Source organism: Chlorocebus sabaeus, chromosome 28 (assembly GCF_047675955.1).
Source record: "Chlorocebus sabaeus isolate Y175 chromosome 28, mChlSab1.0.hap1, whole genome shotgun sequence".
Taxonomy (NCBI): domain Eukaryota; kingdom Metazoa; phylum Chordata; class Mammalia; order Primates; family Cercopithecidae; genus Chlorocebus; species Chlorocebus sabaeus.
In genome coordinates, this window is record NC_132931.1 from 987112 (window position 1) to 1059200 (window position 72089).

The 72089-nt window shown below is 44.6% G+C and overlaps 1 protein-coding gene across 19 annotated transcripts; it reads right to left on the reverse strand.

The window, feature by feature from the left end:
* Positions 1 to 4820: 4820 nt before the first annotated feature.
* On the reverse strand, positions 4821 to 47298 carry LOC103246573 (DNA-directed RNA polymerase III subunit RPC9-like). 19 transcript variants are annotated; one of them, XR_012091676.1, is made up of 5 exons: positions 46981 to 47298; positions 30943 to 31041; positions 25204 to 25325; positions 24469 to 24545; positions 8936 to 9300 (listed from the first exon to the last, which is right to left on the reverse strand). XR_012091676.1 is itself a non-coding variant. In XM_073012646.1 (5 exons), the coding sequence occupies exons 1-5, from the start codon at positions 46511 to 46513 to the stop codon at positions 9416 to 9418; spliced, it is 324 nt and encodes a 107-aa protein (XP_072868747.1). In that variant the 5' UTR covers positions 46514 to 46801; the 3' UTR covers positions 9307 to 9415. The 19 variants fall into 19 exon arrangements, 2 of the variants coding, with proteins under 2 accessions (XP_072868747.1, XP_072868748.1); XR_012091675.1 differs by lacking the exon at positions 8936 to 9300 and adding an exon at positions 9307 to 9428; XM_073012646.1 differs by lacking the exons at positions 8936 to 9300; positions 24469 to 24545; positions 25204 to 25325; positions 46981 to 47298 and adding exons at positions 9307 to 9428; positions 27171 to 27257; positions 27832 to 27926; positions 46484 to 46801.
* Positions 47299 to 72089: the final 24791 nt, after the last annotated feature.

A 72089-nucleotide genomic window follows, 5' to 3' on the forward strand; every position in this document is an offset into this window, starting at 1 on the left:
GCTGAGGCAGAAGAATGGCGTGAACCCAGGAGGCAGAGCTTGCAGTGAGTCAAGATCATGCCACCGCACTCCAGCCTGGGCAATAGAGGGAAAGTCTGTCGCAAAAAAAGAAAGAAAGAAAGAAAGAAAAGCCTTTGATTAGATTAACTTTTGAAGATAGAGGTGCTACAGTCAAATTTCTGTTTATGCCATTAATTTAATGCCATGCTGTATACATATTTTAAATCATATGTATCATATGTGTTTTTTTCATTTGCATTTTTTTGACTTGCATTTAGATGCTTCACATGCTTTTTAATGTTGGTGTCTTTATGGGAGGCACATTTGAACTAACCCAACAGTTTCCAGAGCATGGCATCTGTACTCACTTCTAAGCTGTTTGAGGTACAGCATTTTTAATTTAATTTTTTCATAGGTAATCCATTCACATGGTTCAAAAGTTTTTAAAACAGACCAGGCTCAAGGGCTCACACCTATAATCCCAGCATTTTGGGAGGCAAAGACGGGCGGATCAGGAGGTCAGTAGTTCGACACCATCCTGGCCAACATGGTGAAACCCTGTCTTTACTAAAAATACAAAAACCAGTCAGGGGTGGTGGTGCACACCTGAAATCCCAGCTACTTGGGAGGCTGAGGCAGGAGAATTGCTTGAACCCGGGAAGCAGAGGTTGCAGTGAGCTGACATTGTGCCATTGCACTCTAGCCTGGGCAACAGAGGGAGACTCTATCTGGAAAAAAATATGTATATAAAACATTACACAAAGAAAATCTGTCTCTTTAATTGACTTCTTCAAACCTGCTCCCATCTGTTATTTTGTTCCTGTTTCTGTTATCCTTACCCATGAGTCATTGGGTAGGAGGGTAGTTTAACATGCTCTGCCTTCTCTGTCCTTGAAAATAAATGCACATATTCTCCATACTGTTGGCCACAGGAAATTAAAAGCAATACGTGTGAAGATAGAGTCCAGAATTCAGGTGCCTTTTTTTTCTTTTCTTTTTCTTTTTTCTTTTTTTTGAGACAGAGTCTTACTCTGTCACCCAGGCTGGAGTGCAGTGGCGCAATCTCGGCTCACTGCAACCTCTGCCTCCTGGGTTCAAGTAATTCTTGTGCCTCAGCCTGCCTTGTAGCTGGGGTTACAAGTATACAATACCATGCCCAACTAATGGTTTCTTTTTCTTTCTTTTTTTTTTTTTTTGGTATTTTTTAGTAAAGACGCCATTTCACCACGTTGGCCAGGCTAGTCTCAAACTCCTGACATCTTATCTACCTGCCTCGGCCTCCCAAAGTGCTAGGATTACAGGCATGAGCCACCGCGCCTGGCTTTAGGTGCCTTTTTGTACTGAGAGCCTGGGTTTAGCACCCATGTCCACCATTTTTCTTGATTGGGTTTGGCCCACATACAGCCAATGAGCTAACTGTGGTTTCCCTTATCCACCAGGGTGAGCCCTTCCTGGAATGTATAGCAAGAGTTTTTCTCCCCTCAGCAACTTGTTGGTGTAGTCACCTCTCATTGTGGATTTTTAATCAATCTGATCTAAACATGGAAAAGCAAATTTTACTTTCCACAGATGGGGAGGCTGTAGTGAAAACCAGAGAAGGTTCTCACCAAATGTGTGCAGCTCGGTTTAGGAAAAGGCTGTGGTCCTCATATCCCTTTATTCATTTGGTGTCTCGGGGCTGTTGATGTTACAAGTCTGCTTCATTGCTTAATGTGATTGTGAGACTGCATGTTTGCTTTGTGTGCATATTTTCAACTAGGTTAGTTTATGAAATTAGTAATATTTCACCTGAAAGATTGAGAAATCAAAAACATTGCAGCTATAAAACTGGCATTTGGCCGGGCATGGTGGCCCACGCCTGTAATCCCAGCACTTTGGGAGGCTGAGGCGGGAGGATCACCTGAGGTTAGGAGCTGGAGACCAACCTGACCAACGTGGTGAAAGCCCGTCTCTACTAAAAATACAAAAATTAGCCAGGCATAGTGGCACGTGCCTGTAATCCTGGCTACTTCGGAGGCTGAGGCAGGAGAATTGCTTAAACTCAAGAGGTGAAGGTTGCATGAGTCGAGATTGTGCCACTCTACTCCACCCTGGGCGATACAGTGAGCCTCTGTCTCAAAAAAAGAAAAAAAAAAGCCAAAAAACTGGCATTTTGCTAGAGTCAACCTGTATAATTTTAACGAAACAGACCAGTATTTCTGTTCTCAATTTTCAGAGTTTGGCAGGAAGATCAGTATTCAAACACCGCAGCAAGTCACACAATGTTAGTCCTTGTCACTCAGAAAGCCTCTCTCCAGCGCCAAGGCCTGATTGAGCCCGCGTCTCTTCTCTTACAGGCATGACAGCAAGCGCCATGGCGGCTTTGATCCTCATGACATCCTCCATCATGTCGGTCGTGGGGTCCCTGTACCTGGCCTACATTCTGTACTTTGTGCTGAAGGAGTTCTGCATCATCTGCGTCGTCACGTACGTGCTGAACTTCCTTCTTCTCATTATCAACTACAAACGACTAGTTTACTTGAACATGGCCTGGAAGCGGCAGCTGCAGCCCAAGCAGGACTGACGCCCAACGGACTCTGCCCTGACAGTCTCAAGCCCCTTTTCCATTCAGTTTATTTTGCAGCAGGTTTTTATTATTATTATTATTCACAACAGACACTTTCCCTAAGAATCTCAAACTGATTTTTAAAAATCCTGTAAATTAGAAGGGGCCCTCGCTATTTTCTGTGTCAATCTTCATTTTAAATATGGATACAAAAAGGATACGCCGAGTCCATCAAAGACAAACTTTAACTTCACTTTGAAGATGTTTCTGAAATGATAAAATGTAGCCCTAGCCCCCTGCCCTCAATTGTAAAGTGAGCAACCATTGCTAGTAATTCTTTAATGTGCATAAATTCAATTTCAGGTATAACAAATGTGATCATAACATGAAAATATTCTAGAATAGATACTGTATTAAATATTGCCATGTTTACAATATGTAGTATGTTTTTAGCCAATGGATTTAAACATGTAGATTCAATTAGAATCTGTTTATGTGATATTTGTAAATAAAGATAGAAATATTAGATCCATTTCTGCAGAACTTACTGTACAGTTTAGTTGGAGTGTAGCATTGAAGAACTGTCAGTTCAGCATTGACTGAGGAGATAGTGAAAATAGCCTATACACAGCATCTTGTGGAAAGTACTGGCCGCTGTTGTTGCAGCAAATAATAGGGTGAAAAAAATAATAATAGGGTGGTTGGTTCCCTTTCATCTCCCTCTTCTGAAATGAAGAAATTGAATTGGAACGTTCAAGTCCAGATTGTGTCCAGTTATAAAACTGGGCCAATTGTTAACCTTACAGAATGAGTCATATGGCCAGACCTTCAAGTTCAAGGCCTTCAGGACACTAAGGATGCGAAAATCGTTTTTTTTTTCTTTGAGACAGAGTCTCGCTGTCACCCAGGCTGGAGCCCAGTGGTGCCATCTTGGCTCACTGCAAGCTCCACCTCCCGGGTTCACGCCACTCTCCTGCCTCAGCCTCCCAAGTAGTTGCAACTACAGGTGCCCACCACTGCGCCCGGCTAGTTTTTTGTATTTTTAGTACAGATGGGGTTTCACCAGGGTATCAATCTCCTGACCTCGTGATCTGCCTGCCTCGGCCTGCTGGGATTACAGGTGTGAGGCACCACGCCCGACCAAAAATGGGTATTTTTTCTTTGGAGAAAAGCTGGAAATATAAACATGGCATTTTTAGCTAAAGTTTCTTCCACCAGTTGAATTTTCATGCAGATATTTTTCCTTAACATTGGTGCCAGTCAACCAAACAGTATTATGATGGAAGATACCAGTCTAAGCCCCGTCGCTCCAGAGTGGGAGCCAGTGTTCTTGCTCATTGTTTCTTTCTGCACTAACCACTCGGATGTCTAATTTAGTTGTTTTGCAGTCAAATACTGGATTTGTAACCTTCAGGGCTGACATGCTGCGCAGTTTGCTTCATCGGGAGAATAGGAACAGGTAGACACATCTCAAGGCTAAATCTGGTCGTGTCGCCACTGCTCTCATAATGACACACATGCAGCAAGAAGAATTTTGGAAGGGGATTCGAGTAAACCCAAATGAAATTGTGACAGGACGTTTGTATGGTTAACATCTGATATCAGAATGTTAAAAGTGCCTTCTGTCTTAAATCTCAAACCAAATATTTTGTGTGTTGACCTTGGGCAGAAGTGTCCTGCCCTCCTGTCTTCACCGTCAGGTAGAAAACCCACAGTCTGCAGAAGGGTCCTGTGTGATCATTTCACTCCTCTGGTTGGGAAGCAGCAGTAATGTGTTTGCTTCCAATCTGATGAATCATTTTATGTTAAAAACAGTCAATGAGACCAGTACCTCTTGAGTGCTTTATTTGTCTTCTCTTTGAAGGGAGGGGACAGGCTCTGCTCTGTAAACTCAAATGTGTAGGATCAGCAACAATTCTGTAGCTTCCACTGACTCAGAATTGACGCAACGTAGGTCTTCTGGCCTGAGGCAGGTATCAAGCCTGAACTGTAATGAACTTTTCACCGGTTTCAACCAGTTTCTTAAAAGATAGCTTAACTCAAGATTTCATCAAGACTTGTGTTTTCCCATGAATGTGAATCTTTCAATGGCTGTTGGAGTATGGATGTACTGTTCTTGTATTCTGAAGTAGTTAAAGAACTCTAGAAAGCACTGATTGGCCGTCTGGTGCCTATGGAGAAAGAAGTCCTCACGTTTGAGGGCTGTACAGCGAGGCCGTCTTATAGCAGTGCGTCCAGCTCTATCAAGGCAGTCCTCTGGTTCTTTTCTCTAAGCTACAGTGGAAATGGCCTAATGGTTAAAACTGTAGTACACATAACGCCAGTTGTGCTAAACAAGTTCCTCGTGTCCCAGGATCCAATGGTTTTTCATCCTATTTTGTATCAATCAGCAGAGTATAGTTAAAGCTTGTCTTGATGTTGCATTCTTGCAAATGTCTTCAACTCTTACCTGAGAAAACATGGGAAAATGCTCAGCCAGACCCTTTCAGTTTTTCCTTTGCTTTTCTAAACCTCGGTGAAACCACTGTTTCAGTTGTATAAAATTTTTTTGCCACATTCTTATGGCCCAGTCAGATTAATACCCTTTTATCTCACTGAGAGAGGAACATGTACTGCCTATCATAACAGCATTGTAATGCCAGTATCTCAGTAACAGAACCCTGGTGGTGTTAATTGGGTGTTTTTTGCCCTGGAGAATTCAGATTCCCTTCTATACCTTCTATTCTGCCCAGAAGAGGGGGGAATCACCAGTGTTATAAAATTAGAAGATTGTTTTGCCTGTTTTAGACTGAATATTTGAACACTGCAGCATTACTAGCCACCAGTGTTAAAGGACAGATGAGGGGAAACATTTGTTTTTAGCAGTAATTCCATGCTTCATCTTTTTTAAGTAATTTGTTCCAAATGAAGCCATGTATTGACTTGATGCTCACCAATATCATTTGAAGAAATAAGACGAATTGGGGTTAGATGATAAATTCTAGGGAATCTGGGTGATTTGGGGGATTTCATTTGGTTTTGCATTACAGCTAGTTGCTCTCAGTAAAGGTAAATTTCTGGTGAAATAACTCAGGTTTAACCGGCTGTGTGCCCAGAATCACTGTTCCTTTATACATGTGTCCTCTCCTTAAATTCATTATTTTCAAATGATGTTCAAAGCATTGACTGTTTTCATTCAAAGAGACTACATTCAAAGAGGACCAAGACTACAGTGAAATTAAAACTATTTGCTGGCCGGGCATGGTGGCTCACACTTGTAATCTCAGCACTTTGGGAGGCCGAGGCAGGTGGATCACCTGAGGTCAGAAGTTCGAGACCAACCTGATCAACACAGTGGAACCCTGTCTCTACTAAAAATACAAAAGTTAGCTGGGCATGGTGGCAGGCATCTGTAATGCCAGCTACTCCGGAGGCTGAGGCAGGAGAATTGCTTGAACTCGGTAGGTGGAGGTTGCAGTGAATTCCCAATTGCGCCATTGCACTCTAGCCTGGGCAACGAGTGAAACACTGTTTCAAAACAACAACAACAACAAACTATTTGTTGACTATTGTTTTTCATTTAGTTTTTGAAAAGACTATTGGCAAAAGTACAGAGTTATCTTCAGCAATTTCTTCATAACTTAGATTGGTACCAAGAGTGACAGGAGATCTTGTCTTGAAAATCAATATTAGACAGATGCCAACAAGGAGACCCACTGTGACTTCTGGTAACCTATTTGGGGAGACGACCTAATGACCTATTATACAGTTTCTGTCTTCATGTCTTTTCCTCCAACACACAAGCATTGGTGAAACATTTCAGACACCTCAGGCAGCACTTATGGTTTCTAATTGTGAGAACTACCCTTCCATCAAAAAAGGCAAGGGTGGGAGCCCCAGCTACTTGGCTAAACATTTTTTTACTACAAATTCGCCTAGAAAAGGTGAAATGTTTTGTTATAAAACTGTATTAGGCATGACCTAAGTATTAGGTGTATGATCTGTCTAGTATGTTCCATGAGAAAGATTTCTTACCTAGTGCTTTAAGCTCCAGAGTAAACATTCATTTAAAATGGAGTTCAGTGGGCAGGTTTCCCCTTTAATCTAGACAGAAATACTCTTTATCAGAGATTTAAGGCGCCATTTTGCTAACTGGTAAATAAAACCAAATGTAAATATGTAAGAATGTTTATTTGTTGCACATCACTTTTTTGGTATAAAATAAATGTAGAAGTTACCTGTGGAAGGTGTGCTCCCATTATTCTTAAACTGCAGGGTTGCATTCCAAAAAAAGCGGAAACGGGGTCTTTTTAGACTCGGTAGGAGCCTTATATTCTTGAAGTCAATACTGTAACCTCATTTCTAAGGTATACAGGGTTGATTCTTTTTCTCTTAAATCATATGTAACTTGCAGAAGATTCAGAGTCCTCAGACCTCTAGATCTTGGAATTCCTGTGGGTTTATGATGTATGTGATTGTTAAGAATTAATGACAAAATGTGTCACTGCCTACTGTTCTGTGAACACTCAGAATGTATTAATGAGCTGTTTTTCCATAGTTTCACTTTGGCTTACCTTGAATACTCCATGTATAATCCTCTAAAAAGGTAGCATCGGCAAGAAAGAGGAATCCGTTGGAAATACAGCTGAGCTATCCTTCATGGACTAGAACACGTGTGTTCTGTGCTGGAGCTTAAGACCTGTGGAAAGGGGCACTGCCCTCACCGGGCGCAATGGCTCACACCTGTAATCCCAGCACTTTGGGAGGCAGAGGTGGGTGGATCACTTGAGGTCAGGAGTTCAAGACCAGCCTGGCCAACATGGTGAAACCCCGTCTCTACTAAAAATACAAAAAAACTAGCCAGGATTGTGGCGTGTGCCTGTAATCCCAGCTATTCAGGAGGCTGAGGCAGGAGAATTGCCTGAACCCAGGAGGAGGAGGTTGCAGTGAGCCATGATCACGCCACCGCACTGTAGCCTGGGCAACAGAAGAAGACTCCATCTCAAAAAAAAAAAAAGAAAGAAAGAAAGAATTGACTGCCCCTAATTTGTAAACCATTTAAATGTGTCTACTAAATTTAATTTTTAAAAATGTTTGTCAACTAAGTTTTATTCATTATACTTTGACATACTGGAACACTAAACTTGATTCCTTTGAAAAACTAAAGGGAAGTTGATAAAAAATAAAGAAGCCCTAGATCTTAATTGGAACTGACTACACTCTCATTTTTTAAAAATGCACTGACTATGCCTAATAAAACCAGGCGAAATTAACTTTATTCTTTCCTTCATGGAGCTTGCACAGGAAAGCTAAAAAGGAGGGTCCATGTGGAGACAGGGGGCTCAAACACAAGAGAGGGGGAGATCAAGTTCTATAGCAAAAACCATATTGAAGGCCAGGCACAGTGGCTCATGCCTGTAATCCCAGCACTTGGGGAGGGTGAGGCAAGCGGATCACCTGAGGTCAGGAGTTCCAGACCAGCCTGACCAACATGACAAAACCCTGTCTCTACTAAAAATGTTAAAAAAAAATTAGCTGGGCATGATGGCAGGTGCCTGTAGTTCCAACTACTTGGGAGGCTGAGGAAGGAGAATTGTTTGAACCCCGGAGGTGGAGGTTGCAGTGAGCCGAGGTTGCACCACTGCACTCCAGCCTGGGTGATGGAGCAAGACTGTCTCAAGAAAACAAAACAAAAAAGACTGTATCGGTTCATTGTATTCCAACTGACTGGACACCAAAAGGAATATTTTCCCAAAGCATATACTTCAAATCAGAACTCATGCACCATCCTTGCCTCACTGGAGCCCGTGAAGAGAGGGAGGAGAGATTCCTTAAGGAAAGACTGTGCTCTGGGAGGGGGTAGGTGGCGTCATTTCGGGGTGTAAAGCCATGGAATGCTGATTTGTAGGCAGAGTTGTTTAAGGAGGTCTTGTCACACTCAGTGGCATCCGTTATGATAAAGCCAATGGGCGTTTACACTCCTCTGCCCATTTCTATCAAGACCCTATGGCTGAGGTCAGACGATGTCCTGGGAGAACCAGTTACCTCTAACCTTCCCGTTCAGACACTGCCAGCTGAACTATGTGGAAACTGGCTCACAGACCCTGCTAAGTGCTGCAGCATGACAGCGTTTCTATGAATTTGTTGGTACATGTGGGACTTTAGCTCATCTGAGTCGTGGAACAGCAGCTGTGAAAGTCTTCTACTCACTCCCTGTCGAGGCTGGCCCGGTTTGCTACACAAACACGGCGGCCCTAGGACCATGGGGCTATTTCTGCAGATGCCCTCTGGAACCAGCTGCTCTGAACTTGGTGGGGGTGTTGGAGCAGCAGTTTCTCCAAAGTCCACACATAGTTAAGGCTCTGAAAACAGCGCGACGCACAGAAATGATTTCAGATGCTTTTCAGTAGCCACTTTCATGCCAACTCTTTATTTCCATACTAGAAAATCTTTTATTTCCACCTTGTGTTCCCTGCTAGCACAGATGACCATAAAACCCAGGCCAGAAACGTTCTGGTCTGCCGTGAACAGTCCAGGAGGCACTTGTTCTGCTGCTGTGGAGGTCATCCTGACTCGGGGAGGAAGGGACACGCAGGTGGTGTCAGTCTTGCTCAAGTAAATGGGCTGTTTTCCAAACATTGTGACTTGGACTGAGTGGGGATACCTGGTTTCATTGGCAATCTTCCAGTATCCCTCTGGCAAAAGGAACGCTGCACTTTTTGGTTGTCTCTGCCGAGTGAAGACCCCCTTTTTATTCCCCAGCACTCTCACGGGTGCTATTAAAAAAAACAAAACAAAATAAAACAAAAAAAAAACAAGACACAAAGACACAAAGCGATTCAGATGACTTCTGATGGGTCAAGTTAGAACCACACTGGACCACAGTGAACATCAGAGGTGGATCCTGGGATTCAAGGCAAGAGAATGTAAGGGTCAGAACTGGCAGAATTGTAAAGTTCGATAAAAATAAAGATCCACTTGATGGTGACCAAAATATCTGTCCTCGCAGGGGGCTATAGTGACTGCAGGACTCACTGATGCTGGGGTAAAGACAGCCAGGGAATGATGTAACCCAGAATAAAAAAGGAGGTTTTTGAAAAAACCTTAATGAGCAACTGCTTCATTTGTAAACATAATTTGATATTCGCTTTACATTACTTTTCCATCTCTATCTGCTGGTACAGTCTTAAGGCTGAACTACACTATAGGTAAAAATACGTCTTTGGGCCAGTTGCAGTGGTTCATACCTGTCATCCCAGCACTTTGAGAAGCCGAGGTGGGCGGACTGCTTGAGCCCAGGAGTTCAAGACCAGCCTGGGCAACACATCAAGACCCCGTCTCTAAAAAAAATACAAAAATTAGCCGAGCCTGGTGGCACACATCTGTGTTCCCAGCTACTTGGGAGGCTGAGGTGGGAGGACTGCTTGAGCCCCAGAGGTCGAAGCTGCAGTGAACTGTGTTTACACCACTGCATTGCAGCCTGGGTGACAGAGCGAGACCCTGTCATGAATGAATGAATGAATGAATGAATGAATAATGAAATTAAACTAAACCAGGCTGGTTTAGTTTCAAAAATAAATAAATAAAATAAAATAATAAATAAATAAATAAATAAATAAATAATTCAGACCTGGGGTTGGGCATGGTGGCTTATGCCTATAATCCCAGCAGGAGTTCAAGACCAGCCTGACCAACATGGTGAAACCTCATCCCTACTAAAAATACAAAATTCGATAGGTGTGGTGGCGCACGCCTGTAATCCCAGCTATTTGAGAGGCTGAGGCAGGAGAACTGCTTGAACCTGGGAGGCAGAGGCAGCACTGAGCCAAGATCATGCCACTGAACTCCAACCTGGGTGACAAGAGTGAAACACTGTCTCAAAGAAGAAAGAATTCAGAGTTGGTTACCTTTTCAAAGAGGATGAGCAAGCGAGCATATCCACGAGCCACTGCCCACTACTTGACTATAGTTTGCAGAAGTGGTATTCTGTAAGCACGATAAATTTAAGGGAGAAAACAGAACAGCACAGTCCACTGTGGGTGGCTATTCCCTGTGTGTCAACGGGAGTTCCAGGAGCTGTGACAAACGAGTGTGAGCTGGCTGGAGAGGGTATGAGGGGCTGGGTGGGGTTCAGCAATCCACATGAAAAAAAAAACCAAAAAAACAACCACAAGACAAAGCAATATATCTTTGTTGAGGAGGGCAAAAAAATGAGATGGATAAAAAAATGAGAAAAGGCCAGGCATGGTGGCTCACGCCTGTAATCCCAGGATTTTGGGAGGCCGAAGCGGGCAGATCACTTGAGGTGAGGAGTTCGAAACCAGCCTGGCCAACATGGTGAAACCCCGCCTCTACAAAAATACAAAATTAGCTGGGCACAGTGGTGGGTGCCTGTAATCCCAGCTACTTGGGAGGCTGAGGCAAAAGAATTGCTTGAGCCCAGGAGGTGGAGGTTGCAGTGAGCTGAGATCATGCCATTGCACTCCAGCCTGGGTGACAGAGTGAGACTCCATCTCAAAAAAAGCAAAACAAAAGGACAAAGTGAGTGATTAAACATGGCTCTAAGATCTCACCCATGCCCTGAGTAGGTATTATTTAGCGCATGCTGTGTCAGATATTGCAGAATACATGAGAAGCAACAATAAATAGGACTCCTTCTCTCTCCTGATCCCACAGTCCGATCAAAGATCAAGCCAAAGAAATAATGACAGTGCCTGGTGAGAAAGCTGGCAGAGCCAGGTTCGGGCTGCAACTGACTAAAACTAAAAAATTAAAACACATCAAATTATCTTGTTTGGTCATCTCTTAGAAATGGGTGAATTCCTTTTTGAGATTAAGACTTACTGTTTCCCAGATTTGACCTATTATCTTAGTAAACAAAACAGGGACTAAAAGAGGCAGGAGTTAATACACAGAAATACAAGGTACAATCCCTCTGCCCTGAAAGCACTTAACCCAGCTGGAGAAAGAAGGCAAATACATGCAAATTTGCACAACAAAAGATCTGAGTGACAGTTAGATATAGTGATCATCTGCCTCAAAGAAAGACACAGCTCATTGCTGAAAGCGGGGCTGAATCGTGTGGACGCTGAAAGACTACAGAACTTCGAGGAGATCAAACAACTGCAGTGACCACCCCCGTGCAGGTGACAACTTCTACATTTCTCTCTCAATTTGACTCTGGGGCTGCAGATCCATCTTTCCAATCAGCTCAGTAAGTATTTATTGCGTTAAAGACCTTCTGGAGTGAAAACATGAAGAAGCCACGACTCCTGCAGCCATATGTTGGGGGAAGCAGAACAAATACCCACTCTCCCTGAGCCTCAGTTTCCTCATCTGTGAAACAGGAACGACAACAGTACTTACTATCTTATGAGAGGATGAAGAGGGATAAAAATCTTCCCAGAGGCCGCCGCTACCATTTATTGCTTGTTTTCCATGTGGAAGTACATTGAATCCTCAGATTTCACTGACACTGAGATAGTAATTAACTTGTCCACAGTTGCAAAGCTAGTAAATGGCAGAAAAGCTCCTGTTCTTGGCCATCTGCTTCTAGTGTACATGTGATAATGGATGGAAAGTGTCATAATGCAATCTGTCCCACAATAATTTCTCCATAAATGGCAGTCATTGTTAGGGCAGCTCTAGTCAAGTTCTACTTCTTGTAATCCCCCAAACATTTACTCTAGACTCAAGAAGGGAGACTCCACAGAGATGATGCTTGCACTAGACCCTGATGGCTTTTCAACTCAAAAGGGGATGTGAGGGGTCGGGCGCGGTGGCTCATGCCTGTAATCCCAGCACTTTAGGAGGCCGAGGCGGGTGGATCATGCGGTCAGGAGATCGAGACCATCCTGGCTAACACAGTGAAACTCTGTCTCAACTAAAAATACAAAAAATTAGTTGGGCATGGTGGCGGGCGCTTGTAGTCCCAGCTACTTGGGAGGCTGAGGCAGGAGAATAGCATGAACCTGGGAGGTGGAGCTTGCAGTGAACCAAGATCTCGCCACTGCACTCCAGCCTGGGAGACAGCGAGACTCCGTCTCAAAAAAAAAAAAAAAAAAAAAAAAGGATGGGAGGGACAGGGACAGACAGCCAGGGCACGAACAACACAAGGACATGCCCATAGGAAAGAAACCTCCCAGAGTTTTAGGAAACAGCTAGAGACGGGTGGGACACGGGGTGAAAGAATCATCTGGGAAAAGATCAAAAAGGCTCTGACTTATCAAGATGCTGGGTGTGATTTGGTCAGTATAGGAGAGCAACCAAGGAAGAGGGGCATGCTCTGGCTGGTGCTGGCAGCGATTCTGGAAGATCCACAAAAAAGGGAGGTAAACAGTGAGAAACACACTGTAACACCCCTGGGTGAGCGAGAATGCGAGAGTGAGTTTATAAAGTTGGCCAGCAGCAACAGGCATGCCAGTAAGCGTCTAAACATGTGAAATTCTTCCTGTCACCCTCAGGTAAAGTTAACAGGACCTGCGTAGATTGTGTGCGGGGAGGAGGAGTGAAGGAACAGATAGAGTCAAGGTTAGGGTGTTTACAAAAAAATATATTATTTCAAATGAAATTTGAGTTTGTAGTACCTTTATAACTCTGAAGAGGTTTCTGTCAAAAAGTGTGTCTAGTTTGAGGTCTAATTTGGTCTAGAACTAAAGGAAAAAAACCAGCACTAGCTTTATTTGCAAGGAGTTACATGAAACCATGGAGTGGATATTATGCTCCAGAGACCAACTGTGGAGCGAGTGAACCAGGACAGAACACCATAAAGCGCCTCCATTTAAGGGGCCAGAAGCCAGACGCGGTGGCTCATATCTGTAATCCCAACACTTTGGGAGGCTAAAGTACGAGGATCACTTGAGGCTACGAGTTCAAAAACAGCCTGGGCAACAAACTGAGACTCTGTCTCTACAAAAAATAAAAACAAAACAATTAGTCAAGCATGGTGGCACACACTTGTAGTCCTCCCAGCCACTCGGGAGGCTGAGGCAGGATTGCTTGAGCCCAGGAGTCTGAGACTGCAGTGAGCTATGATCACACCACTGCACTCCAGCCTGGGCGACAGAGCGAGAAAAATAGGTTGACAGTGTCAATGTAGAAGTCACTGGATTTGCTAACCAAGAACTCATTGGTGGCCTGTGCACTTCAGTGGAATGACACCTGTGCTGTGGTGTCAGTGGAATGACAGTGGAAAGTTCAGCAGAATGACAACTGGTCTCGGGGGACTGAGGAATGACTGTGGAGCAAACAGCCTCTTGATAACACAGAAGTAAAAAAGTAACTGCTGCCTGAGGAGGGAGGGTCCAGAGGGAGACTGGAGAATGGCCACTGGCTGGGAAGACAAACACGTGGAGAGGCTGAAACTCCAGGAGAGAAAGGGAAAGACCCTCAGAAACTGCTGCCCAAACCTCCAGCAAGACCGAGACAGTTCCACCATGACCACGGTGAGGGGAAAGCAGCAGTCAGTCAGAAATGACTGGAAGGGAGATGAGGTTATTCACGGTAGTTTTCTCAGTTCCCATCTGAGAGGTCTCCACGTGAAGAGGGAGAAGAGGGATTGCAAGGACTAAAAGCTGCAGGGGATCTGTAATGAGACGACCAGAAGTAAGATCAGCAACGACATTCACAACCGCTCCCTGAAAAACCCCAACTTGAGGTCGAACCACTAAGCAAGTTCCCTGTCCTACATCCAAGATGCTGAGCACTGCTGTGGTCACAGCAGGCCCCCACACTGCACACTCCAGTCTAGGGTGGTGGGGGAGTTAAGGCTTGAGTCAGGCTACAAACATTCCCCACTGGCTTCAGAACCAAGCCTTTTTCTTTCTTTTTTGTCTTGCTCTGTCGCCCAGGCTGGAGTGCAGTGGTGTGATCTTGGCTCACTACAACCTCCGCCTCCCAGGTTCAAGGGATTCTCCTGCCTCAGCCTCCTGAGTAGCTGCGATTAGAGAAGCACACATCCACGCCCAGCTAATTTTTTTTTTTTTTTTTTCAGTAGAGACAGGGTTTCACCATGTTGGTCAGGATAGTCTTTATCTCCTGACCTCCTGATCTGCCAACATGGCCTCCCAAAGTGTTGGGATTATAGGCATGAGCCACCGCGCCCGGCCTAACCAAGCCTCTTTCATTGTGTCTACTTTCTCCCCTTGCTTCTCAACTCCCCACACCCTAGCTCTTGCCCAAGTGATCACCAAAACTGTTCTTGCTTCAAGGGCCTAGTGTCCTCCACACATAGTGGCTGCTCCTCAGTCCTACTCCATCCTGTTGGTGACATGTGACACTACTGATCACTCCCTCCTTGAAACTGCCTGCCCTCAGGGCTTCCATGACACCTTCTTTCTCAATTCTTTTCTGATCCTTCCAACTCTCCCTTCCTTCATCTCCTCGATTCTCTCTTCTCCCACAAGGCTCTGGCATGCTCATGGTGCTGACTTTCATCCTCTGATCCTCCTACTGATGTCTTCACCCAGGTCTCACAATCTCAGTACCACTACAGGTTGTAACCAAGAAGTCCGTGCTTTCTGGAGTCAGAGAGAGGAGAAGGACCAGAGAGTAGCAGACCAGAGGTGGGGATGGGCAGTGGGGTGGGAGAGGTGGGGGGAAGTTTGCATGGTTAATGGGTATGAAAAAATAGAAAGAATGAATAAGATCTAGTATTTGATAGCCCAACAGGGTGACTATGGTCAACAATAATTTAATTATACATGTTGTTTTATACATTTAAAAACAACTACAAGAGTATAAATGGATGTTTATCAGAAAAGGATAAATGCTTGAGGTGATGGCTACCCCATTTACCCTACTGTGATTATTGCACGTTGTATGCCTATTAAAATATCCCATATACCGGCCGGGTGCAGTGGCTCACACCTGTAATTCTAGCACTTTGGGAGGCCGAGGCGGGAGACTCACAAGGTCAGGAGTTCAAGACCAGCCTGACCAACACGGTGAAAACCCGTCTCTACTAAAAATACAAAAAATTAGGTGGGCGCGGTGGCCAGCACCTGTAATCCCAGCTATTCGGGAGGCTGAGGCAGGAGAATCGCTTGAACTTGGAAGGCAGAGGTTGCAGTGAGCCAAGATCGTGCTACTGCATCCAGCCTGGGTGACACAGTGAGAATCTATCTCAAAAAAAAAAGAATAAAAAAAAGACACTCCTCCCCTCCTCACCATTTCTACAGCCCACTCCAACCTCTTGGTTAGAGGACAATGCCTTTCATCTTCAGTGAGCTGCCACCTTTTCAATCTGTCTACACTCATACAAATAAAGTCTCTTTTAAAAGATAGAAACATGGTCATCTCATTATCCTGCTTGTAATCGTCCCACTGTCCTCACAGGTTGTGGTCTGAACTTGAATTTCCTTAGTTCAGCCCCCAGAACCCTCTGAAATCTGGTCATTGTCAGTCTCTACAGTTTTGTATGGCCCTGCTTTGCCCTCACATCCCAACTGACCCAAACTGCAAACACCTTACAGAAAAGCACGAGGCTACTTCCTGATCTCAGGCCTTACTTGGCACATGGTATTTGCTGACACTTCGGTGTCTCTCCACCATGTCCCTACCATAGCACTTCCGCTGTGTTCATCTTTGTGTCCCCAACAACTGAGACAAAGCTACCATGAGGTAAACGTAATCTGAAGCATATGTAAGAGAAAGAGCTAGGGAAGCCCCGACGTGCAGAAGTTCATGGGAGAGAAGGGGAAAATCTGGGGAGATATGGGGCAGGACTCCATGCTCTGAAAGCAGCCAGGGTACCAGGACTCCAGACACTAGGGAACCCGACAACTCATCCATCGACTCTGAGCTTTGCTGGTCCCGGAGGAACACATTCCAAATATAGTATCCACTCCCAAGAATAATCTGTGCCCAGAAGAGTCCCTTTTAGGGATGCAAAGTTATTTACTACCCTACCTAAGCTGGGTCTTGAAGGCAAGTCCTCTTGCTCCATTCCTGGCAGACCTAATCCCAACCCTAAGACAGAGTGTATACCTTAGGGAGGAGATGTCAGCATGAGAGCTGGGGCTACAAGCCAGGCTGCAGTTCTCTGAGAAACAGAAAAAAACTAAAATGATTAAAGAGTCAAATGCTTCAGAGGAAGTAACATGCTGTAGAAAAAAATGACACAGAGGCGGGTGCGGGGGCTCACGCCTGTAATCCCAGCACTTAGGGAGGCCAAGGCGGGTGGATTTCCTGAGGTCAGGAGTTCAGGACTAGCCTGGCCAACATGGTGAAACCTCGTCTCTACTAAAAAATACAAAAATTAGCCAGGTATGGTGGCAGGCGCCTGTAATCCCAGCTACTCAGGAGGCTGAGACAGGAAAATCGGTTGAACCTGGGAGGCAGAGGTTGCAGTGAGCCGATATCATGTCATTGCACTCCAGCCTGGGTGATAAGAGTGAAACTCCGTCTCAAAAAAAAAAAGAAAGAAAGAAAGAAAAAATGACACAGAACATCGTATCACAGTGACTTGCAGTTGAGTCCCAACACTAGTGTTTTGCTGAATAAGGTTATAAAGTCAATCAAAACATGATTCTTACCCTACCCGCAAGATCTCTGGTAGTGGACGTATTTAAGCAAGTTAATAGATCCCCAGCTTGCACTAATAGATCAGACTTATTAAGGGCCATTATCTTGAATCTCCTCTCCCTGAGAGAATGGCAGAGAAAAATTCTAAGGATATTCAAACACCAGGATTAAAGATGCTTCAGCAGTTCCTGTTGTAAGTGTAATGTCTTAAACTGCAACAGCTAGCACACGATGGTCCAGGTCTTCATGGCTTTGGTCAAGCAGCCCCCTGGGTCATGGAACACTGAGGATGTTTGAATTGCAAGAGCTGCAAGTTCCTAGAGGAGGAGCCAGGCCCAGCCGCAGTGAAGAAGCCCGCTGCTCCCTCTACTGGCTGTTGGACAACAACACTGCCTGTAGCGTTTGCTCTTGGCAGAGTCACAGAACTAAGCAATTAATGAAACGGTTGAGGTTAAAAGGTTTAGAAAGCCTTTTAAAAAGATTTTTAAAAATTCTCAATTTTAGGATCACTAGTGGAAAAAAGGGAGTTACAATTAATTGATTTTAATTAATTCATCCTTTAATATTAAAATCTGTTTTAAATTTATATAGATTATGGACAATCATGAATCAGCTTGCAAGACAATGCTTATTTGTAGGTTTTTATTGAACAGTATGTGTCCATATTTATAGTGGAAAAGATGTTGGGCTTAGGAAGCAATACATCAGCCCACACAAAGTGCTGAAAAGAGGCCTTACAAATCAACTGTTAGCACTGCTGCTACAGGAGAAGATTGAGAAAGCCCACAAAAGCCTTTCTATCCCCACAGATTACAATGAAAAATTTCCAGACAGCTGGGTGCGGTGACTCAAGCCTGTAATCCCAGTACTTTGGGAGGCTGAGGCGGAGGATCATTTGAGGTCATGAGTTTGAGATCAGCCTGGTCAACATGGCAAAACCCCATCTCTACTAAAACTACAAAAATTAGCTGGGTGTGGTGGCATGTGCCTGTAATCCCAGCTACTCAGGAGGCTCAGGTGGGAGAACTGCTTGAACTCGGGAGGCACAGGTTGCAGTGAGCCAGGACTGTGCCACTGCACTCCAGTCTAGGCAACGGAGCGAGACCCCGTCTCAAAAAAAAAAATCTCCAGACAAAATATACAAAAATACACCTGAGGACTCTGAAAAGCAAACAAAAGCAGGTGGTCTGGGAGGGAAACAAAACCTGAGAACCATCTGGAGTGGAGGATGGATGTGAGTTTCTTGGGGCTTTTTCCCTCTTTTGTCTCAGGGCCTCAATCCTGGTGCAGCTGTGGTGGCCCCACAGGCAGCTCCAACTCCAGGAGAAATCCAATCTTTCCGGCCGGAGACCTAGGAGGAGCTCACAACTCAAGGGCAGCCCCCTAGGCGGGGACCAGCAGCAGGAAGGGAGCCCTTGCTGTCCACAGTGCCCAAGAGTCCTTTTGCCTTTTCTACTTTCCCTGCTCTGCTCCAAGGACAGCTCTAGTAACAACTACACACAGGCAGGCAGGTAAACTTTTGAGAGAAACTTGGAACCTGTGGATAGAGAACCAAAAAAGGGGTCTCATGTGGGCCAGAGAATAGGAGTAAGGGAGTCCCAGAGAGGAGAGCTAGAGAAGGGGACTCCAAATCTGAATTTCAATCAACACAAATCCTAGGTTCATCTGAGATATTTACGTGCAGAACAGCACCAAAACAGCAAGCGTGGAACAGACCCAGCACAGCAAAGACCCCGGGTGAGAAAGGAGCGAGTTACACCACCAGTCCAGCCCCACATGCAAAGACCCAGAGTGGGTTTCAAAACAAAATGACACAGAAATCCTTGCCCCAGAAGGCAAGACCGACTTGAAGTCTGAAGCTAATTGGGTTAACAGCCTCCTAAAACACAAACCAGAGGCTTTTAATAGGACCCAGAGTCCAAACAATATAATACTCAAATGCCCAGGATACAAACTACAATTACCCAGACCAGGAAAATACGACTCATTCTACAAGGAAAAGATAATCAACAGGTGCCAAGCCCATGATACCCCAGATGTTAAAGTTATCAAGAATTTAGCTACTATAACAACTGGGGGTAAAAGTAGACATTCCTGAAATGAATGGAATAATACAAGTTCTCAGGAAAGAACAGAAGGTGTAAAAAATAACCAAACGGAAACTTTAGAACTGAAAAATACCTGAAATGAAAAATTCACTGGTAGGCTTGATAATGGAAGATGCCAGAACAATCTGTGCGTATACAGACAGATCAACAGAAATTATCCCATTAGACTTTGAAGCTGCAGTGAGCCTGATAGCGCCACCACACTTCAGCTTGGGCAACAGAGTGAAACTCTGTCTCTGTTAAGAGACAAGAGGCCGGGAGCGGTGGTTCACACCTGTAATCCCAACACTTTGGGTGGCTGAGGCAGGCGGATCATGAGGTCAGCAGATCGAGACCATCCTGGCTAACACAGTGAAACCCCGTCTCTACTGAAAAAAAAAAAAAAAAAATAGCTGGGCCTGGTGGTGGGCACCTAGAGTCCCAGGTACTTGGGAGGCTGAGGTAGAAGAATGGCGTGAACTCAGGAGGCAGAGCTTACAATGAGCCGAGATCATGCCGTGGCACTCCAGCCTGGGTGACAGAGCAAGACTCTGTCTCCAAAAAAAAAATAAAAAATAAAAAAGAGAGAGAGAGAGAGACAGGAAAAAAAAAGAGAGAAATCAATTATTCCACTTGAACTACAAATTGTTTTAGAAAGAAACAGAGCCTCAGAGACCTGTACAGCAGCATCAGAGGTCTACAAGTTGTGTTTCTGTAGTTCAAGAAAAGGAGGATAAAGAGATTGAGATTGGGAGAGAAAAAATATTTCAAGAATAGTTGAAAACTTCATAAATTTAGTAAGACACATAAATTTACATAATCAAGGAGCTCAGTAAAGATAAACTGTAGCAAAAAAGCTGAAATATATCATTATCAAATTATTGAGGACCAAAGACTTGAATAATCTTTTTAAAAATTTAATTTTATTAAAAAATTTTTTTTTAGGCTAATGAAGTGAAGCAGTGGGAGTAGAGATGGGATTTAAAAAATCTTAAAAGCAGCCACAGGAAAAGGACACATTAGGGTTAGGGTGATAGCAGATTTTTAAAAAGTTTTTTAAAAATTAATTATTTTTTAAAAAAGAGATGGGGTCTCACTGCTGCCCAGGCTGGTCTCAAACTCCTGGCCTCAAGTGATCCTCCTGCCTTGGCCTCCCAAAGTGCTGGGATGACAGGCTTGATCCACTGCACCTAGCCTGATCATAGATTTCTAATCAGAAACTGTGACAGCCAGAAGTCACTGAAATGACATCTTTAAAGTTCTGAAGCAAAAGTCCAATCAACCCAGTGAAATTATCCTTCAGGAATGAAAGAAAATAATAACATTCTCAGCTAAATGAAGTAAGAGAATTTGTAGCCAGCAGACCTATTCTCAGAAAAGTGCCAAAGGAAATTCTTCCGGGTGAAGTAAATGACAAAAAGGACACAGGGAACTTCAGGAATAGAGAGCAAAAAAATCCGATGACATTGGGTAGACATAAAAGACTATTTCTGTTCTCTTAAGTTCTTTAAAATATGTAATAATACAGAAAGTAAATGTTAAAATACTACTAATAGGCCAGGCGCGGTGGCTCACACCTGTAATCCCAGCACTTTGGGAGGCCGAGGCGGGCGGATCACGAGGTCAGGAGATCGAGACCATCCTGGCTAACATGGTAAAACCCCATCTCTGCTAAAAATACAAAAAATTAGCCTGGCGTGGTGGCAGGCGCCTGTAGTTCCAGCTACTCGGGAGGCTGAGGCAAGAGAACAGCATGAACCCAAGAGGCAGAGCTTGCAGTGAGCAGAGATCGTGCCACTGCACTGCAGCCTGGGTGACAGAGCCAGACTCCGTCTCAAAAAAAACAAAAACAAACAAACAAAAAACACTAATAATATGTAGATTATATGTTTCAATGTATGTAGATTACATGTTATAAATACAACAACCATAACACAAAAAGAAGGTAAAGAGACCTGTATTCACTTACTAACTGGTCAAATACTAACTCTGGACTATAAATGGTCAGGCATGCATATTATTATCCTTACATTAACTACTAAAAATGAAAAGATACAGCCAAGAGACTACAAATCTTTATAGATTTATAGATACAGAAAAAGCAAGTGACGACATTCAATATCCAATCTTAGCAATTTGAACTTCGTAAACCTGTTAAAGGACATCCATGGAAAATGTAAACTAGCATCATACTTAATGGTGAAGAACTGACTGTTTCCCTTGAGATCAGGGACAAGACAAGGATGTCTGCTCTCACCACTCCTACTCAACATCGTCCTGTAGACCTCAGCTGGGTCAATGAAATAAGAAAAAGAAACAGCATACAGATGAGAAAGAAATAAAAGTCTGCAAATACCATGACTGTCAGCATAGATAATCCTAAAGAATAAACTAAAAGTTCCTGGAACTAATAAGTGGATTTAGGAAGGCTGGAGGGCATAAGATCAATATAAAGTCATCTGTATTTCTGTATCAGCAATCCAACTGGAAATGAGCACCATTTACAATAGCACCCAAAATTATAAAATAGGTATACATCTAAAAAAAAATTGTGCAGAGCAGGGCACGGGGGCTCACACCTGTAATCCCAGCACTTTGGGAGACCGAGGTGGGCTGATCACGAGATCAGGAGATGGAGACCATCCTGGCTAATACAGTGAAACCCCATCTCTACTAAAAGATAAAAAAATTAGCCGGGCGTGGTGGCAGACGCCTGTAGTCCCAGCTACTCCGGGAGGCTGAGGCAGGAGAATGGCGTGAACCCGGGAGGTGGAGCTTGCAGTGAACCGAGATCGCACCACTGCACTCCAGTCTGGGTGATAAAGCAAGACTCCGTCTCAAAAAAAAAAAAAAATTTGTGCAGAACCGGCCGGGCGTGGTGGCTCACGCCTGTAATCCCAGCACTTCGGGAGGCCAAGGCAAGCGGATCACAAGGTCATTAGATCGAGACCACAGTGAAACACTGTCTCTACTAAAAATACAAAAAATTAGCCAGGCGCAGTGGCAGTTGCCTGTTGTCCCAGCTAATTGGGAGGCTGAGGCAGAATGGCGTGAACCCCGGAGGCGGAGGTTGCAGTGAGCAGAGATCGCGCCACTGCACTCCAGCCTGGGTGACAGAGCAAGACTCCGTATCAAAAACAAAAACAAACAAACAAAAATCTCAATGTCATTTTTCTCATAAATAGGAAAATCCGTTCTAAAATTCATATGAAATCCGAGGAGACCCCAAATAGCTAAAACAATTTTGAAAAAGAATAAAGTCTGAGTAGTCAAACTTCCCGATTTCAAAACTTCTTGTAAAGTTATAGCAATCAAAATAATGTAGTATTAGCAAAGAAACAGATATACAGACCAATAGAGTAGGGAACCCAGAAAGAAAACACTTGCATATATGGTCAAATGATTTTGACAAGGAGACCAAGACCCATTCAAGAAAGAAGAAATCATCTTTTCAGCAAATGGTACCAGAAAAACTGGATATCCACAGGTAAAGGAAGAAGGAGGATCCTTACCTTATACTACATACAAAAATGAACTGAAAATGGATCAATATTTGCAGTGACAAATATGCTAATGACCTTAACTTGAGCATTAAACGTTATATACATATTAAAACACGACTTTATACACCAGAAATATGCACAAATTATTATATCAATTAATATTTTTTTTGAGACAGATCTCGCTCTGTTGCCCAGACTGCAGTGCAGTGGCAAGATCTCAGCTCACTGCAACCTCTGCCTCCCAGGTTCAAGCGATTCTCCTGCCTCAGCCTCCCAAGTAGCTGGGATTACAGGCATGTGCCACCACGCCCGGCTAATTTTATATTTTTCGTAGAGATGGGGCTTCTCCATGTTGGCCAGGATGGTCTTAAACTCCCTACCTCAGGTAATCCGCCCACCTCCACCTCCCAAAGTGCTGGGATTACAGGCATGAGCCACTGTGCTGACCTAAAATTTTTTAATTAAAAAAATTTTTTTTTAATTTTACACAAAGGATCAAAGACTTAAATATAAGACTAAAACTATAAAGCTCTTAGAAGAAAGCATAAGGAAAAAGCTTCATGACACTGAAATGTTTTTTTTTTGAGACAGTCTCATTCAGTTGCCTAGGCTGGAGTGCAGTGTCACAATCTTGGTTCACTGCAACCTCCGCCTCCCGGGTTCAAGCAATTCTCCTGCCTCAGTCTCCCGAGTAGCTGGAACTACAGGCATGTGCTACCACACCTGGTTAATTTTTGTTTTTTTTTTTTTTGTTTTTTTTTTTTGAGATGGAGTCCTGCTCTGTCTCCCAGGCTGTAGTGCAGTGGTGCGATCTCAGCTCACTGCGAGCTCCGCCTCCCGGGTTCACACCATTCTCCTGCCTCAGCGTCCCAAGCAGTTGGGACGCCAGAGGCCCGCCACCACGCCCGGCTTTATTTTTTATTTTATTTTATTTTATTTTATTTTATTTTATTTTATTTATTTTATTTTATTTTACTTTATTTTATTTTATTTTATTTTTTTGAGACGGAGTCTCGCTCTGTCGCCCAGGCTGGAGTGCAGTGGCCGGATCTCAGCTCACTGCAAGCTCCGCCTCCCGGGTTCACGCCATTCTCCTCCCTCAGCCTCCTGAGTAGCTGGGACTACAGGTGCCCAGCACCTCGCCCGGCTAGTTTTTTTGTATTTTTTAGTAGAGATGGGGTTTTACCGTGTTAGCCAGGATGGTCTCGATCTCCTGACCTCGTGATCCACCCGTCTCGGCCTCCCAAAGTGCTGGGACCACAGGTGTGAGCCACCATGCCCGGTCTAATTTTCCTATTTTTAGTAGAAACGGGGTTCCTCCATGTTGGCCATGCTGGTCTGGACCTCAGGTGATCCGCGCCTCAGCCTCCCAAAGTGCTGGGATTATGGGCGTGAGCCACTGTGCCAGGGCATGACATTGAATTTGATAATGATTTCTTGGATCTCTGATACCAAATGCACAGGTAACAAAAGAAAAGAGACAAACTGGACTTCATTTAAAAACTTTGTACATCACAGGACTCACCAACAGAGTAAAAAGACAAGCCACAGAATGGGAGAAAATATTTGCAAATCATATATCTAGCAAAGGATTAATATCTAGAATATATATAAAATTCCTAAAACTGAACAAAAAAACCTCATTCGAATACGGGAAAAGGATGAGGTGTGGTGGCTCACACCTGTAATCCCTTTGGAAAGCTGAGGCAGGCAACCCAGGAGTTTGAGGCCACCCAGGTAACACAAAGAAACCCTGACTCTACAAAAAATACAAAAATTAAGTGGGCATGGTGGTGGCATGCCTGTAATCCCAGCTACTTGGGAGGCTCACCTGCATCTGGGAAGGTCGAGGCTGCAGTGAGCCAAGATAGCACTACTGCACTTCAACCTAGGCATCAGACTGGGACCCTGTCTCACCAAAAAAAAAAAAAAAAAAAAAAAAAAAAAAAAGAGAGAGAGAAAATGACTGGAATAGATATTCTTCAAAGAAGACATACAAATAGCTAATAAGCACATAAAACCATGCTTGGCATCACTTATCATTACAGAAATGCAAAATAAAACCAGAATGAGAGACTGCTTCACACTTCATAGATGCTAGAGGGAGGGAGGGAAGAAGGAAGGAAATAAATTGGCAGGGATGTGGAGAAGTTGCAACTGTGGTGCACTGCTGATGGGAATGTAAAATGCTGTAGCCAATAGAAAAAAATAGCATGGTGGTTCCTCAAAAAAGTTAAAAACAAAACTACCATATGATGTATCAATTTCACTTCTGGGTACCCAAAGAACTGAAAGCAGGGTCTCAGAGAGATATTTGAACCCCCCATGCTCATAACAGCATTATTCGCAATAGCCAAAAGATGGAAGCAAGTGTATGTCAATGGATGTTAGAAAAACAAACTGTGGGCCAGGCGCAGTGGCTCACACCTGTAATCCCAGCACTTTGGGAGGCCAAGGTGGATGGATGAATTGAGGTCGGGAGTTCCAAAACCAGCCTGACTATCATGGTGAAACCCCATCTCTACTAAAAAACACAAAAAAATCAGCCGGGCTTGGTGGTGGTTACCTGTAATCCTAGCTACTCAGGAGGCTGAGGCAGGAGGATCACTTGAACCTGGGATGGAGAGACTGCAGTGAGTTGAGATGGCGCCACTGCACTCCAGCCTGGGCAGCAGAGTGAGACTCCATCTCAAAAAAAAAGAAAGAAAGAAAAACAAAATGTGATTTACATATAAAATGGAATATTATTCACTTTTATAAAGAAAAAAAATTTCTCATACATCTTTTTTTTCTTTTTTGTTTTGTTTGTTTTGAGACGAAGTCTTGCTCTTGTACCCCAGGCGGGAGTGCAATGGCACCATCTTGGCTCACTGCAACCTCCACTTCCCAGGTTCAAGCGATTCTCCTGCCTCAGCCTCCTGAGTAGCTGGGATTACAGGTGCCTGCCACCACAGCCAGCTAATATTTTTTGTATTTTTAGTATAGACCGGGTTTCACTATGTTGGACAGGCTAGTCTCGAACTCCTGACCTCAGGTGATCCATCCACCTCAGCTTCCCAAAGTGCTGGGATTACAGGCGTGAGTCACCGTGCCTGGCCCTTTTTTTTTTGAGACGGAGTTTTGCTCTTGTTGCCCAGGCTGGAGTGCAATGGCACGATCCCAGCTCACTGCAACCTCTGCCTCTTGGGTTCAAGCAATTCTCCTGCCCCAGCCTCCCGAGTAGCTGGGATTACAAGCATGCACCGCCACACCTGGCTAATTTTGCAGGCTGGTCTCGAACTCCTGACCTCAGGTGATCCACCCACCTCGGCCTCTCAAAGTGCTGGGATTACAGGTGTGACCCACTGCGCCCGGGCAAAGACATTATGCTAAGTGATAAATACTGTATGATTCCATTTACATGCAATACTTAGAGTAGTCAAATTCATGAAGACAGAAAATAAATTGGTGGTTGCCAGGGGCTAGGAGGAAGGGAGAACGGGGAATTTATTGATTACTGGGCACCGAGTTTCAGTTTTGCAAGATAAAATGTCCTGTGGATAGATGGCAGTGATTGTACAATGTGAATGTACTTAATGCCACTGAATTGCACACTTCAATTGTTAAAATGATTTTAAAAATTAAACATTCAGGTATGATTTTAAAAAAACACTGTATAGTTCCACTTGTATGAGGGAGTCAAACTCATAGAAACAAAAAGCAGAATGGTGGCTGCCAGGGACAGGAGGAGGAGCAAGTGCGGAATTGTTTAAGGGATACAGAATTTCAGTTTTGCAAACTGAAAAGGTCTGCATATTGGTTGCAACAATTGAACGGTACACTTAGAAATGGTTAAAATGGTAATTTTTTTGAGACAGAGTCTTGCTCTATCACCCAGGCTGGAGTGCAGTAGCGCGATCTTGGCTCACTGCAACCTCCCAGGTTTGAGCGATTCTCCTCCCTCAGTCTCCCAAGTAGCTGGGATTAGAGGTACCCGCCACCACGCTTGGCTAATTTTTTATTTTCAGTAGAGAAGAGGTTTCATCATGTTGGTCAGGCTGGTCTTGAACTCCTGGCCTCAAGTGATCCGCCCGCCTCAGTCTCCCAAAGCACTGGGATTATAGCTGTGAGCCACCGCACCTGGGCTAAAATGGTAAATTTTGTTAAGTATATTTATTTATATATTTTTTGAGATGGAGTTTCACTGTTGTTGCCCAGGCTGGAGTGCAATAGCGCGATCTCAGCTCACTGCAACCTCTGCCTTTCAGGTTTAAGCGATTCTCCTCCCAGTTTCCCAAGTAGCTGGGATTACAGGCATGTGCCACCACACCCAGCTAATTTTGTATTTCTAGTAGAGACAGGGTTTCTCCATGTTAGTCAGGCTGGTCTTGAACTCCCAACCTCAGATGACCCAGTTGCTTCAGGCTCCCAAAGTGCTGGGATTACAGGCATGAGCCACCGCACCCAGCCATGTTATGTGTATTTTACGACAGTTTTTAAAAAGTGTTATACATGAATACAGAAGATACACATGGAAGATTTGCACACACGCACATGGAATTTGTTTTGTCTTCAGAGTTCTCTTGGAGAAGGAGTGGGAGAAATGCATTTAGTTCACTGATGGTACCACCCGTGTGCCTGCTGTAACACCAAATGGTAAAAGAAAATTACTGATTATCCTAAGTGAAATGACAAAAGCTTTTGAAATTTATCAGTTCTAGAACTGAATCTAAAAAACTTGGGCTAGTTTTCTTCTCCTGTAAACTACTGATACATGACATTTTCCATTTTAATAGGTTGAACTCATTCCAAACCAAGAAAAGGAACTGGACACTACAAGAACTCACAGAATACGATCAAGCCACTTTTGCCTCAAGCAAACACAAACATAGAAGGACTTCATTGATCAACTTTATAAAAAATACTTTAACTTGTAAACTCTACTTTTCATCCAATTTGGTCTGAATTCTGGGAATGGGGGTGATGCAATAGGTCATACAAACTGGGACTCCAAGAAAAGATTTTTAAAACCCCATTAAGTTTTGTTCCTTACTCTGGAAGGGTCCCTATGTCTAACTTTCGGTTGTTTCATCTACAATACTATCATCCTCCTTTAAATCCAAACCCAGCTGAATATCAATACATGGTTGCTACGAATGTAGCAACTATCATTTCACCATGTGTCACTCTCTTCCTACTTAAGAGATTTATTTACTTGGTCAACTTGTGGCTTTTCATTGCTGTGAGAAATTCTCTGACAGTCTCAGGACTCTGGTGTCTGCATGGTGATTTTGATATGTATTTTAACGTCTAGGAAAAAAAAAAAGAAAAAAGCCAAGCATAAGACAAAGAACCCTGAATGAGAAAAAGGAAACGCAATGGCTACTAAAATTCTAAAATTTTGTTTTAAAAATCCTGTACAGGCCGGGCGCGGTGGCTCACACCTGTAATTCCAGCACTTTGGGAGGCCAAGGTGGCCGGATTACCTGAGGTCAGGGGTTCAAGACCAGCCTGGCCAACATGGTGAAACGCCATCTCTACTAAAAATACAAAGAAAAAGTTGGATATGGTGGAAAAAAAGGTGGGTGTGACGGTGCACGCCTGTAATACCGGACACTACAGAGGCCGAGGCAGGAGAATCACTTGAACCTAGGAGGAAGAGGTTGCAATGAGCCGAGATTGCACCATAGCACTCCAGCCTGGGTGACAGAATGAGACTCTGTCTCAAAAAAAAAAAAAAAAAGAAAAAAAATCCTGTATAAAACAAACAAAGAGGCATTCAGGAGAACCAATCTTCATGCAATACGAATTCCTGAAAGAGAAAATCAGTAGCTAGAACAGGAAGAATAAGTAATGAAATTTTAGAAGAAAACTCTTCTGATCTTAAAAAAAAAAAAAAAAACTCAATCTGACAATTATGTTATATTTTGGACAATTTTTTTAAAGAGGGGGATCCCAAAGAATAAAATAAATTGCCATGAGTCTACATGGATATATACTAATGAATAAATAAATGGGTAAGAAGAGACAACTTTTTCTCATGGAAGAATTCTAACTCGTATGAGCTGGGTGCAGTGGTGCACACCTGTAATCCCAGCACTATGGGAGGCCAAGGCAGGAAGATCACTTGAGCCCAGGAGTTTTAGACCAGACTGAATTAACACAACAAAATTTTGTCTCTTAAAAACATATATATATATATATATATATATATATATATATATATATATAATTCTAACTAATAAGCATAGAGGAATGAGAACAATTTTAAAATCACTCTCAGGCAACTGTACCATAGTCATAATTACTGCAGAAAGATCCACCAATGAATGCTAAAATTGATGATTAAAAGCTTAAGGAAGGGTAGGCTGTTTTCCTAGCCTCAAAGCATCTCCCACAAAATATTTCTTAATTACTGTGGTGGTTTTAACACACATAACACAAATTCTTTGATATCCCTCCCTTTAAGAGGTGAAGCTTAATCTCCCCCTTCCCCTTGAATATGGGCTGAACTTGGTGAATCCTTTCTAACAAAATATTGAAATGAAGAAACAGTAGTTTTACAGTGGACAATCCAGGCAGATGCTATCTTAACCGAATGACCAAAGTTAACAGTATCAGCCATAAGAAACATTGACATCAGCCAGGCACGGCGGCTCACACCTGTAATCCCAGCACTTTGGGAGGCCGAGGCAGGCAGATCACAAGGTCAGGAGACCAAGACCATCCTGGCTAACACGGTGAAACCCCGTTTCTACTACAAAAAAATACAAAAACTTAGACAGGCAGGGTGGCGGGCACCTGTAGTCCCAGCTACTCGGGAAGCTGAGGCAGGAAAATGGCGTGAACCCGGGAGGCGAAGGTTGCAGTGAGCTGAAATTGCGCCACTGCACTCCAGCCTGGGCAACAGAGTGAGACTCCATCCCCCCCAAAAAATAAATAAATAAATAAAAAGAAACATCGATATCATGTACCCTGAGATATCATGACACGAGAAGGGGAGATCACCTCTGTAGTACTCTTCCTCAAAAGCCATAGGTTCTGGGTAATCGTAAGAAAATATCGGACAATCACAAATCAAGGGATGTTCTATAAAATACTTGACCAGCCCTTCACAAGTGTCAAGGAAGACAAAGGAAGAGTAAGGACACAGAACAAATGACATGATGGGGACACGTTAACTAAATACAAAATGGTATCCTGAACTGAATCCTGGAACCCAGAAGATAGCAGCGGGAAAACAGGGTATTCAAATAAAATTTTAGCTTAGTTTATTTAATAGTATGTACCAATGTTAATTTCTTGGTTTTGATCACTGTAACATGGTTATGTAAGATGTTAACATCAGAGAAAACTATGGGAAGGGTACATGAGAACTCCCAGCACTGTCTCTACAACTTTTATGTAAGAGAAGAATGGCTGGGCATGGTGGCTCACACCTATAATTCGAGAACTTTGGGAGCCCGAGATCGGTGGATCACCTGAGGTCAGGAGTTCGATACCAGTCTGACCAATACGGAGAAACCCCTTCTCTCCAAAAAATACAAAATTAGCCAGGCAAGGTCGTGCATGCCTGTAATCCCAGCTATTCAGAAGTCTGAGGCAGGACAATCGCTTAAACCTGGGAGGCAGAGGCTGTGGTGAGCCGAGATCACACCATTGCACTCCAGCCTGGGTAACAAGAGCAAGACTCTGTCTCCAAAAAAAAAGAAAAATGATTTCAAAATAAAGGTTTTTTTTTTTTTTTTAAATTGATTTGCAATGGTCTGATATTTTCTCATGATTACACAGAATTTGTGGCTTTTGAGGAAGAATACAGATATAATTTGGGAGGAATTATAATTATATATTTTGGGAGGAATCTGAAACTTTATAAAATAAACAATAGCCTTAAGCATCTGAGTCTCTACCACTTTGGAAAGATGCGGTGATAAGATCGCTTGAGCCCAAGGGTTCGAGACCACCCTGGACAACAACAAAAAAATTAGCCAGGCATGACAGTGCTTGCCCATAGTCCCAGCTACTTAGGAAGCTGAGCTGGGAGCACCACTTGAGCCTAGGAGGTTGAAGCTGCAGTGAGCTGTGATCCCCTTTCAAGGAGAAGTAAGGGCAATCTTTTACACTATTCCTTCTAACTTTGTAGCTGGCTAAACTCTACACTTGACCAAACTCCTCCCACTTTTATAAACAAAATAAAAATCAGGTTAGAGTAAAACTATTCAGATCATATAAAAAGCGATCTTGATTTCGGCAGCTAGTCACTGGGAGAATAAATCCCCCTCCCTCAATGGTACTTGAGGTAGGTCTGCCAGAAGCTCAGGCTTACTTCATAGGTGATGGTGTTCAAGTTCTGTTGTCCAGAGCTGTGTTTATTCTTTCCACTTTCTTTACGCTGTTCTTTCAGATCAGTTAGTAACTGAAACACCTAGAAGGAGATACAAAAAGATGTCTATGAATAAATTTGAGAAATATATCTATCCAAGGTCAGTGGTTTGAAAGGATAAACAGGAAAGTGTAGTACTTCCTTTCACCCGCCCATTACGCAGCTTCCAACTCTTGGATTTGAGCAAATATGAGTCCCAGAGGCAGATGACATAAAAAAAAATGCTCTTTTATATAAGCCAAATAATCCAAATTCATTAATTTACTTAAAATTAAAATTAAATTACTTAAAATATTTCAGATATGGCCGGGCGCGGTGGCTCACGCCTGTAATCCCAGCACTTTGGGAGGCTGAGGCAGGCCTCGTCAGGGCCGAGGTCAGGAGACCAAGACCATCCTAGCTAACATGGTGAAACCCTGTGTCTACTAAAAATACAAAAAATTAGCCAGGCCTGGTGGCGGGCACCTGTAGTCCCAGCTACTCGGGAGGCTGAGGCAGGAGAATGGCATGAACCCGGGAGGCAGAGGTTGCAGTGAGCTGAGATCGCGCCACTGCACTCCAGTCTGGGTGACAGAGCAAGACTCCATCTCAAAAAAAAAAAAAATTCAAATATTTCCAATCAATATACACATCACTAATCTCCTCTGATCTCAAAAATAGACTATTTGAAAGCAAATTTTCTTAAAACATTTTGTTAAAAAAGAATTCTGCTTCTCTAGTATAAAAATCTAACATAGGCCGGGCACAGTGGCTCACACCTTTAAACCCAGCACTTTGGGAGGCCAAGGCAGGCGGATCACGAGGTCAGGATATCGAGACCATCCTGGCTAACACAGGGAAACCCCGTCTCTACTAAAAATACAAAAAAATTTAGCCGGGCATGGTGGCAGGTGCCTGTAGTCCCGACTACTTGGGAGGCTGAGGCAGAAGAATGGCGTGAACCTGGGAGGCAGAGCTTGCAGTGAGCTGAGATCATGCTACTGCACTCCAGCCTGGGCGACAGAGTGAGATTCCATCTCAAAAAATATCTAACATAATAATTTCTTTCTGGAAAAGAAAAATTTTGAGGCAAGTGATAAAACAGAGTTTACCAAAAAAAGGGGAAGAAAAAATGCTATGGATTTTTAGAAGTAAACTCTTCCCACAAGGACAAAACATACAGGCATTAGTGCTGGGGGCTGGGGGGAATCTCAATCTCATTCCTGTTTTAGAGATTCTATCAGAGAAGTGAAGAAAATGCAGGCTCACACACTATTACTAGATACAATGGAACCCCTCTCGTCTGCTGTTCCTTTCAGAAATAGCGACATGAGATCAATGAATGCAATGTTTCCCCAACGGATAAAACACCCAAACACCTAGCAAAGTCCAAACTGGACAAGGAGGCTCCTAAAAGCCAAAGGCTTGGCCAACAACCACTCAACCATTTCCTTCCTGTTCTAAGCTGCAACCACTTAAGACTGAGCCTTTAGGGAGGAAAGAATATGGCCAACTCTCCGTTTATTCTACTACATTCTCTTCTTTAGGGGGAAAGTCGGCGGGGGGACGGTTACTTTCTTTTTGCTGTCTTCAACTCTGAGAGCTTTTTTCTGGGGGGGACAGGGTCTCAAAGGCTGTCTCCTAGGCTGGAGTACAGTGGTGATCACTGTAACCTCAAACTTCTAGGCTCAAGTGAACCTCCCCTCTGTCTTCCAAGTAGCTAGGACCATGGTAGGTGTCTGTTACCACGCCCAGCTAATTTATTTTTTAAGAGCAGGGGGTCTTGCTATGTTTCCCAGGCTGATCTCTAACTCATAGCCTCAAGCAATACTCTCCTTGGCCTTCCGAAATGCTGAGATTACAGGCGTGAGCCACCGCACTTAACCTACTACCTTCTAGACTTCCTCTGAGTCTTCCTGAGTTTAGACTCTAGCACATGGAAAATTCACAGTCAAGGTATAAATGGTTCTTTCTACACCTGGAGCGAGCCTATCAGATGGTTTTGCTAGTGCCAAATAGGAGGCAAAAATGCTGGAATATCTCCTCTCTTACCAACCTTTTTCCTTCTTTTCCTTTCCCAAGCAACCCTACCCTAAGCCCCCAAAATTATAAATTTGTTAATTTCTACTATTCAGAAAAGTAAGTCAACTAAATTCATTTTCAAAATAATGATGTTAATACCCAAAAGACTATTTGAAGATTAAAATAACAATGTATAAAAGCATTATGAATATATAAATATATCAAGGTGATCACTATGAAAAAGCATAAATATTTTAATGGAAAATTGCAGAAACAGCTCTAAAATAGATGCTTCTATCCTATGACTACATCCCAAATGATTATCTAGAATCTTTGAGATTTACTGAAATTTTCCTATTCTCAATTAGAGTCCTCCCCAGCTTCCCTGAAGTACTACATATAACATATTAAGTTTAGACTATTCCAAGGTCCACCAGATGGTGCCACATGTCTTGTTTTAAAGTGGAAAATTCAAATAAATTCTTTTTTTTTTTTTTTAAATGGAGACGGAGCCTGGCTGCATTGCCCAGGCTGGAGTGCAGTGGTGCAATCTTGGCTCATTGCAACCTCCACTTCCTGGGTTCAAGTTATCCTCCTACTTCAGCAGGGATCCCAAGGAGCCGGGACTACAGGCATGTGCCACCCCACCTGGCTAATTTTTGTATTTTTAGTAAAGATGGGGTTTCACCATGTTGGCCAGGCTGGTTTTGAACTCCTGATCTCAAGTGATCCACCTGCCTCAGCCTCCCAAAGTACTGTGATTATAAGCGTGAGCCATTGCAACCGGCCTGAATTCAGTCATTTCTAATCAAAATGAATTCAACAATCTTAGTTACAAAGGGCAGATTATCAGAGAGGAATATGTAACAGTTCAATTTACTTTGTAGTTACTGAGAAGCGCAGAATTGTCATCCTTCCTGAAAAAGAAAAGTAAGCTATCATCAGTCTGCACTCACACCCCTTTCTGGGTATCAAATATCTGTAAAAGAATTCCTGTCAAGATGGGGGCGGGGCGCGGTGGCTCATGCCTGTAATCCCAGCACCTTGGGAGGCTGAGGCAGGCGGATCACCAGGTCAGGAAATCAAGATCATCCTGGCTAATCAAGACCATGGTGAAACCCCATCTCTACTATAAATAAATAAATAAATAAAACAATAAATTAGCCAGGCATGGTGGCAGGGGCCCTTAGTCCAAGCTACTCGGGAGGCTGAGGCAGGAGAATGGCATGAACCCGGGAGATGGAGCTTGTAGTGAGCCAAGATCGTGCCACTGCACTCAAGCCTGGGTGATAGAGACAGACTCCGTCTCAAAAAAAAAAAAAAAAAAAAAAAAATTCCTGTCAAGATGTAGTAGTCCAATTTTGGAATTTGGGGGCTACAACCTAAAACTGAAACTGAGAAATGTCTTAAGTCCACAGACTTGGAATCAAAGTGTTGTCCCATCACACAGCCATGTCCTCTCCCCATTACTATCTGCCTCCCATCAGCTACTGACATCCTGGGCAGCCACATCCTCCTGCTGAATCAACAGAAATGGGCCACTTAACACTAATGTCACCACTGGGAATTCCAGCCATGGTCAAGTATCCTGCCAAATATCCACCGTGCTCCAAGGGTGTTCACCACCTACATCAACTCAACAGGCAGAGTCAGGGTGGCAAGCAGCAGCCAAAAGCCTGGTTCCCTGTGTAACAGTTAATCCAGGCAATATGCCATCTTTCCTGAGTAAAGAAACACAATGATGTTACATATATTAAATCACAATCGATCCACCCTACAATAGCACAACAGAAAGCATCGTTTCAGCAGTCTGGAGGCAGCGAAGTATGACAAAGAACATAGTTTTGAAATCAGATTTGGGTTCATATTCTAGCTCTGTCACTTATATGCTGTGAGAGTTTTAGTTAAGTTAATTACTCCCTAAGTTTTCCTTCTAAAATAAAAATGGCATGAAACTAGTATTTAAAAGTGTGGCCTGGATTTCAGTCCGGCTCCTGAATTCTTTGGCTATGTGAATCTGGGCAGGTTACTTCATCTCATGATGCTTAAATTTCCTATCTATGAAATGCAATTACAGTATCGACCCTGTAAGACTGTTCATAGGGTTCACTGGAAACATGTGAAGTACCTGGAACATAATAAGTGCTCAATAAGCACCAACGTTATCATTACCACTACCTGTGCAACTACCACTACCACCAGCTCCTCCTACCTCATCAAACTGTTATGATGAAGTGAGACAACAAATTTTAAAAGTTTAGAATAGTTCTTGGTACTTGTATTAACATTTCCATAATGGAAGGTTATTATTTGTAAGATATTATCTCAGTTAATTCTCATTAAAAATCGTGTGATATAGAAGCTATTCGTATGATTCCTACTCTATAGAGAGGAAGCCAAGGTTCAGAAATTAAATAACTTGCTCAAGGTCACACAGTAAGAAGTCTAAATGGAGTAGAAGGCAACTATGAAATTGTGGAAAATGAGACTGGACTGGATGAATGGAAATTCATAATGCAGAATCCTGAAAAATCAGGTAGAGGGGTCTGCACTTGACATAATGTACAACAGAGACACCTGTATTTTCTTAAACCAGGAGTGCGGCGAGATGATGCAAATGATGACCCAAGATTTCAAAAGCACGGACCAAACAGAGAGGTGATTTCCCAGCCAATAAATAAAGCAAAACAAACAGTGGTTCACACAGGGCTCGACCTAGGCCTTAGGTCATCAGCACAGTGATGTCAGCACTGTAATCAAATCAGCTCTGTGCTACCAGTGATCCAAATGCTACCAGTGATGCAAGCTACAATTTCACAAAAGTGCTGCTTTGCCCAAATGACCACAAACACACTCAGGTCACAGAGTATCATATTTGAAAGGAACCTAATATAGGAAGGACAATGCATAATTAGTGCATGTGATGCAGTTCATTTCAAATTGAAAATGACAAATCAAACCACATGTCATCTTTGCCTACTTAATCAGGAAATCAGCCCACTGGCTTCCTCCTATCTTTGCTTGAAATTGAGTTATAACTTAACTCCCTGTGCTCTCCAAAATAAGAGGTGTTAAGACATCCCAGGTGCACTGTTACAATTTCATTTCCAAATCATGGCCCCTTCTCTGTCATTCAGAATATTCCGCACTCTGGGAAATTTGTCCTTGGCCATTCCAAGTTACTACACCACTGAACAAGTCAATATTGTAATGCAAGAATCCAAAGAGCACCCTCTGCCTCTTCTAGAACAAATATAAAGGAAGAAAACTCTCTTTCACATAAGTTTTAATGAATCTGTGTTTTGGGATTAAGAGAACAATCGATGTTTACACAGGTACTGCATTTTGCAGACTCTGGCTGACAGAAGCTGATTTATTCATTGATTTTCTTTTATCAGGAAGATAATTCTTTTAAAACCAGCTAAATATTCTCAGAATAAATGCCAATGTATGCCAGGCCTTTCTTTATTTAATAAAAGGTCAAGAGGTACCTTATCTACCTTTTATGAAGTCCTAAACGAGCTGTATGTATTGGGGAATTTTTTTAAAGGCAGTTTTTATCATTGAGAGGTTACTGTAACCACCACTAAATGACAGGTTGTTAGCAACAGGATACGGTGAAACCGGACATCAACTTAATCAAGTTATCCAATTTCATAGCACCAATGATGTGACGCATGAGAAAGACACATCCCTCAGAGTAATCCAGCCCCAAGATGTTTCATTCTATCCATGGGGATACAGTCAGAAAATTCCAAACTGAGGAACAGTCTTCAAAACAACTGGGTTAGATTCAGACTCTTCAAATATCAATGTCATCTGTCAGAATGCCAATGTCACAAAAAGAAGCTAAGGAAATTTCCAGAGGAAAGAAAATTAAAGAAACATGACATCTAAATGCAATGTGCAGTTCTTCACTGGATCCTGAATTGGGAGGAAAAAGAACACTATTAGGACAACCGAAGGAATGTGAACTTACATTATATCTTTTTTTTTTTTTTCTTCTTGAGACGAAGTCTCGCTCTGTTGCCCAGACTGGAGTGCAACGGTGCGATCTCAGCTCACTGAAACCTCCGCCTCCCAGGTTGAAGCAATTCTCCCACCTCAGCCTCCTGAGTAGCTGGGACTACAGGCCTGCACCACCACACCTGGCTAATTTTTGTATTTTTAGTAGAGATGGGGTTTCACTACATTGGCCAGACTGCTCTCGAACTCCTGACCTCAAGTGATCTGCCCATCTCGGCTCCCAAAGTGCTGGGATTACAGGTATGAACCACCGCGCCTGGCCTACATTGTATCTTAATAATAGTAGATATATCAGTGCTAAGTTTTCTGAGTCTGATAAGGCAATTAGAGCTACATAGAATGCCCTTTTACAAGAAGGGGTAAAACGACCTGATGTCTACAACTCTCTAATGGTTCAGTAAAGTAAGTGTGTGCACCTGTGTATGGAGAGAAAGCTCATGCCTGTGCAAAAGAAATAAGGGAATGCCAGGCATGGTGGCTCACACCTGTCATCCCAGCTACTCTGGAGGCTGAGACAGGAGGAAGCTTCAGCCTGGAGTTTAGATCCAGCCTGGGCTCAAGTGTCTCTAATCAAAAAAAAAAAAAAAAAAAGCCAGCCAGCCTGGCCAACACAGTGAAACCCTGTCTCTACTAAAAATACAAAAAAATTAGCTGGGTGTGGTGGCAGGTGCCTGTAATTCCAACTACACAGAAGGCTGAGGCAGGAGAATCACTTGAACCTGGGAGGTGGAGGTTGCAGTGAGCCGAGATCGCGCCACTGCACTCCAGCCCAGGTGACAGTGCGAGACTCCGTCTCAAAAAAAAAAAAAAAAAAAAGAAAGGAAGGAAAGAACGGAGGGAGGAAAGGAAGGAGGGAGGCAGGGAGAAAGGAAGGAAGGAAGGAAGGGAGGGAAGGAGGGAGGGAGGGAGGGAGAGAGGAAGGGAGGGAAAAGAAAAGAGAAAAAGGGGAGGGGAGGGGAGGGAATGAGCGGTGGGGGAGGGGAGGAATGCGTGGCGGGGAGGGGAGGGAAGAAAAAGGTAGCAAATGTTAACAAGTGGTGACTCCAGGTAAAGAGTATAATACAGGTATTTGTGGTACTGTTTTTGCAGCTATTTCATAGGCTTTAAAATTTTTCCTGCTAAGAAGTTAAGGAATATGAAAATGTAAAACTAAAATAAAGAATGCCATAAGGTTAAAAATAAAATTAACTGTAACTTATAATTGAGTATGTAAAATACATTTGCCCCAAAAGTTTTTATTTTTTGTTTCGTTTTTTTGAGATGGAGTTTTGCTCTTGCTGCCCAGGCTGGAATGCAACAGCCTAATCTCATCTCACTGCAACCTCCACCTCCTGGGTCCAAGCGATTTTCCCGCCTCGGCCTCCCAAGTAGCTGAGATTAACAGGCATGTCCCAGCTAATTTTGTATTTTTCGTAGAGATGGGGTTTCTCCATTTTGGTCAGGCTGGTCTCGAACTCCCAACCTCAGGTGATTCCCCCCGCCCCCCGCCATGGCCTCCCAAAGTGCTGGGATTATAAGCATGACCCACTGTGCCAGGCCTTCAAAAGTGTTTTAGAGCTACCAGAACTTAATGGACATATCTAGCAATTATAAATGTACAAGCTGTAGATCTCTACAAAGCTGGAATTGTCTGCTCTACAGCTAACACTTTACTATTATGTAATACGTTCACATGCAATCAGACTTTCAGAAACTGCTTAACTACATAAAAACTTAATATTCTCCTGTAGGACTTAAAATAGTACTCATTTTATTTACATGTATTTAAAGCAAATACTCCAAGTGTATTTTAAAGACTGTCTAAATCTATACTACAGGCAGGCAGTTACTTAATTTCTTTAAGTAATGAATTAGATGACTGAAGTTGACTTTCTAGTTGACACTTAATTTGTAAAATTTGCTTAACTTGGTGAGTCAATTAAATGGATGTAAACAACTACTCCGGGAAACTGAATTCCAAATAAACAGAACAAAATGATCTCTAGGTGAACTTTCCTTAGAAGCACACACACACACAAACGGCACATGCAAACAGTGCCTATTAACTGCCACACAGTTAACTCCTACACAGGCAATGACGAAAAGAATTACTCAAATTCTCCTATGCCCAACCTATGCTATCAAGTCATGCTCTGAAAAACTAAACTCTGGTACAAGCAAACTGGGCAGCTTCTGAAGTCAATGAACAAATTACCCTGTAGCATTCTCTTGGGATCTAGTACACAAGCATCCTCCTTGCAGTCCTGTTACTGGGTTGTTATAGTACCTATTGTCCACCTTTTCTAAGTATCAGTATTTCCAGCTGTAAAAGGAGAGAAATCCTGACACTACCTCAAAAAGATGGTACAGAGGATAGTGTCCATTTTCCTAATTATACATATATTACATTCAAGAATAAAAGAGTGGGCTGCCGGGCGCAGTGGCTCACACCTGTAATCCCAGCACTTTGGGAGGCCCACGCAGGCGGATCACGAGGTCAGGAGATTGAGACCATCCTGGCTAATACGGTGAAACCTCGTCTCTACTAAAAATACAAAAAATTAGCCAGGCGTGGTGGTGGGCGCCTGTAGTCCCAGCTACTCGGGAGGCTGAGGCAGTAGAATGGCATGAACCTGGTAGGTGGAGCTTGCAGTGAGCCAAGATCACGCCACTGCACTCCAGCCTGGGCGACAGAGTGATATTCCATCTCAAAAAAAAAAAAAAAAAAAAAGAGTGGGCTGCGTGGTGGCTCACGCCTGTAATCCTAGTACTTTGGGAGGCCAAGGTGGGCGGATCACGAGGTCAAGAGGTTGAGACCATCCTGGCTAACATGATGAAACCCTGTCTGTACTAAAAATACAAAAAAGTTAGCCAGGCATGGTGGCGGGCACCTGTAATCCCAGCTACTCGGAGGCTGACACAGGAGAATCATTTGAACCCAGGAGGCAGAGGTTGCCATGAGCTGAGATCGCGCCACTGCACTCCAGCCTGGGTGACGGAGCGAGACTCCATCTCAAAATAAATAAACAAATAAATAAAAAGAATAAAAGAGTTGACACAAACCTTTCCAGCCATATCAATGATTATGTATAGACAAAGTTAGCCAAATAGTACATACCTTATATACAGAAATACCTAGCTTTGCTATATAAATATTTTGCATGGTGGCACATGCCTGTAGTCCCACCTAGTCAGGAGGCTGAGGCAGGAGAATTGCTTGAACCCAGGAGGTGGAGGCTATAGTGAGCTGAGATCGCACCATGCACTCCAGCCTAGATGATGGAGCGAGACTCCATTTAAAAAAAAAAAAAAAAAAATTTGTATCCTTTTACTTGAGGAAAATGTATTTCCAAGTAATGGTCAAGAAGTCTTTATTTTTAAATTGTCAATCAAATAAAACATAAATATTCTTCCCCTTTAATAAATTTCTGGGCTGGGTGCCGTGGCTCATGCCTATAATCCCAGCACTTTGGGAGGCAGAGGTGGGTGGATCACCTGAGGTCAAAAGTTCAAGACCAGCCTGGCCAACATGATGAAACCTCATCTCTACTAAAAATACAAAAATTAGCCAGGCAGCTACTTGGGAGGCAGAGGCAGGAGAATTGCTTGAACCCAGGAGGCGGAGGTTGCAGTCAGCCACCATTGCACTGCAGCCTGGGTGATAAGATCAAAACTCTGTCTGAAAAAAAAGAAGACATTTCTGGTATTATTATTAATGTTATTATTACGTATTATTTACTTAGTAGGTATTTACTCAATAAGAATTTTTAAAGTACCAAAAATTTAGGGAAGTTGTTCATTGTACCTCCTCACTTCAGGTTCTGGAAGTGTCTGATGAGGTACAATGTACAGTCATCCCCTGGTATTCATTGGAGATTGGTCCCAGGACCCCCACATACACCACAATCCAAACATGCTTGTCTCCCAGAGAGCCTTGCAGAACCAGCAGCTAGGAAGTCAGCTCTCCACATACGCGGTATATTCTCAACCCTCAAATACTGTATTTTCATTCTCTGCATTGGGTTGCAGATGTGGAACCTGCAGATACGGAGGGCCAACTGCATTTATTTTTTAACATCTGCGTATAAGGAGATCCATGAAGTTCAAGCTCGTGTTGTTCAACGGTCAACTGTATCTGCAACTCAAGGTTCTACTAAAGATTCCAAGGAGCAGACTTCCAAAGGCCATGCCTCCTGCTGATGACCAGGTAAGGACCAGAAGTTAGGCTTCCAGACCTTTCCACTCCAGGGCCCTTCCACTCCCAAACCACATGTCTATATCAGGAAATCTCATTTTCCCATGAATTACTAGCCGCAAAATTCTAGACTGGTTACCAGAAATCACTGACTACTTGGCAGAAGTGGACAGGCTGTTACAAGAACAAAAACCCCTTGATTCAAACCATTTCACTTAGGAAAGTCAGAAAATATACACGCCTAGCAACTAGGATGCTAGCTAATGAATTCCTATACAGTCGGTCCTCCTTAGCCTCAGGTTCCACATCCTTAGATTCAACCAACTTTAAATGAAAAACACGCAAAAAAAGTTTTTAAGAAAATGCTACATTGTTGCTGACATGTACTATGTAGTTAGGCCTAGGATGGCTGCCTCTGTACTAAACATGGACAGACTGCTTTTTGTCATTATTCCCTAGACAACACAGTACAATAACTATTTACACAGCCTTTACATTGCATCAGATATTATATTGGTTGAGAATCAAACAGTTTTTCCTCTGCTCTCACCTGACAACAATCTATACAGAAGACTTCTGTGACCAGACGCGTGGGGATTTCTCTCTACCAAGAAGCAGGCAATCAACTCTGCAGCCAGCACCAGCTGGGTATCTTCCCATCCAATTCAATCCGGACACTAACTACCTGGAAACAGTGTCAGATTCCACGGGCTGAGGGCTCAGTCCCAGAAGACTACCCCTACTTCAGACACCAGTCACACAAGTCAGGGCCTCCAGAACTTCTCAATGACAGGCTTCAAGCTGCAGTTCCCAGGACCTCCTCTTTGGGCTTCATTAATTTGAACACTCACTTAGGTTTAACTGGTTTATTATAAAGGATATTACCAAGGATACATATGAAGTGGTGCACAGGGTGAGGGATGGAGAGGGGATACAGAGTTCTATGCCCTCCCCAGGCGTACCACCCTCCAGAAACTTCCATCTGTTAGGCTATCCAGAAGTTCTCTTGGGCGTTTTGTAGAGATTTCACTGGAGAGAGATGATTGAAGCATGGCCAACCTCACAGTACTTGACTGGATAAAGAGTGTGATCTAATACTAGCAGACTGAGTGCAGAAACCCAGCAAGGCCCCTCCAGATTCTCCTTGGCCTCTCTGTATTCCTCCCTCGCAGGTAAGGGGCAGGACCCCTTTTGAAACAGGGGTCTTATAACCTACAATTAGACAAGAGATGTCAGAGATTTATTTACGGCTAGCTCTAAGACAGAAAGGCAGGGGATGATTAGAGGACAAGAGACAGACAGAGCTTCTGTTTTCCGAGGCCTGCTTCTGAGGCTTAGAGCACCCCAACATTCTAACAAAAGACTGTCTTTCGGCTGGGCGTGGTGGCTTAAGCCTGTAATCCCAGCACTTTGGGAGGCCGAGAGGTGGCAGGCACCTGTAGTCCCAGCTACGCGGGAGGCTGAGGCAGGAGAATGGCGTGAACCTGGGAGGCGGAGCTTGCAGTGAGCTGAGATCCGGCCACTGCACTCCAGCCTGGGTGACAGAGCCAGACTTCGTCTCAAAAAAAAAAAAAAAAAAAAAAAAGACTGTCTTTCACCTTTACTGCTCTGAAGCTGTTCCAAGGCCACTTCAGGAACCAGGGACAAAGGACAAATACTTTAACGAAAGTTATGCTTACTGTTTTAGTAACTTAGGAAGTAATAAGGACTATGGCAGTTATGAGCCAGGAACCATGACCAAAACCGCATTACAGGTCACGGTATCATAATAAGTCATCTAGAGATGATTTAAAGTATATGGGAGAATATACATAGATTACATGCAAATACTACACCATTTTATATAAGGAACTTGAGCATCTGTGAATTTTGGTATATGCAGGGGGTTCTGAAACCAATTCCCCAAAGACACTGAGCGATGACTATATTTATGAAGCTAATAAAGTATTGTTATATTACTTTATTGAACAAGTATTTGCTGAATGACTACTGTGTGCCAGATGCAATGCTAAGCACTAGGTGAACACACAATGGTGCCCCCATCCAAACAAGTAAATATACATTTATCATTGCAACTTGTAATTATTTGAGGGAAAGTAAATCAAGGTGATATGAGAGACAAAAAGAACTTACGTTAGTTAGATTTACTGAAGAGGAAAGGTGACTTTGAAAAGGGACACAGCCTTCAAGAAGAGAACAGGTGGCCAGGTGTGGTGGCTCACGCCTGTAATCCCAGCAGCAGGCAGATCACCTGAGGTCAGGAATTGAAGACCAGTCTGGCCAACATGGAAACACTGTCTCTACTAAAAATACATAAATTAGCTGGGCATGGTGGCACACACCTGTAATCCCAGCTACTTGGTAGGCTGAAGCAGGAGAATCCCTTGAACCCAGGAGGCAGAGGTTGCAGTGAGCTGAGACTGCACCACTGGACTCCAGCCTGGGTGACAGAGCGAGACTCCATCTCAAAAACAAACTTAAAAAATACAATAAAAAGAAGGGAACAGGGTGAGGGCGAGGAGGAAAGTATACCAGACAGAGGGTATCGCAATGCAATTGTCCTCAGGAAGTGCTTAGAAGGTTAGAGGAGAAGGAAACACCTGTCAGTGGAAAGTGTGTGTCTGGGAGGTTGGGAGAGTGGCAAGTGGTCAGGCTGGGGAGTAGGTGAGGTTTTACAGGGTCTTGCAGGTCCTGGTAAGAGATGGAGATTTCCTCTACGTGCAATGGAAAGTCAATGAAGGGTTTTACCCAGGAGTGACATGTTCCAGTCATTACTTAAGATCACTCCAGTTGCCATGTGGAGAACAGAATGGAGGCTGGGGAAGAGTGAACACTCAAAGGCTATTGCTTAATCCAGCCCAGAGGTGATGGACTACAAAGCTGACAGTGGAGATGGTGAAAAGTAGCTGCATTCAAAATACATTCGAGGGTGGAGACAACAGGACCACTGACGGACTGGATTTACGGAGTGAGGAGAGAGGGCTAGATTTTTGGTCTATGCAATTGGATAGATGATGAGAAGAGGCTAGAACACACCTTTGGGAACCATCAGCACACAGATGGGTTAAACGACAGAGCGTGGAGAGAAAGGGTCCCAGGACTGAGCCCTAAGATACCTCAACACTTAGACATCAAGCAAGGGAGGAACGGGACCCAGGGAAGGATACTGTGAAGTAGTCCTTGATGTAGGAGGAAATATCACAAAGGAACATATATCACGAAGAAAGGAAAGTTTCTAGAGTTTCTGTATTAACCACTGCTGAGAGATCAAAAAAGTTGAGGCCAGAAAATCAACCTCTGGATTTGACAAAATGGAGGGATAGGTTTTTGGTTTTTTTTTTTTTAAAGAGTCTTGCTCTGTTACCCAAGCTGGGGTGCAGTGGCACAATTTGGTTTTCTGCAACCTCTGCCTCCCGAGTTCAAGTGATTTTCCTGCCTCAGTCTCCTGAGTAGCTGAGATTACAGGTGCCCACCACCACACCCAGCTAATTTCTGTATCTTTAGTAGACACGGGGTTTTGCCATGTTGGCCAGGCTGGTCTCAAACTCCTGACCTCAGGTGATTCACCCATCTTGGCCTCTTAAAGTGCTGAGATTACAGGTGTGAACCACCGCACCCCCTGGATCAGGTAATCTTAACATTCATTTCTGTAGACCAGTGAGGAAGAAAGCCCAACAGAATGGTTGAGAGAAAGAGGGGCTAATCAGCACTTTCAAGAAGTTTTGTTGGGATGGGAAGCAGAAATGGAGTAAGAGGTGGACATGCGGCCAGGCGCGGTGGCTCACGCCTGTAATCCTAGCACTTTGAGAGGCCGAGCTGCGTGGATTGCCTGAGCTCAAGAGTTCAAGACCAGCCTGGGCAACATGGTAAAACCCCATCTCTACTAAAATTCCAAAAAGAAAAATTTAGCCGGGTGTGGTGGCGTGCACCTGTAGTCCCAGCTACTCAGGAGGCTGAGGCAGGAAAATTGCTTGAACCCAGGAGGCGGAGGTTGCAGTGAGGCAAGATGGTGCTACTGCACTCCAGCCTGGCAACAGAGCAAGACTCCATCTCAAAAAAGATGAATACACTAAAGCAGGATTGTATGCTCACAGGAAATGCTTTAGAAAATAGGGAAAAATGAGTAATGATGGCTTGTACTAGAATAAAATATATTAATAGTTTTTGAGGTTGCAGACGAAATCCCATCAGTAGGTTGCAAAATTAATTCAGTCGGTCAACTTATATTTATTTTTTTTAGACAGTCTTGCTCTGTCACTCTGGCAGGAGTGCACTGGCTGGATCTCAGCTCATTGCAGTCTCCTGGGATCAAGCGATCCTCCCATCTCAGCCTCGTAAGTAGCTGAGACTTCGGGCATGCACCACCACACCCAGCTAACTTTTTAATTTTTTGCAGAGACAGGGTCTCCCTATGTTGCCCAGGCTGGTCTCCACCTCCCAGGCTCAAGTGATCCTCCTGCCTAAGCTTCCCAAAGTGCTGGCATTACTGATATGAGCCACCACGCTTTGGCCCCCTTCATTTTAATTAAAAAATAGACAATATGAGAGTATACTCCACACATTATTGTTTCATGAGCCTTTCATTTCAGTTACACAGACATATTATGTTAAGTCAAAAAAAAAAAAAAAACAAAAAAAAAACAAGGAGCCAGGTGAGGTGGCTCACGCCTGCAATCCCAGCACTTTGGGAGTACAAGGCAGGAGGATCACTTGAGCTTAGGATCACTTGAGATGAGCCTGGGCTGTAGTGAGACCCTCTGTCTACAAAAACTTTTTTTAAAAAAAATTAACAGTGAGTGATGGTGTGGGCCTGTAGTCCCAGCTACTAGAGAGGCTAAAGCAGGATTGCTTGAGCCCAGAAGGTCGAGGCTGCAGTGAACCATGATTACACCACTGCACTCCCACCTCGGGAACACAGCAAGACTCTGTTTCTTGAGAAAAAACAAAATTAATTAAATAAAAATATAAACATCTGAAATGCCATAGTACATATAACCATTAAACATGAGGCAAGAGGACGTGAAGGAAACTATCAATCAGTTCACAGGGAACACAAGAGAGACAATATCTACAAGTTAATATCAATCATATAAAGCCCACATTCAGAGTAAATGCAAAAACTTCCATTTGCACGAGGCGCAAGGAGCAACCATGGAAAAGACCACGTGGAGTTAAATTGTCAGAAAACCTTTTACCCTCGCCTGCACACACCCACACACCCCGTGCTGTTTCTCTGGTCCCAGTCCTGGCTCACATCCTTCCCTTCTCCACCCAAAAACTCACCGTTTCCCTCACAGTGTTGACTGCTCCCATCAAACTCTGAGAGCAGCTCTTCTGAGTAAGGGCTCCCCAGGGCCCAGTGAGGCAAGCAGAGCTCTACCCGGCCCTGATTCGTCTCTTCTCCAGCTACTTTCAGGGCGGACAGACTCAGGCCTTTATAGCCTTCTAAGTCCCGTCTCGGATACCAGGCTGGGCTCCACCCCCGCACTGTGACCCAAAGATGCTGGTAAATGAATGAGAGAAAGAGGGAGCACATTGAAAGGCAGCCGGACACGGAGGTGCTCGGCTCCGCAACCCAGACACAGGGTGTGGAGGGGAAGCGAAAGTTCGGAGGGGCAAAGCGAGAGTCCAGTTCATCCCCGTCCCCACCCCGGGACCCTCCCGGACAGGGCCGGCCCTCACTCCCCAACGACGGTCGCCCAGTCCCCAAGGCTCTCGGCTCTCAGCAGTCCAACCGTTAGGCTCCTCGGCCCAAAAGGGACGCGCCCGAGGAGACTTACACTTCCATGACATCCAGACTCGTCGCCTCTGGCTGCCAGCAGACAAGGAACTTCACACTCTACAGCTGTCCCCGCCGCCGTCCACGGCGCCAAGGTGCCAGCTCCGCACTCCAAGGTGCACGCCAGGCGCGCCGCACAGCATGCCGGGGGCTTGGCGGACTCGCAACCTGGCGCCGCCAGTTCCCCATTCTCGGCGGGGCGGGTAGGGGAGTGTTCCAGTATCCTTTGCCCAGGCCGACTTCAGACTGCTAAGCGTTTGCGGACAGGATTCTCTCGTGTTTTCTATTATTTGTTTGCTTGTTTGTTTGTTTTTGTTTTGAGACGGAGTCTTGCTCTGTCGGCTGGCGGGAGTGCAGTGGCGCGATCTCGCTTCACTGCAGCCTCTGCCTCCCGGGTTCAAGCAATTCCCTGCCTCAGCCTCCCAAGTAGCTGGGATTACAGGCAGCTGCCACCAGCTAATTTTTGTATTTTTTAGGAGAGACGGTGTTTCACCATCTTGGCCAGGCTGGTCTTGACCTCCTGACCTCATGATCCACCTGCCTCAGCCTCCCAAAGTCATGGGATTACAGGCATGAGCCACCGTGCCCAGCCACCTGGCTTTTTTTTTTTTTTTTTTTTTTTCAGACGTAGTCTCGCTCTGTCGCCCAGGCTGCAGTGCATTGGCGTGATCTCGGCTCACTGCAAGCTCTGCCTCCCAGGTTCACGTCATTCTCCTGCCTCAGCCTCCTGAGTAGCTGGGACTACAGGGGCTCGCCACCACGCCCGGGTTTTTTTTGTTTGTTTGTTTGTTTGTTTTTAATAGAGACGGGGTTTCACCGTATTAGCCAGGATGGTCTCGATCTCCTGACCTCGTGATCCACTCGCCTCGGGCTCCCAAAGTGCTGGGATTACAGGTGTGAGCCACCACATCCGGCCCCATCTGGCTAATTTTCTAGGGGGGAAAAAAATTATTGTCCAAAGGGTCAGCTAGAATTTTTTAAATTTTTTTTTGTAATGATGGGAGAGTCTCTATGTTGCACAGGCTGGTCTTGAACTCCTAGCCTCAAGTGATCCTCGCACCACCACCTCCCAAAGTGCTGGGATTACAGGTGTGAGCCACCACAATAGTCTCTGTTCCCTACTTTGTAAATAATAAATGTGTCAGATAATCCTTATAAAGTGCCTGGCACTTTATTAATTACTGGCAATACAACCATGACTCTCTATGAAGTAGATTCCATTATTATTGACATTTTACAATTGAAGAAACCGAGGCAGACTTGGAGAGATTATGATTTACCAAAAGTCACTCACCTAGGAACTTGTCCAGTGGATACTGAACCCCAATCTGAAGAAATACAAGGGATGCATTAACTAGAGACTAATGAGTAGATGAATAAAATGTGCTACATTTATATAATGGAAAACTACTTAAAAATAAAAAGGAGGCCAGGCTTGGTCCCAATACTTTGGGAGGCAGAGGCAGGAGGATTTTTTGAGACCAGGAGTTCCAGACCAGCCTGGGCAACATAGCCAGACCCCCTCTCTATGAAAAGTTAGCCTGGTGTGTGGTGGTGAGCACTGGTAGTCTCAGTTACTGGGGAGGCTGAGGCGGGAGAATCACTTAAGTCAGGAGGTCAAGGCTGCAGGAGCTATGATCACACCACTGCACTCCAGCCTACAGAGTGAGAGACCTTGTTGCAAAAAATGCATATAACATATAAATAGATCAATAGATAACATGCTACAACATGGATAACCTCCCAAAACATGATGCTGTTAATGATTGAAAGACGCCAGACACAAAATAATACATATCACCTGGCCGGGTGGCTCATGCCTGTAATGCCAGCACTTCAGGAGGCTGAGGTGGGTGGATCATCTGAGGTCAGGAGTTCAAGACCAGCCTGGCCAACATGGTGAAACCCCGTCTCTACTGAAAATACAAAAATTGCCAGGCACAGTGGGAGCACTTTGGGAGGCCAAGGCAGACAGATCACAAGGTCAGGAGTTTGAGACCAGCCTGGCCAACATAGGGAAACCCCGTCTCTGCTAAAAATACAACAATTAGCCAGCCATGGTGGCAGGCGCCTGTAATCCTAGATAATCAGGAGGCTGAGGCAGGAAAATTGCTTGAACCCGGGAGGTGGAGGTTGTGGTGAGCTGAGATCACAGCACTGCACTCCAGCCTGGGTGACAGAGCAAGACTCCTTCTCAAAAAAAAAAAAAAAAAGAAAAAAAGAAAACATACTGTATGATTCACTTTATATAGAATGTCCAAGAAGAGGCCAATCTACAGATACAGAAAGAAGGCTAGGAGAGCGGTTAGGGGCAGGGATGGGCAGTGACTGCTAATAGATACAGAGTTTCTCTTTGGGAAACAAAAATGTCCTAAAAGTATTGTGGATGGTGATGGTGGTTTCACAACCCTGTGAATACACTAAAAACATTGAGTTGTACACTTTAAATGGCAAATTGTATGTCATGTGAATCCTACATTAATAAAGCTGTTAAACATTTTTTACTCTGCTGAGTGTGGTGGCCCACACCTGTTATCCCAGCACTTTGGAAGATGAAGGCAGGTGGATCGCTTGAGCCCAGTTTGAGACCAGCCTGGGCAACGTGGCAAAACCGCATCTTTACCAAAAAAAAAAAAAAAAGAAAAGAAATTAACCAGCATGGTGGCTCGCACCTGTAATCCCAGCTACTCAGGAGGCTGAGGAAGGAGAATCGCCCGAACCCGGGAGGAGAAGGTTGCAGATCGCACCACTGCACTCCAGCCTGGGCGAAAGAGCGAGACTCCATCGGAAAACAACAATAACAACAACAAAAAGTACATAAAATGCCACCCAGACCCAGCTGGCCTGGTTAGTGTGGAGAATTCCCTGTACCTTTGTTGAGAAGATCGGGCCCCACAAAGAAATGCTAAAGATGCTCCTTGTGTTATTCACTCAACAAATATGTGGCCATGGCCCATCGGGGGCTGATGATACAAATGTGACTAATACATACCCTCTGCACTGGTGTCCGGAGCTGCGCGCCCCGGCCATAGCGAGTAATTATTGACGATTAGATGCCTGAGCTCTATTCATTTCCACCTCTCACCTCCTTCCCAGATTTGTCTTTTTCCCTGTATTAAATACCTCACACAAGATGGCGCTCTTCCTGCTTCTTCTTCACCCATCTTTCCCGCGCGCGCGAAAATTGTTACTTCGTAGCAAAATGGTTACTTCCTAGCGCAGGCGCAACATGACGACCGACCGTTGAAACCGAAACCTGCCTGGCCGCGCCCTCTGAAATGAGATCATTTCCGCCTTGGCCCAACCCCTTCCTCTCCAAGTGTATATAAGGCACTGCATTACTGCCATTAAACGAGACTTGATCAGAGCACTGTCTTGTCTCCATTTCTCGTGTCTCTTGTTCCCCAAATTCCCACTCCCTCCTCCAGGGCCTGCTTCGACGATCCCGCGGGCCGGGATACGTGGCGCCCGAACAGGGACCTGGAAACGAGGGACTCCGTGAGGAAGAGGACGCCAAAGGACGGTCGACCGCTAACGAAGACAAAAGAAAGTGAACTCTTCCGATCACCGCGGGAACCTGCCGCGTCAGAATCGAAGGTAAGTGACGCGTCCGAAATGGGACAAGAATTAAGCCAACATCAGATCTATGTAGGACAATTAAAAGAGGCTTTAAAGATACGAGGAGTAAAGGTTAAAGGTAATGATTTGTTTAAATTTTTTGATTTTGTAAAAGACACTTGCCCTTGGTTCCCACAGGAAGGAACTATTGATATTAAAAGATGGCGTAGAGTAGGGGATTGTCTTCAGGACTATTATAATACTTTTGGGCCAGAAAAAATTCCTGTGACCGCCTTCTCTTATTGGAACCTCATTAGAGATTTAATAGATAAGAAGGAGGCCGATCCGCAAGTCATGGCTGCGGTCGCTCAGACAGAGCATATTTTAAAGGTTAGCTCCCGCTCTAACCTTACAAAGCCTCCGCAAGATACGGAGGAGGATCTCATTTCCCTCGAAAGTGATCATGAGGAAATCAAGTCTCCTTCTGTAACAGATAAAGAAATGCCACACGAAAACAAACCAAAAAAATACCCAATTTTACAGATGCTTCAAAAAGAGGAGGAAATTAATAAGCCTAATCAATCAGACATAAATTGGGATGATTTAGAGGAAGAGGCGGCTAAATATCACAACCCTGATTTGCCTCCCCTTACTTCATACCCGCCCCCATATAATAAGACACATAATGAGGCTTCTGCGCCCATTGTTATGGCAGCAATAGATCCCAAAGAAGAATTAAAACAAAAAATTGCTCAACTAGAGGAACAAATTAAACTTGAAGAGTTACATCAATCATTGATAATTAGGCTCCAAAAGCTAAAGACAGGAAATGAAAAAATACCCAACTCAGACGCTATGGAGGGTTCCTTGCGCCCACCTCAGCGGCCTGGACAACATGTTCAAAAAGGGGGGTTAGTTGCTAGCCGACATAGAGAAGACTCCTCCCCCAAAGACGTTTTTCCGGTCACTGAAACCATAGATGAACGGGGACAGGCTTGGAGGCATCATACTGGATTTGACTTTACTATTATAAAAGAGTTAAAGACTGCTGCCTCTCAGTATGGGGCTACTGCTCCATATACTCTTGCTATAGTGGAATCTGTAGCTGAGAATTGGCTCACTCTTACAGACTGGAATACCTTAGTTAGGGCAGTCCTTTCTGGGGGAGACCATTTAATTTGGAAGTCAGAGTTCTTTGAAAATTGTAGAGACACGGCTAAAAGAAATCAACAGGCAGGAAACGGTTGGGATTTTGATATGTTAACTGGTTTAGATAATTATGCAGACACTCAGGCCCAAATGCAATATGATCCTGGATTGTTCTCGCAAATCCAGGCTGCCGCTACAAAAGCCTGGAGAAAACTTCCCGTTAAAGGAGATCCAGGGGCCTCGCTCACAGCAGTTAAACAAGGACCTGATGAGCCATTTTCAGACTTTGTGCATAGACTTATGACCACGGCAGGTAGAATCTTTGGAAATGCAGAAACGGGTGTAGATTATGTTAAACAGTTAGCTTATGAAAACGCTAACCCCGCCTGCCAAGCGGCAATCAGACCTTATCGAAAGAAAACAGATTTAACAGGATACATTCGCCTTTGTTCAGATATTGGGCCCTCATATCAACAAGGCCTAGCAATGGCCGCCGCTTTTAGCGGCCAAACAGTAAGAGACTTCCTCATTAACAAAGGTAGAGATAAAGGGGGATGTTTTAGATGCGGTAAAAGGGGACACTTTGCAAAAGATTGCCATGAAAACCAAAATAAAAATCCAGAAGCAAAAATTCCAGGCCTTTGCCCAAGGTGTAAAAGAGGAAGGCACTGGGCAAACGAATGTAAATCTAAAACTGACAGTCAAGGAAATCCTTTATCCCCTAGGCAGGGAAACGGGATGAGGGGCCAGCCTCAGGCCCCGAAACAAGCATATGGGGCAGTCAGCTTTGTTCCAGCCAGCAACAGCAATCCATTTCAAAACTTAGTAGAGCAACCCCAGGAAGTGCAGGGCTGGACCTCAGTTCCACCTCCCACACAGTACTAACACCTGAAATGGGACCACAAACTTTAAATACCGGAATATATGGACCTTTACCACCTAATACTTTTGGGCTGCTTTTGGGAAGAAGTAGTGTCACCATGAGAGGCTTACAAGTCCTCCCTGGAGTTATCGATAATGATTATGAAGGAGAAATTAAAATTATGGCCAGAGCTATTGATAGTATTATTACTGTCCCTCAAGGAGTTAGAATAGCTCAGTTAATCCTGCTACCTTTGGTCAAAACAAATAATAATATCCAACACTCTAATAGAAATATAAAAGGTTTCGGATCATCAGACATATATTGGGTGCAACCAATTACAAATCAAAAACCCTCTCTAACCTTATGGTTAGACGGGAAGGCATTCACTGGACTAATAGACACAGGGGCTGATGTAACTATCATTAAACAGGAAGATTGGCCCTCTCATTGGTCTACTACAGAGACTTTAACTCACTTGAGAGGAATTGGACAAAGCAGTAATCCTAAACAAAGTTCTAAGTACCTAACATGGACAGATAAAGAAAACAATTCAGGCCTTATTAAGCCATTTGTCATCCCTTACCTACCTGTTAACCTTTGGGGGCGAGATCTGCTCTCTCAAATGAAAATTATAATGTGTAGTCCAAATGATATAGTTACTGCACAAATGTTAACTCAAGGATACACCCCTGGCAAAGGTCTTGGAAAAGGAGAAAACGGTATTCCACAGCCTATACTGGTTTCAGGACAACTTGATAAAAAGGGGTTTGGAAATTTTTAGCTCAGGCCACTGACATACCTGCACCCCAAAGGTGCGCTGACCCCATTACTTGGAAGTCAGATGAGCCCGTTTGGGTTGATCAGTGGCCTTTACTCAATGATAAACTAAGTGCTGCCCGACAGTTAGTGCAGGAACAACTGATAGCAGGACATATTGCGGAAAGTAATTCTCCTTGGAATACACCTATTTTTGTTATTAAAAAGAAGTCTGGCAAATGGAGACTCTTACAAGATTTAAGGGCGGTAAATATCACTATGATCCTTATGGGTGCCTTACAACCAGGATTGCCTTCACCAGTTGCGATTCCTCAAAAATATTTTAAAATCATTATTGACCTTAAAGACTGCTTTTTTACAATTCCCCTTCACCCTGCTGACCAAAAAAGATTTGCCTTTAGTCTTCCATCTACAAATTTTAAACAACCAATGAAGCGCTATCAATGGAAAGTCTTACCTCAGGGTATGGCCAATAGTCCTACCTTGTGTCAAAAATATGTAGCTGCTGCTATAGAGCCAGTCAGAAAAACATGGACACAAATGTATATTATACATTATATGGATGATATTTTAATAGCAGGGGAAATTGGCGAACAAGTCTTACAGTGCTTTGCCCAACTCAAACAAGAGTTAACAGCAGTCGGACTACAAATAGCCCCAGAAAAGGTACAATTACAAGATCCATACACCTATCTTGGTTTTCAAATTAATGGACCTAAAATCATTAATCAAAAGGCCGTTATACGTCGTGATCATTTAAAAACTTTAAATGATTTCCAAAAATTACTGGGAGACATAAATTGGCTTCGGCCATACTTAAAACTCACTACAGGAGAGTTAAAACCTCTTTTCGATATATTAAAAGGAGACTCTAATCCAAAATCCCCCAGGTCCATTACTAAAGAAGCATTAATAGCACTCCAACAGGTGGAATATGCCATTGCAACACAATTTGTTACCAGTATTGATTATTCTCAGCCATTAATATTCATTATTTTTAACACAACAATAACCCCTACTGGCTTATTCTGGCAGAGCAATCCCATTATGTGGGTACACCTGCCCTCCTCCCCTAAAAAGGTTTTGTTGCCTTATTATGATGCCATAGCTGATCTAATTATCTTGGGAAGAGAAAACAGTAGAAAGTACTTTGGAATAGAACCCTCTGCCATTATACAGCCCTACACTCAATCACACATCCATTGGCTGTTACAAAATACGGAAGCCTGGCCAATTGCTTGCGCTTCTTACACTGGCACCATTGACAACCATTACCCACCTAACAAACTCATTCAATTTTGCAAACTTCATGCATTTGTGTTTCCCCATATTACCAGTAAAGAACCCCTCAATGACGCATTACTAATTTTCACTGATGGATCTTCCACAGGACTTGCCGCTTACACCTACAATAATGTAGTCGTTAAATTCCAGACCACTTATACATCAGCTCAGCTAGTCGAATTGCAAGCTATAATTGCAGCATTATCAGCTTTTCCTTGTCAGCCACTTAACATTTACACAGACAGCGCCTACCTGGCTCATTCAATACCCCTCTTAGAGACCGTGCCTCAAATTAAACATATTTCAGACACAGCTAACTTATTTTTACAATGTCAACAACTTATTCAAAAAAGGACTACTCCCTTTTTTCTTGGGCATATCAGAGCACATTCAGGATTACCGGGACCTTTAACACAAGGTAATGCAACAGCCGACATGGCAACAAAAACCATAGCCACAGTCACTACAGACAATTTACAACAAGCGCAAAAAGCACATGCCTTACATCATTTAAACGCCCAAACCTTAAGACTCATGTTTAAACTTACTAGAGAACAAGCTCGACAAATAGTTAAACAATGCGCCAACTGCATAACGTATTTACCTGTTCCTCATTTAGGAATTAACCCCCGAGGACTCATCCCCAACGAAATTTGGCAAATGGACGTTACTCACCACTTAGAATTTGGTCAACTAAAATATATCCATGTATGCATAGACACCTATAGTGGATTCATTAGTGCAACTCTCCAAACAGGAGAGGCCACCAAACATGTCGTAGCTCATTTATTACACTGCTTTTCTATTTTAGGAATACCCAAACAAATTAAAACAGATAATGGCCCTGGTTATATAGCCAAAACCTTTTTACAATTCTGCAATACCCTACAAATTAAACATACCACAGGCATTCCCTACAATCCCCAAGGACAAGGTATAGTAGAAAGAGCCCATCTGTCATTAAAAACTGTTATCACAAAATTAAAAGGGGGGAGCTGGTACCCCGTGAAGGGTACCCCCAGAAACATACTCAATCATGCCCTGTTTATCCTTAATTTTTTAAATTTGGACAGTCATGGAAAATCTGCTGCCGACCGTTTCTGGCATCCTGAATCTCAAAAAGAGTTTGCAATGGTAAAATGGAAAGATCCACTTGATAATTCATGGCATGGCCCCGATCCAGTTTTAATTTGGGGAAGAGGCTCAGTATGCATCTTCTCACAAAAGAATGATGCAGCCAGATGGCTGCCTGAAAGATTGGTAAGACAAATAAATCATAACCATTGTCAGTCCAGGGAAGATAAATCTCCCTGAGAAGTTTCTTCCTTTTTGTTTTTCAGGAAATGAAGCCTAACATGAGATTCCTTTGGAGAATAATCGCTCTATATAACATAGTGACAGTCTATGCAGGTTTTGGTGACCCTCGTAAAGCAAGAGGATTACTACGAAAACAATACGGCCAGCCTTGTGACTGCAGAGGGGGACAAATATCTGAACCTCCGTCAGACAGAATCACCCAGGTGACTTGCTCGGGCAAGACAGCGTACTTAATGCCAGACCAGTCGTGGAAATGTAAGTCTACCCCAAGAGACACCTCGCCTAATGGGCCGCTCCTAGAATGCCCTTGTAGCTCTTTCCAATCTTCTGTACATAGTTCCTGTTATACTTCCTATCAACAATGCAAATCAGGCAATAAAACATACTATACGGCCACGTTACTAAAAACACAAACTGGAAGTACCAATGACGTACAAGTATTAGGAACCACTAATAAACTTGTACAATCTTCTTGTAACGGCCAAAAAGGAAAGCCTGTTTGTTGGAGCACTACTGCTCCCATCCATATTTCTGATGGAGGAGGCCCATTAGATATTGCAAGAATTAAAACCGTCCAAAAAAAATTAGAAAAGATTCATAAAGCTCTATATCCTGAACTTCAATATCACCCCTTAGCCCTGCCTGAGATTAGAGATAATTTTAGGCTCGATGCTCAAACTTTTGATATCCTCAATGCTACTTACAATTTACTTCAAATGTCCAATACAAGCCTAGCCCACGATTGTTGGCTTTGTCTTAAAATGGGCCCCCCTATTCCTCTAGCTATACCTAACTTTTTGTTGTCCTATGTCAATTACTCAAATGAATCCTTGGTAAATAATCCCTGTCCTATTATCTCTCCCCTCTTAATTCAACCGATGACGTTTTCTAATTCCTTTTGCCTCTTTTCACCATCATATAATAGCACTAAAGAAATTGATCTAGGCTATGTTGTGTTTGACAACTGTACCTCCATAATCCATGCCACCGACCCTTTGTGTGCTGTAAATGGCTCGGTCTTCGTCTGTGGAAACAACATGGCATATACTTATCTACCTACAAATTGGACAGGGCTTTGTGTTCTGGCCACTCTTCTCCCCGACATTGATATCATTCCTGGAGATGAACCTATCCCCATCCCTGCTATTGAACATTTTATTTATAGACCGAAACGAGCCATACAATTTATTCCCTTATTGGCTGGACTAGGAATCACCACTGCTTTTACAACAGGAGCCACAGGCCTAGGGGTCTCACTAACCCAATATACTAAATTATCCAACCAATTAATTTCAGATGTACAGACCTTATCCAGTACTATACAAGATTTACAAGACCAAGTAGACTCATTAGCTGAAGTAGTTCTCCAAAATAGAAGAGGTCTAGATTTATTAACAGCAGAACAGGGAGGGATCTGTTTGGCTTTACAGGAAAAGTGCTGTTTTTACGCCAACAAATCCGGAATTGTCAGAGATAAGATAAAGACTTTACAAGAAGAACTAGAAAAGCGCAGAAAGGGCCTAGCCGCCAATCCATTGTGGACGGGACTCGATGGACTTCTCCCCTATCTCCTGCCATTTCTTGGTCCTTTACTTACTCTTCTACTCTTCCTCACTCTCGGGCCTATAATCCTTAATAAGCTTATGGCATTCGTCAGACAACAAATCGAGGCCTTCCAGGCCAAACCTATACAGGTCCATTATCATCGCCTTGAGATGACTGAAAATGGTGAGTCTTATTTACCTCAATAAGACCACCTCCCCTGTGTGCTGAACTGGACAGTCAATGACGGGTAAGAGGACACTATCTCCACCGGAGCCTAAGACAGGAGGGCCGCCTTTGCTGCTGCCTTATCCCATGACGGGCCTAGAAGGTGGGGATGAGTTGACCCAACCTAAGACAGGCGCAGTTCCCGGGGGGTCGTTCTCTTGTCATAAAACAATAAAAAGGGGGACCTGTCCGGAGCTGCGCGCCCCGGCCATAGCGAGTAATTATTGACGATTAGATGCCTGAGCTGTATTCATTTCCACCTCTCACCTCCTTCCCAGATTTGTCTTTTTCCCTGTATTAAATACCTCACACAAGATGGCGCTCTTCCTGCTTCTTCTTCACCCATCTTTCCCGCGCGCGCGAAAATTGTTACTTCGTAGCAAAATGGTTACTTCCTAGCGCAGGCGCAACATGACGACCGACCGTTGAAACCGAAACCTGCCTGGCCGCGCCCTCTGAAATGAGATCATTTCCGCCTTGGCCCAACCCCTTCCTCTCCAAGTGTATATAAGGCACTGCATTACTGCCATTAAACGAGACTTGATCAGAGCACTGTCTTGTCTCCATTTCTCGTGTCTCTTGTTCCCCAAATTCCCACTCCCTCCTCCAGGGCCTGCTTCGACGATCCCGCGGGCCGGGATACACTGGCTAGCTGACAGCCTAGTTGGGGAACCAGCTCTGGACATAAATAACTACAATGTATTGTGTTTCCACGTGATGGGGCAGAGGAGGGAATGACTAATGAGGTGGAGACGCATCCCAAAGCCAGGAGCCTTTGAAGTGGGTGAGGGGAAAAGCACACAAGGCCTAGGGATTGGGTACGGGTTTCAGTGGAGAAGAGCAGTGCCTCTGACAGCCCCCATGATAAAATGGCTCAGGTGTGACTTAGAGTAGGGAGTTAGCTGGGTGTTCAAATGGTACCCACTAGGTTAGGTGCGGTGGCTTACGCCTGCCATCCCATCATTTCAGAAGGTCGAGGTGTTCGGAAGGGTGGATCACTTGAGTCCAGGAGTTCAAGACCAGCCTGGCCAACATGGTGAAACCCTGTCTCTACTAAAAATACAGAAATTAGGCGGGGATGGTGGCGGGAATCTGTAATCCCAGCTACTCAGGAGGCTGAGGTAGGAGAACTACTTGAGCCCGGGAAACAAAGGTTGCAGCAAGCCAAGTAAAAGTTCTTTTTACTGTCTGCCCCTCTGGCCCTGGATAGTAGCTGATCGCCATTACAATTAAGGGAATGGGCCTTGAGATGAAAAGCAAAGATTATCCTGGATTTTAGAGATGGTATCAACTTAATCACAGGGGTCATTAAAAGCATAGAATCATTCTCAGCTAATGTCAGAACCCAAGGGAGGTGTGGCTAGGGAAGAATGGTCTGAGAGATGCAATGTTCCTGCCTTTGATGGCAGAGGAAGGCACCATGAGCCAAGGAGTATAGGTAACCACTAGAAGTTGGAAAAAGCAAAAAAAAATTCTCCTCTGAAGCTTCCAGAAAGGACTACAGCCCTACCAACACCTTGATTTTAGCACAGTGAGACTCATGTAGGACTTCTGTATTAGTCCATTCTCACACTTCTATAAAGAAATACCTAAGGCCAGGCGCAGTGGCTCACATCTGTAATCCCAGCATGTTGGGAGGCCGAGGCGGGCAGATCATGAGGTCAAGAGTTTAAGACCAGCGTGGCCAACACGGTGAAACCCCGTCTCTACTAAAAAAAAAAAAAAAAAAATTCCAAAAAAAAAATTAGCTGGGCCTGGTGGTGCACGCCTGAAATTCCAGCTACTGGGGAGGCTGAGGCAGGAGAATTGCTTGAACCAAGCAGGCGGAGTTTGCAGTGACCTGAGATTGCACCACTGCACTCCAGCCTGGGTGACACACACACTCACAAAAAAAAAAAGTAAAAAGAAAAAAAGAAATACCTGAGACTAGGTAATTTATAAAGAAAGGTGGTTTAATTAACTTACAGTTCCACAGGCTCTAGAGGAAGCATGGCAGCATCTGCTTCTGGGGAGGCTTCAGGGATCTTCTACTTATGGTGGAAGGCAAGGGGGAGCAGGACCAAGAGAGGAGGGGAGGAGCTACATAATTTTATTATTATTATTTTATTTCTCTATTTTTTTTTGAGACGGAGTCTCCGTCTGTCGCCCAGGCTGGAGTACAGTGGTGCGACCTCGGCTCACTGCAACCTCCACCTCCCAGGTTCAAGTGATTCTCCTGCCTCAGCTTCCTGATTAACTGGGATTATAGGCATGCACCACCATGCCCAGCTAATTTTTAGTAGAGACAGGATTTCACTGTGTTGGCCAGACTGGTCTCAAACTCCTGACCTCGTGATCTGCCTGCCTCGGCCCCCCGACAAAGTGCTGGGATTACAGACGTGAGCCACCATGCCTGGTCCTATTTAATTTTTTTGAGACAGATTCTCACTCAATCGCCCAAGCTGGAGAGCAGTGGTGAAATCTCGGCTCACTGCAACCTTCGCCCCCTGGGTTCAAGTGACTCTCCTGCCTCAGCCTCCCGAGTAGCTGGGATTACAGGCACGCACAACCACACCTGGCTAATTTTTGTATTTTTAGTAGAGACAGGGTTTTACCATGTTGGCCAGGCTGGTCTCCAACTCCTGACCTCAGGTGATCTGCCTACCTTGGCCTCCCAAAGTGCTGGGATTACAGGCATCAGCCACCGCGCCTGGCCAGAGCTGCACACTTTTAAAGAGCTAGGTGTTGTGAAAACTCACTCATTATTGCAAGAACAGCACCAAAGGGATGGTCCTATACCATTCATGAGAACTTCGCCCCCATGATTCAATGACCTCCCACCAGGCCCCATCTCCAACAATGGAGATTACAATTCGACATGAGATTTGTGTGGGGACACAAATCCAAACCATATCGACTCCTAATCCAGTGGTCCCCCACCTTTTTGGCACCAGGGACCCGTTTTGTGGAGGACAGTTTTTCCACATACTGGGAGACAGGGAGGTTTAAGCACGTTACATTAAATGTGCACTTTATTTCTATTATGATTACATTGTAATAGATAATGAAATAACTATACAAGTCACCATCATGTAGAATCAGTGGGAGTCCTGAGCTTGTTTTCCTGCAACTAGACGGTCCCATCTGGGGGTGATGGGAGACACTGACAGATTATCAGGCATTAGATTCTCATAAGGAGCTCACAGCCTAGATCCCATGCATGCGCTGTTCACAATAGGGTTTATGCTCCCAAGAGAATCTAATGCTGCCACTGATCTGACAGGAGGCAAAGCTCAGGTGGGAATGTGAGCAATGGGGAGCTGCTGTAAATACAGAAGAAGTTTCTCTCACTCACCTACCACTCACCTCTTGCTGTGCGACGTGGTTCCTAGCAGGCCACAGACTGGTACTGGTCTGTGGTTCAAGGTGTGGGGACCCTTGTTCTAACCTATAGAATTTTAAGACAATAAGTTTGTGGGGTTTTCTGCAGCAGTTTGTTATTGCCGTAATTGAAAATCAGTACATCCCCGCACACATCTGTTGTTCTGTGCAGACTGTCTCCTGCTCACTCAGGGTGGAAAGTTACAAAATGCTACTTCTCGGCCGGGCGCGGTGGCTCAAGCCTGTAATCCCAGCACTTTGGGAGGCCGAGATGGGTGGATCACGAGGTCAGGAGATCAAGACCATCCTGGCTAACACAGTGAAACCCCATCTCTACTAAAAAAAACAAAAAAACTAGCCGGGCGAGGTGGCGGGCGCCTGTAGTCCCAGCTACTCGGGAGGCTGATGCAGGACAATGGCGTAAACCCGGGAGGCAGAGCTTGCAGTGAACTGAGATCCAGCCACTGCACTCCAGCCTTGGCGACAGAGCGAGACTCCGTCTCAAAAAAAAAAAAAAAAAAAAAAAAAAATGCTACTTCTCCTGGTCTGTCCCCACCTTTTCTGCAGGAGGCTGAGTACCTCTCAGATACCTCCTAGATAGATCCAGGTATCTCAAAATGTCATATGCGAACACACACACACATACATACATACATACACGCACACACGAGCACCCCCAGAATCTGTGCCCCCAATGGTGGTTACCAACGGCCTCTGCAGTAGGGGCTGCTACCTTGCTGCAGCAGGCCAGGCTGCTGTTATTCCTGTGCCCTGAGGCATGGCCTCCTGCCTGACACCGTGTCTGCAGATGCCTTGAGCTGCTTTAATTTATTAGTATTTTCATTCTCTGCCTGCTGGAGTCCGTGGGGCCTTGTAGGGAGACAATCAGAGTGACAGTCACAGTGTTCCACTCAGGATTGCCCCTTGGACCTTCCAACCAAGCAGGAGCCTTAGCTCTGCACCCTTGGGAGGAGGGACTCTTTCCTGGAGGCTCCCTGGTCCTGACGGGGCCTGCTCTTCACTCCCAACCCAGCCCTCTAGGCAGGCCTGTCTCCTGGGGCCTCTGCCATAGGCTTTTTCCCATAAACATATGCAGTCCCCAGAAAAGTGCTTGAGATAGTGCTTGGCACTTAGTAAACGCTGCGTAAGAATGCTTATTGGCCAGAGGCCATGCCTATGCCTGTCATCCCAGCACTTTGGAAGGCCAAGGTGGGAGGATTGCCTGAGCCCAGGAATTCAAGACCAGATGGGGCAACATAGCGAGACCATGTCTCTACAAAAAATTAGCCAGGCAGGGTAGCATGTGCCTGTAGTCCCAGCTACTCAGTAGGCTGAGGTGGAAGAATCACTTGAGCCTCAAGGTTTGAGGTTACAGTGACCAACACTGCACTCCAGTCTGGGCGACAGAGATACTGTCTCTTAAAAAAAAAAAAAAAAGACCAGGCACCATGGCTCACGTCTGTAATCCTACCACTTTGGGAGGCCGAGGCAGGCAGATTGCCTAAACTCAGGAGTTCGAGACCAGCCTGGGCAACACAGTGAAACCCCATCTCTACTAAAATAAAAAATAAAAGAGGTCAGGTGCAGTGGCTCACACCTATAATCCCAGCACTTTGGAAGGCTGAGACAGGTGGATAACTTGAGGTCAGGAGTTCGAGACCAGCCTGACCAACATAGTGAAACCCTGTGTCTGCTAAAAACATAAAAATTAGCCAGGCGTGGTGGCACATGCCTGTAATCCCAGCTACTCAGGAGGCTGAGGCACGAGAATCACTTGAACCTGGAGGTGGAGGTGGCAGTGAGCTGAGATGGCGCCACTGCACTCCAGCCTGGGTGACAGGGCAAGACTCTATCTCAAAAAACAAAAAAACAAAAAAACAGGCCAGGTGCAGTGGCTCATGCCTGTAATCTCAGCACTTTGGGAGGCCAAAGCGGGCAGATGACCTGAAGTCAGGAGTTCGAGACCAGCCTGGCTAACATGGGGAAATCCCGTCTTAGTAAATATACAGAAAATTAGCTGGGTGTGGTGGCATGTGCCTATATTCCCAGCTGCTTCAGCCTGGAGTTTAGATCCAGCCTGGGCTCAAGTGTCTCTAATCAAAAAAAAAAAGAAAGAAAGAAAGAAAGCCAGCCTGGCCAACATAGTGAAACCCTGTCTCTACTAAAAATAAAAAAAATTAGCTGGGCGTGGTGGCAGGCGCCTGTAATCCCAACTACTCAGGAGGCTGAGGCAGGGGAATCACTTGAACCTGGGAGGCAGAGGTTGCAGTGAGCCGAAATCGTGCGACTGCATTCCAGCTTGGGCAACAAGAGTGAAAATCCGTCTCAAAAAAAAAAAAAAAAAGGCAGGGCACGGTGGCTCATGCCTGTAATCCCAGTACTTGAGGAGGCCAAGGCGGGTGGATCACGAGGTCAGGAGATCGAGACCATCCTGGCTAACAGGGTGAAACCCCATCTCTACTAAAACATACAAAAAGTTAGCCAGGTGTGGTGGCAGACGCCTGTAGTCCCAGCTACTCGGGAGGCTGAGGCAGAAGAATGACGTGAACCCAGGAGGCGGAAGTTGCAGTGAGCCGAGATGGTGCCACTGTACTCCATCTTGGGCGACAGAAAGAGACTCCGTCTCAAAAAAAAAAGTGCTTATTAACAAATCCCGGCCAGACACAGCGGCCCATGCCTGTAATCGCAGCAGTTTAGGAGCCCGGGGCGAGCAGATCACCTGAGGTCAGGAGTTTGAGACCTGCCTGCTAACATGGTGAAACCCCATCTCTACTAAAAATAAAAAAATCAGTCGAGTATGGTGGTGGTTTCCTGTACTCCCAGCTACTTGCGAACCTGAGGCAGGAGAATCACTTGAACCTGGGTGGCAGAGGTTGCAGTGACCCGAGACTGTGCTTCTGCACTCCAGCCTGGGCGACAGAGCAATACTACCTCTCAAAACAAAACAAAACAAACAAACAACAAAACAAATCACCTTTATATTTCTGTCTAGTATAATTTCTATAGCATAGGGATTAAGAAAACAAGTCCTAGTCGGGTGGGTGGCTCACACTTGTAATCCCAGCAATGTGGGAGGCCGGGGCAGGCAGATTACCCGAGGTCAGGAGTTCAAGACCAGCCTGGAAAACATGGTGAAATCCCGTCTCTACCAAAAATACAAACAATAGCTGGGCATGGTGGTAGGAGCCTGATCCCAGCTACACAGGAGGCTGAGGTAGGAGAATCCCTTGAACCTGGGAAGCAGAGGCTGCAGTGAGCTGAAATCATGCCACTGCACTCCAGCCTGGGTGACAGAGCAAGACTCTGTCTCAAACAAACAAACAAACAAACAAAAAGAAATTGACACTTTTGATCATACAGCTTGAAACTTACATTTATCTTACCTGAGTTTTTTCCTCAGGAAAGGATCCCCAGGCCTCTCAAAGATTATCAAAGAACTGAAACTCACCAGGTCATAGCATCCTGATAATGAGACTCCAGACCCCTCATTCATCATGACTGCTTCCTTACCCCTCCTCCTGAGTTCCTGTTTTCCCACACATAGTTGCATTTCTTCCCTGCTGTTTCAACTCCTCATTTTAGTAGTCAGGGAGATGGATTTGAGATTGATCTCCCAATCTCCTCAGCTGCAGCACCCAATTAAAATCTTCCTTGGCAATAATCATTGTCTCAATGATTGGCTTTCTGTGCGGCCAGCAGCTGGGTCTAGGCTGAACCCCGCTGCTTTGGTAACACTAAAAGAATGAACTATGATCATACACATGCAGTGGTTCTAAAACATGTCCGCTAATTTCTTTTTCTTTTTTCTTTTTTTTTTTTTTTGAGACAGTCTCACTTTGTTGCCCAGGCTGGAGTGCAGTGGCACGATCTCGGCTCGCCACAACCTCTGCCTCTTGGGTTCAAGCGATTCTCCTGCCTCGGCCTCCCGAGTAGCTGGGATTGCAAGCACCCGCCAGCATGCCTAGCTAACTTTTGTATTTTTAGTACAGACGGGAGTGTCACCATGTTGGTCAGGCTGTTCTCAAATTCCTGACCTTGTGATCTGCCTGCCTTGACCTCCCAAAGTGCTGGGACTACAGGCGTGAGCCACTGCTCCCAGCCCATGTTTGCAAATTCTTTGTGATCTGCCTGCCTTGACCTCCCAAAGTGCTGGGACTACAGGCGTGAGCCACTGCTCCCAGCCCATGTTTGCAAATTCTTTGACACCCCTCATGGAGTGGAGTCTAATTCCTCCTCATCTTGAACATGGTATGGCTTTCGTGACTCACTTCCTTTTCTTTTGAGACAGGATCTCATTCTGTTTCCCAGGCTGGAGTGCAGTGGTGCAATCACGGCTCACTGTAGCCTCGACCTCCTGGGCTCTGGTGATCCTCCCACCTTAACCTCCTGAGTAGCTGGGACCGTAGGTGCTTACCACCACACCAGTTGATTTTTTTTTTTCCCCCGAGACGGAGTAATGCTCTTGTTGCCCAGGCTGGAGTTCAATGGCGTGGTCTCAGCTCACTGCAACTTCTGCCTCCCAGGTTCAAGTGATTCTCCCTACTCAGGGTCCCAAGTAGCTGGAATTACAGGTGTCTACCACTACTCCCAGCTAATTTTTGTATTTTTTAGTAGAGATGATGTTTCATCATGTTGGCCAGACTGGTCTCCAACTCCTGACCTCAGGCGATCCACCCACCTCAGCCTCCCAAAGTGCTGGGATTACAGGCGTGAACCACCGCGTCTGGCCCTGACTCACTTCTAAGGAGTAGAATGGGGTGGAAGAGACCTACATGACTGCTGAGGCTGCGTCAGAAAAGGTGATGCAGCTCCCACCTGGATCTCTCTGGGAATATGGGCCATTGGAGCACAGAGTCAGCCTATAAGCTCAGCTGCCTCCAAGTCACCATGCTGGAGGGATTACATGGAGAGACCACACAGTTATACTGTGAGATGTCCTGTCTGTTCCAGCCCTCAGCCATTCGAGTCTTCCCAGCCTAAATACAAGACACGGGACTGAGAAAGCTTTTGAAATGACCCCAGGTAGTGGTGCGTGCCTATAATCCCAGCTACTCGAGAGGCTGAGGCAGAATTGCTTGAACCCAGGAAGCAGAGGTTGCAGTGAGCCATGATCAAGCCACTGCACTCCAGCCTGGGTGACAGAGCAAGACTCCATCTCAAAAAATAAAAATGACAATGAAATGACCCCAGCCTCAGACAGTACTGTAACCATAGGAGGAACCCCAGGCAAGACCTCCTAATTCAACACCCGGAATTATCAGAGGTAATAATCCTGACAATTGTTTTACATTCTGGGATGTCTCCTTACACAGCAAAAGACAACAGATAGACACATATAGTACTTTGCACATAAAAAATATTGAAAATGTAGTACTCCTGGCCAGGTGTGGTGGCTCACGTCTGTAATCCTGGCACTTTGGGAGGGCGAAGGGGACGGGTCACCTCAGGTCAGGAGTTTGAGACCAGCGTGGCCACCATGGTGAAGCCCTGTCTCTACTAAAAATACAAAAATTAGCCAGGTGTAGTGGTGGGCACCTATAATCCCAGCTACTCAGGAGGCCGAGGCAGGAGAATTGCTTGTACCTGGGAGATGGAGTTTGCAATGAGCCAAGATCGTGCCACTGCACTCTAGCCTGGGCAGCAGACTGAGACTCCATCTCAAAAACAAAAACATAGCAATCCTAATTGTTGTTATTATTATTTCAAACCAGTTTTATCTTGACCCACTAGGCCCTTATGTATTAATCATAGCAACTATTATTTATTGAACACTTAGTATAAATCAGACACAGCACATACGCGCACACCTTGTTATATTGCACTTTGATTTATCGTGCTTCACAGAAACTGCATTTTTTTACAAATTGAAGGTTTGTGGCAACCCTGTGTTGAGTAAGTCTGTCAGTGGCATTTTTCCAACAGCCCATACTCACTTCATACCTCTGTGTCACAGTTCGCTAATTCTTGCAATATTTCAAACTTTTTCGTTATTACTGTATCTGCTGTGGTGATCTGTGATCAGTGGTCTTTGATGTTACTACTGCAGTTGTTTTGGGCATCATACACTGTACCCAAATAAGATGGTGATTTAATCAACAAATGTGTGTGTTCTGACTGCCTCTCTGACCAACTGTGCCTCCATCTCATGCCCTCTTGAGTCTCCCTATTTCCTGAGACAGAACAATATTGAAATTAGGTCAGTTAATAACCCTACAATGGTCTCTAAGTGTTAAAGTGAAAGGAAGGGTCCTACGTATCTCACTTAATGTCAAAAGCTGGAAATGATTAAGCATCATGAGGAAGACATGTAGAAAACTGGGATGAACAAAAGCAAAGTCGCTTGTACCCATTAGCCAAGTCTCTTGAGAATGAGGCTTACTCTGTGGCCCAGGCTAGAGTGCAGTGGCATGATCTCAGCTCACTGCAACTTCCACTCCTGGGTTCCAGTGATTCTCCTGCCTCAGCCTCTCAAGTTGCTAGGATTACAGGCATGCACTACCACGCCTGGCTAATTTTTGTATTTTTAGTAGAGACAGCATTTCACCATGATGGCCAGGCTGGTCTCGAACTCCTGACCTCAGATGATCTGCCTGTCTTGGCCTCCCAAAGTGCTAGGATTAGAGGCATGAGCCATTGTGTCTGGCAGGAAAAGTTATTGAAGGAAATTAGAAGTGCTGCTGCAGTGAACACATGAATGAAAAGAAAGCAAAACAGCCATATTGCTGATATAGAGAAAGTTTGAGTGGTCTGCATAGAAGATCAAACCAGTCACACATTCCCTTAAGCCAAAGCCTAATCCAGAGGAAGGCCCTAACTCTCCTGAATTCTATGAAGGCCAAGAGGGGTGAGAAAGCTATGGAAGAAAAGTTGGGGCCAGGTGTGGTGGCTCATGCCTGTCATCCCAGCACTTTAGGAGGATCACCTGAGGTCAGGAGTTCGAAACCAGCCTGGCCAACATGGTGAAACCCCATCTCTACTGAAAATACAAAAATTAGCCAGGCATGGTGGCCTGTGCCTGTAATCCCAGCTACTCGGGAGGCTGAGACAGGAGAATTGCTTGAACCTGGGAGGCAGAGGTTACAGAGAGCTGAGAATGTGCCGCTGCACTCCAGCCTGGGCGACAGAGTGAGACTGTCTCACAGAAAAAAAAAAAAAAAAAAAAATTACTGGTCATTAACAATGCACCTGGTCACCTAAGAGGTCTGATGGAGATGTACAAGAAGATGAACGTTGTTTTCATGCCTGATAACACAACATTCATTCTGCAGCCCGTGGATCAATAATTAATTTCTACTTCAAGTCTTATTATTTGAAGAAATGCATTTTAGGCTGGGTACGGTGGCTCACGCCTATAATCTCAGCACTTTGGGAGGCCGAGATGGGTGGATCACTTGAGGTCAGAAGTTTGAGGTCAACATGGGGAAACCCTGTATCTACTAAAAATACAAAAAAATTAGCCAGTGTGGTGGCATGTGCCTGTAATCCCAGCTACTTGGGAGGCTGAGGCAGGAGAATTGCTTAAACCCAGGAGGCAGAGGTTGCAGTGAGCCGAGATCATGCCACTGCACTCCAGCCTGGGCAACAGAACGAGACTGTCTCAAAAATAAGAAGAAGAAGAAGAAGAAGAAGAAGAATGTATTTTGGCTAGGTGCAGTGGCTCACGCCTGCAATCCTAACACTTTAGGAGGCTAAAATGGGTGGATCACCTCAGGTCAGGAGTTTGAGACCAGACTGGCCAACATAGTGAAACCCCATCTCTACTAAAAACACAAAAATTAGCCAGGTGTGGTGGCAGGCTCCTGTAATCCCAGCTACTGGGGAGGCTGAGGCAGGAAAATCACTGGAAACTGGGGGGTAAAAGTTGCAGTGAGCCAAGATCATGCCCCTTCACTCTAGCCTGGGTGAAAGAGCAAAACTCCGTCTCAAAAAAAAAAGAAAGACATTTTGCGGATCACGAGATCAGGAGATTGAGACCATCCTGGCTAACACAGTGAAACCCCGTCTGTACTAAAAAATACAAAAATTAGCTGGGCATGGTGGCAGGCGCCTGTAGTCCCAGCTACTCGGGAGGCTGAGGCAGAAGAATGGGGTGAACCCAGGAAGTGGAGCTTGCAGTGAGCCGAGATTGCACAACTGCACTCCAGCCTGCGCGACAGAGTGAGACTCTGTCTCAAAAAAAAAAAAAAAGAAAGAAATACATTTTGTAAGGCTATGGCTACCCATAGCTAGTGGTTCCTCTGATAGATCTGGGCGAAGCCATTGAAATCCTCTGGAAAGGATTCACCATTCTAGATGCCATTAAAAGCATTTGTAATTCATGGGAGAAGGTCAAAAGATGAACATGAACAGAGGTTTCAAACTAGTGGATTGCAACCCTCATGGATGATTCTGAGATGTTCAAGACTTCAGTGGAGGAAGGAACTGTAGGTGTGGTTGAAATAGCAAGAGAACTAGAATTAGAAGTTCAGGCCAGGCGCGGTGGCTCACACCTATAATTCCAGCACTTTGGGAGGCCGAGGAGGGTGGATCACCTGAGCTCAGGAGTTCAAGATCAGCCTGGCCAACATGGTGAAACCCTGTCTCTACTAAAAATACAAAAATTAGCCGGGCATGGTGGCGCGTGCCTGTAATCCCAGCTACTCCGGAGGCTGAGGCAGGAGAATTGCTGCGGGAGGCGGAGGTTACAGTGAGCCAAGATCGTGCCACTGCACTCCAGCCTGGGCAACAGAGCGAGACTCCGCCTCAAGAAAAAAAAGTTCAGCCCAAAGATGGGAGTGAATTGCTCAATCCCATGAGCAAACCTGAATGAATGAGCAGTTGCTTCTTATAATTGAGCAAAAAAAATTGGCTTCTTCAAATGTGATGTATTCCTGGTGAAGATGCTGTGGATATTATTGAAATAACAGCAAAATATTTAGAATACTATATAAAATCCTAGTTGATAAAGTAGCAGCAGGATTTGCGAAGACTGACTCTAATTTTGGAAAAAGTTCTGCTGTGTGTAAAATGCTATCAAACAGCATCACATGCCACAGTGAAGTTGGAAGTCAATTTGATGCCGTAAACTTCACTGTTGTCGTATCTTTTTTTCTTTTTCTTTTTTGAGACTGGGTCTCTCTGTGTCCCAGGCTGGAGTACAGTGGCACAATATCGACTCACCGCAACCTCCACCTCCTAGGTTCAAACGATTCTCCTACCTCAGCCTCCCCAGTAGCTGGGACTATAGGCATGTGCCACCACGCCCAGCCAATTTTTTGTATTTTTAGTAGAGACAGGGTTTCACCATGTTAGTCAGGCTGGTCTCGAACTCCCAATCTCATGTGATCCACCCTCCTCGGCCTCCAAAAGTGCTGGGACCACAGGCATGAGCCACAGCGGCCGGCCACACTGTTGTCTTATTTTAAGAAATTGCTGGCTGGGCGCGGTGGCTCATGCCTATAATCCCAGCATTTTGGGAGGCCAAGATGGGCGGATTACCTGAGGTCAGGAGTTCAAGACCAGCCTGGCAAACATGGTGAAACCCCATTTCTACTAAAAATACAAAAAATTAGCCTGGCATAGTGGCTAATTATGCACTCCAGTTTGGGCAACAAGAGCAAAATTCCATATCAAAAAAAAAAAAGAAAGAAATTGCCACAGCCATCTTAACCTTCAGGAACCACCACCCTGATCAGTTAGCTGCCACCAACATTGAGGCAAGACCTTCCACTAACAAAAATGTAATGACTTACTGAAAACTCAGATGATCATTAACATTTTTAAGCAATATTTTTAAAGTTACGGTATGTACTTTTTGTTTGTTTGTTTGTTTGTTTTTGAGACTGAGTCTCACTCTGTCGCCCAGGCTGGAGTGCAGTAACGCAATCTCGGCTCACTGCAAGCTCCGCTTCCTGGGTTCATGCCATTCTCCTGCCTCAGCCTCCTGAGTAGCTGGGACCACAGGCGCCCGCCACCACACCAGGTTAACTTGTTTTGTATTTTTAGTAGAGACGGGGTTTCACCGTGTTAGCCAGGATGGTCTCGATCTCTTGACCTTGTGATCCGCCCGCCTCAGCCTCCTAAAGTACTGGGATTACAGGCGTGAGCCACCATGCCTGGCCTGTACATTGTTTTTATAGGCATAATGTTATTGCACAGTTAAGAGACAATACAGGCTGGGCATGATGGCTCACACCTCTAATCTGAGCGCTTTGGGAGCCCCAGGCAGGCGGATCATTTGAGGTCAGGAGTTCAATACCAGCCTGACCAACATGGTGAAACCCCATCTCTACGAAAATACAAAAATTAGCTGGGCATGGTGGCATGCACCTGTAATCCCAGCTACTCAGGAGGCTGAGGCAGGAGAATCACTTGAACCCAGGAGGCGGATGCTGAGCCAAGATTATGCCATTGCACTCCAACCTTGGTGACTCCCTCTCAAAAAATAAACAAACAAACAAATAAATAAAAAAGACTATAGAATAGTATAAACATAACTTTTTTTTTTTTTTTTTTTTTAAAGGCAGGGTCTCACTAAAAGAGGCTAGAATGCAGTGGCATGATCCTAGCTCACTGTAACCTTGAACACCTGGGCTCAAGTGATCCGCCTGCCTCAGCATCATGAGTAAATGGGACTTCAGGTGTATGCCGCCACATCTGGCTAATTTCTTTATTTTTAATTTTTTAGAAAGAGTCTCACTATGTTTCCCAGGCTGGTCTCAAACTCCTGGCCTCAAGCTATCCTCCTGCATTTGCCTTCTAAGTGCTGGGATTACAGGCATGGGCCACTGTGCCCAGCCTAAACTTAACTTTTATTATGCAACCTCTGCCTCCTGGGTTCAAGTGATTCTCCTGCCTCAGCCTCCTGAGTAGCTGGTGTTACAGGTGCGCACCACCACGCCCGGCTAATTTTTGTGTTTTTAGTAGAGATGGGGTTTCACCCCATCATGCTGGTCTCAAACTCCTGACCTCAGGTGCTGCCCGCCTCGGCCTTCCAAAGTGCTGGGATTACAGGCGTGAGCCACCGCAACCGCCCCTAAACATAACTTTTG

What these genes read in the sequence shown, in the direction of transcription:
- LOC103246573 (XM_073012646.1), bottom strand. Translation starts at nt 46,513, where the DNA reads ATGGGAGCAGTCAACACTGTGAGGGAAACG. An exon ending in TGAACACCATCACCTATGAA is followed by an intron (nt 27,927 to 30,942) that starts GTAAGCCTGAGC and finishes TTTTTTTCCTAG; the next exon opens with ACGTTAAAATACATATCAAA. An exon ending in AAAAGCCACAAGTTGACCAA is followed by an intron (nt 27,258 to 27,831) that starts GTAAATAAATCT and finishes TTGGTGTTACAG; the next exon opens with CAGGCACACGGGTGGTACCA.